Here is a 72,089-nt window from a genome sequence, read left to right as displayed (position 1 = left end):
GCCTAGTAGCTTCTGTGCTGCTATATATACTGGCGCCTCATCATCGTACACGAGAAAGGCTTTGGAACTGTTGAACGTCTGTATTTCGTTTCTTAGTTGCGGCAGAGTTGTCCCTTGAACTTTGTCACTCCAACCACCATGCTTGGTAATGTCTTCCAAAATTTTAATAGTTTTTTCTTCCCATTCGATTTCATTGACCACAATCGGAATTGAGGCCTTGTACAGATCTGGAATTGTTTGGATTTGTGGCTGATAAATTGGTGTTGTAAGGTAGCTCTTCAAGAGCGACAGAATGCCGTTCATGACAATTAATCCTGTGAAAGTCAATGGCACAATTACGAATACGTCCGCCCGATGAAGATTTCCATATCGGATGGATCTGTTATCGTTGATCAAGAGATTTACTACGTCGGTAATGCATTGGAAAAGTAAAATTTTGTCTTGCTGCAAATGGCGGGACACGATTAATAGAAGCGATGACGTTGCAATCACAATGATCGTGAAAACGAAGAGTTGCGCCCACGTTCCATTTTGTAGATATGTCCCGAAATCGGAATAAGGTTTGGCGTGGGGAACTATCAGTAGCAACGTTGACTCTCGGATTGGGTAAAGGTAATATGCTTGCGAATAGTTCGCTATAAGCGCTTCGTTAAATGCAAGGTCTTTGTTTATAATTTCGGTTTGATCTAATTCTTCCTGGCCATGATATATTCTTGTCATTGACGCATTGAGTATATCAAGGACTGTGTTCCAAAAATCCGTCTCAATAAAAATCGTCTTTCCGTTGAACACTTGAAATTGAATTGGATGCTTGCGATAGTTGGGTACTTTATCGGGAAAATAGTCCCGTAGCGACTCCATTCTTGTCACATTAAGCAAGTGAAATGTTCCCACGGAATCGTACTTGAAGACGTTGAATGAGGGCTCACCATCCTCACCACGAAAGTGAAAGGCGCAAAAAATGTTCACAATACCAGCACTCCAACTCCAGCGGAACCATTGCTCCACGATGTCCAGGGATCTGATGTAGTGTGCGAAAAATACGCCAATTTTCACATTGACGTAAATGGAGCGAACGACTTTAACCTGTGCCACTAGTTGCGAGTCATTTTCAAATTTTGATGGGTCCACTACAACAACCAGCAAGGGATCGTTGCTGATTTTCGTCTTTATAGTTGTAATGTTAGAATTGCGAGCGTCTCCGTCGCCGTCAAATGTATAAACCGTTTGAGGCGTAAAGCTCGCTAGCGTGGTGTTGCAATTGGATGACGACATTGGAAGCCAACTATTGAGTTCGGTTGCCGTGTCCATGAAGATAATGTGATGATCGAAATGAAAAAACTCATTCAATCGTTGAGTTAGACGTACAGCATCCGAACACTGATGACACAGCTGGATTCTCAACATAATGATCGTTGTAACTGTTATGCAATTCATTTTTGCTGATGGCGAAACTCGTTAAACATCAGACTATGGAGAGATGTTTCAAATCACTATAACAGCAACTACCATGAAACGAATATTGTTTCATATTGACTGTGACTACTGCGTTTACAACCTACGGCTTGAAAATTAAAAGGCGTCGTTCATGAAAAACGTTCGCTTTTCATGAATGGAGGTGTCGGTAACACAATATTGACACAGTTCACCAGAAATGAAAATAGATGGCACTGCGCCGGTCCAGCGGCAAAGCTATCTGTAATCATTTCTCTATCGTGGCATGTAAAACTATTGTCGTCGTGTGAACAAGTATAAGCAAGTTTTGCTCGTATGAGTGGATCAGCTGACAAACAGCAATTTCCCATTGAAATTTCACTCTCGATCTACTGTAGCTAGAGGCTCTAGAAAAAAAACTGGGGAAAAGAAGCCGACATACTTTATGAACGCCACAAACTACGTGAATACAACATCAAACAAATTGTTCCCTTCTTGTCGGTTGATTATTGAATGAAGCCCAAGAGAGCCGTTCACACTATTTACAGTCAACGCAACGAAATCGATGGGTGGGGGTTTATAGTTTGTTGAATTGATTAACATATGATGGTTATCAGAAGCACGAAAGTGCGGTCGACTGAACATAGTATGGTTGGTAGCATTGCATACTAGACTAGACTATACTGATGATAATGAAAATCGGATGAATTTTATAAGAAAACATATGCTACGCGGACCCGCACGAGATCGTTTTGAGAGTCAAATTTAATAAATTCCTTTAGAAACAGGATTACAGTCGACGATACCTTTGAAACAAACAAATATCTGTGAAAATGAGTCAATGTTTACTTCGGAAATTCGGCCGAGTGCCAAATATGCACTCACTCCAAGGCACCTTGTTCACTATCCGATCAACCGAATTTCATTGACTTTGTTCACGGCAGAGTAAAAAAAACCAGGCAGGAGCGGTTCATTTTCAAACGTCAAATAAGGGACCTAATACACTGTATGAAAATGAACTCAAATGAACACTGACATAAGTTGAAAAATTTAATTCGCAAAAAACATAGGGCTACTAGATTATTCAGGTCCCTAGTCAAACAAGCGCTCCTGCCTGGTTAACTTTACTCTGTCGTGCTTTGTTTCCCTGATTCGTATGATCAATACCTATCTACTAAAGTGAAAGTCGACAAAATCCGTTCAAATTCGGCCGACCGAATGCAAATGAATTCTTGGTGAACTGTATCGTTTTCACCATACGATGGAACAAACCTATTTTTCGATAGGTACCTGCATAGCACTGAACCAAGCACTAGAACAGATTTTTTAACGGAAATTTTGTGTGTCCAAAATATAGTACACCGGCAATTCTGATCTTTTATAAGGACAACATTGCAGGGTTGTATACGCAGGGCCCTCTTGGAAAATCTGTTCTACCGATTGGTTGCAGATGCTGTGGTATCTGTGAATTTTGACAAGTATGCCAAGACCTGTCAAAATATTCACAGTGAAGTGAATACTGTGGGCACTCTAAATATCCGTAGATATCTTCCATAAGTGATTGAGAGGCTTGCGCTAAAGTCCCAGGAAAGAACAGGATAAGACAACTCTGAGTTGATCACAAAGGCGGTGACACACAATGGCTGCGAAATTTATATGTAAAATGGAACTTAACAAAAACAAAATTCTGAATTTTCGAGAAAAATATTTTCTTTAAGTTGATTTCTCACACAATCTGTTTATAAAATTTAGTGTCAACCGCCTTAGTGGTTGTCTTAACATGTTTTTTTCAGAACTTTGCTAAAGTCTACCCAAAATTGCCCATCTTTGAACTAAGCCTTTCTTCTGACATTGGTTTACTAAAGTTATTGTGCAGACAGACTGGCATTTTTATCTTGATGATTTGGCATCTCTGGACAACCACAATAAGTTTCTCCTTATGTAGGGAGTCGAACCTGACGCGTTACAAACGTATGCGTGAACATATAAGACACCAGTACTTCGTGCGGGTCGAAAAACTACTCGTACTGTCCAACGAAATTTCCTAATGAATTCCATTAATGTCTCTCTTATGAGTGCTGAAAATTTATGCAGAGCGCTGACAAAGTAACAAAACCTACTCGTAATGTCATACAAAATTTACTAATGATGTCCATTAACGTCTCATATGAGAATTTATGTTTACGTTTAATGCTACAAAGCCACAAATACGTCTCTCTGAGAAGTAACTAAAATAGTACATTTTGTCACGAGTGATGAAAAGTTGAACTTTTCAGTACTAGTCGTAACCTTGTCCTAACGAGGCGAAGCCGATCGAGTATGCAACGATGGTTGCTTCGTTTCGTTAGGGGAAGCTTACGTCTAGTCTAAAAAAGTTCCACTTTACATCACATGCGACAAAAAAATAATATTTCGTTTTAATATTATGGGAGTACTAAATGAGAAATGAATTAATAGAAAATTTATGTTTTCGTAAAACGCATTGCGAACGTATTCAAATTTAACAGTATTAAAAACTTTGTATTGCGAACTGTCATTGCATTGAAATAAATAAGATCGTAATACGAACCTTGAGGTTTGTGTCCAGGGTCTTCGTAACGAAATAGTTCTCCTGCCTTTCAATAATCCTTTTGTTTTCTATTTTTCTATTTCTTTAAATTAAATTGTGTTACTTAAAATCAAGTTTAGAGTTTTATTTCGAGAAGATAACGTTCCGATTTTCTCTGACTAACTGAAACGATTTAGCGGGTACTTCCCGGACATGCCACCACTAAATTTCAATAGATCGTGAGGCCAGCTACACCATAAAAATGGAATTGAGGCTGGGAAGCTGTTTTTTGACCATTTCCTTGACAAAAGTTTTTAAGTGATTTTTCCGATTCTGATGGCCCTGCCACAATCATACACAGACGTTACACATCATATTTTCAATATTTCTGAAAAATAATTTTTAATTTTCTTGCATAAGGTGGTTAATAGTTGAATAGTTGAAGCCTATTAATTGGTTTGATGAAAAAATCTAAAATCAAAAATATTACCCAAAATGTGATTTGCGCTCTTTTTCCACATAGGGCATAGAGTATCAAGTTTGCAACAAACCATTATCTTTTAAAGTGACGAACGATTGCATAGAAGATTGTCGTCTATCTCTATCAACTGTCAAACTAATATAAATAAAATCGTGAAGTGTTGCCAACAGAAGTTAAATTGATTACAAATCACATGAAATTCTTAACAAATTTCGATCGTTAATTTGAAAATATGTTTTTCATACCTAGACAGAGAGATGCTAATACGACCAAAGTATATAAACACCGAAGGTAGCGCAGATCCGCAAAAACACGCGGATCTCTACTTTCGGGTGAAAATAATTTTCATAATGTTAGACACAAGTAAAATCGATATAGAGTTGCAAATATGACGGCTGGGACGCCGTTTCGACGGATAGAGGTAATATGTCGACCATTTCTGAAAAAAATTGAACCGTATGCGACCAGCTGTCAAATTGAAAAGTACATAACCACAGATTTTTTTAAGTACTTCCAGCATCACCAATTTTAATGAAATAAATTGCTAACATGATCCTTGTAGGATCAGAATGAACGTCAGACCATTTATTCAATATTCGTACATAATTTCCGAATTAAAAAATACAATTTTGGAGAGCAATTTTTAAATGCGTTTATCTCAGATAATAAGAAAGTAGCTTGCAAATAAATTCTTTGCATTAATGTTGAAACCGATGCAAAAGTATTCCCATATTCTGTTTCTCGAATCATTGTTGTCAAAAATTAGTTATTTTGTAAACAACCGACCAATTTTGAAAATAGTCAGCCACTTTTGACATTTCATTCGTTTTATGAAAAATCCCCAGATATTACCTCTATCCGTCGAAACGGCGTCCCAGCCGTTGTATTAGCATCTATCTGAAAATCGAGTAAAATTCACTTTGTTAGGTTGCATCTCAATACTCAACACAGAAAATTCTATACTGAGCAACGCAGTTCTGACAACATTATTACGCCAAACATCACAGATGCAACATTATACATTTTATATCATATATTCACCCGAAAGTCGGGATCCGTATTTCTTGCTGAGGGTCTGCGGTACCTTCAGTGTTTATATACTTTGAATATGACGACTGGGACGTCGTTTCGATGGATAGTGGGAATATGTCCAATGACAGCTGGTTTTTTGAAAGATAGTTAATAGTTATTTAGGTATCGATAGAGGAGGCTGAAAGAGTTACGTATTAAGTTTGCCTACTGGGGACGAAAGTTGAAAATTGTAAGCCCTTTTGGCTTACATTTTTCTGTCACTTTCGGCCCGTGGGTTTACATTTTTTTCTTTCGTCCCGCAGTAGGGACCATTTAAATACATTTTCTCCACCAAATTCAAAATCATGAGACATATTCCCTCTATCCGTCGAAACGACCCAGTCGTCATATTCAAAGTATATAAACACTAAAGGTACCGCAGATCCGCAAAAACACGCGGATCCCCACTTTCGGGTGAATATAATTTTCATAACGTTGGACACAAGTAAAATCGAGTAAATTCACTTTGTTAGGTTCTCAATACTCAACAGAGAAAGTTTTATACTGAGCAACGCAGTTCTGACAACATTATTACGCCAAACATCACATATGCAACATTATAAATCTTATATTCACCCGAAAGTCGGGATCCGTATTTCTTGCTATTCCCTGAGGGTCTGCGGTATCTTCAGTGTTTATATACTTTGGTCATATTAGCAACTCTCTGACCTTGGACCAAAAAAGTGTGACTTCGTAGCACTTTTTCTCCGTCCAATATGAAAAATACTATTCGTATTCGTACCACGGACTAAAAGTCTTTTTTAGCGTATTCGATTCCAGAACTCGCCTTCGGCTCTTTGTGGCAACCTTTCACACGCTAAAAAAATAAAAAAGACTTTTAGTCCTAGGAACGAAATGTACTATTTTCGGAAGAAACGCGTTTATTTAAAAGTGTCTGCGTTTCCGGTAAAAATGTTTAGTTTTTTAGTGTTGACTAATTATAAGCTTTGTGAGACAATGAAATCAGCAAATTCATAGAAATAATCAAAGCCGCAGAGGCCATAGCAGTGCCGAGAACATCGTCAAGGTTTCAGAAAACAAAAATTTCGAAAGAAACGATCGAACTCATCAGAAGCAGGAACGACATAAGAAGACAAAAGCAGAGATGCAACGATGTTCAACTGAGACAAGCCTTCAACAGTCTTATTAACGCACAGAATAGACGAATCGATCAAATGGTCTCTACGGATTATAACAACGACTGGAATAAGCCTCTACGCCAACTCAAACCAGGTGACAAAAAAATTTGGTCGGTAACGAAAAGAATGATGAACAAGAGTCCAAATCAAGTTGACATCCTACAAGTTGACAATCGATACATCACATCAGCATCTGACGTATCGTCAGCACTGGCGGACCAATTTCATAAAAACCATTTACTCACCATTGGGTACAGACATGCCATTGACAAACAAGTGGAAAATTCGGTAAGACGAATCAATCAGATATGCCCGTCGACTGTGTCTAGCAGAGATAATCACATCAACGCTGCTGCTATTCAGAAAATCGTGTCCAAATTGAAAATTCGAAAAGCACCGGGGATCGATGGAATCACTAACATTTTACTGAAAAAATTACCAGGGCGTGCCCTTGAGGTGTTGGCTAACATTGTGAATGTGTGTACTGATCTCTGCTATTTCCCGAATCGTTTTAAGATAGCCAGGGTGATCCCACTATTGAAACAAGGAAAAGACAGCAAATGTGTGGCCAGTTATCGTCCCATAAGCTTACTAAGTTCATTGGGAAAAATCTTCGAAAGAATTATTTTCGTAGAACTGAACAACTTCGTGACAGACAAAGCAATAATCAAAAACGAACAATTTGGTTTCCGAGAACAACATTCCACTGTGCACCAAATCAAACGAATCGTCAACATGATCAAGGAAAACAAAAATCGGAAAAGGTCGACTGGGATGGTGTTGATCGATATAGAAAAAGCTTTTGATTCCGTGTGGCACGACGGATTGATTTATAAATTGGAAAAGATCGGCACACCAACACATTTAATCAAATTAATAGATTCGTTCCTGAAGAACCGGAAATTTATTGTTAACGTCCGAGGAGAGGAATCAACACCAAGAGATATACCGGCAGGATTAGCCCAAGGATCTATCTTATCCCCCTTACTCTACGCCATATATACTTCTGACTTCAAGATTCCTAAAGACTGTGAAGTGGGACTATATGCTGACGATACGGCCATCCTGTCAGAAGCCAAGCAGTCTAACACCATCATAAAGCGACTGGAAAAAGCGCTTTACCGGATCAATGCATATTTTACTAAATGGAGAATCAAGATCAATGCCGACAAAACCCAAGCCATCATCTTCAAATTCAACAAAGCAAGACGAAGAAATCCGTCAATACCGCTGACGTTCAACGGCACAATCATCAGTCTGGAGAGAGAAGTTACGTACTTGGGAGTAGCCTTGGACGACAGACTCACGTTTAACGGTCACATCGAAAAATGTAGAACCAAAGCACTGAAATGCTTCAGCGCAATCTACCCGTTACTGCACAGCCGATCAAAACTTTCACAAGCAAACAAATTAATCCTGTACAAGACAATGATTCGACCAAAGATCACATATGCTGCACCGGTTTGGATCTCGACTAACGAAACCAACATCAACAATCTCCAACGGACACAGAATAAAATTCTCAAAACGATTCTCGGAGTCCAACGCACGTTTCCCACAAATTTGTTACACTCGACACTGGAAGTTGAAAGAATTCGGACCGTCTTGGAAGATCTGCAAGAAAATTTCTCGTCGAGATGCGAATCATCGAGTTTCGATATGATAAGACACATAGCAAATGGTTGACCATAGGCGAAAATGTGAGTAGTTTTTGTCTGCTCGATTAAGTTGTTCTGATTTTAATTTTGATTTTATTTTCGTTTTATTTTCCTTTCTCTAATTTCTATCTTTCGTTTTCTAATTTAAAAACAAGGCATCAGAACAGTCGGAGCGTTTGCTGCGACTTAGCCCCGTACGAACCGTAATCCTATTTCGTTCGTAACCATAATACGTCCGTAGCCGTAATACGCCCGGAACCCTAATACGTCTACAACCCTCTAATGCGTCTGTTACCAAAATGCAAGTCAAGTTGGGCATGGTCAAATTTACTGAAAGTGTTCATTTTTAAAATTGCGCATAGCGCAATTACGAAAGCCCGTACGAAGTACCTCTCAAATAAAACCAACAATTTACGACATTATTTTATAAACCCAAATTTTTTTGCCAACTTTCCATTGGGTATTCAATTACCTCTCAAATAAAACAAAAACTAGCAAAATCGGTTGAGATTTACTCGATTTATGTGCAAAAAGCACTTAGGGCCGAGTAGCGGCCTTAGTCCAAGGGCGCAAATTTGAAACTTTTTTTGCCACGTTCTTTTCGGTATTCAATTCCCTTCCATAAAAAACTAAATCTAGCAAAATCGGATGAGATTTACTCGATTTATGTGCAAAAAACACTTAGGGCAGAGTAGCGGCCTTAGTCCAAGGGCCCAAATTTGAAACTTTTTTCGCCACGTTCTTTTCGGTATTCAATTAGATTCCATAAAAAACTAAATCTAGCAAAATCGGATGAGATTTACTCGATTTATGTGCAAAAAACACTTAGGGCCGAGTAGCGGCCTTAGTCCAAAGGCCCAAATTTGAAACTTTTTTTGCCATCATTCAATTCGGCATTCAATTATCTCTCAAATGAAACAAAATCTAGCAAAATCGGATGAGATTTACTCGATTTATGTGCAAAAAACACTTAGGGCCGAGTAGCGGCCTTAGTCCAAGGGCCCAAATTTGAAATTTTTTTCGCCACGTTCTTTTCTGTATTCAATTACCTTCCATAAAAAACTAAATCTAGCAAAATCGGATAAGATTTACTCGATTTATGTGCAAAAAACACTTAGGGCCGAGTAGCGGCCTTAGTCCAAGGGCCCAAATTTGAAACTTTTTTCGCCACGTTCTTTTCGGTATTCAATTACCTTCCATAAAAAACTAAATCTGGCAAAATCGGATAAGATTTACTCGATTTATGTGCAAAAAACACTTAGGGCCGAGTAGCGGCCTTAGTCCAAGGGCCCAAATTTGAAACTTTTTTCGACACGTTCTTTTCGGTATTCAATTATCTCTCAAATGAAACTAAATCTGGCAAAATCGGATGAGATTTACTCGATTTATGTGCAAAAAACACTTAGGGCCGAGTAGCGGCCTTAGTCCAAAGGCCCAAATTTGAAACTTTTTTTGCCATCATTCAATTCGGCATTCAATTATCTCTTAAATGAAACAAAATCTAGCAAAATCGGATGAGATTTACTCGATTTATGTGCAAAAAACACTTAGGGCCGAGTAGCGGCCTTAGTCCAAGGGCCCAAATTTGAAACTTTTTTCGACACGTTCTTTTCGGTATTCAATTATCTCTCAAATGAAACTAAATCTGGCAAAATCGGATGAGATTTACTCGATTTATGTGCAAAAAACACTTAGGGCCGAGTAGCGGCCTTAGTCCAAAGGCCCAAATTTGAAACTTTTTTTGCCATCATTCAATTCGGCATTCAATTATCTCTCAAATGAAACAAAATCTAGCAAAATCGGATGAGATTTACTCGATTTATGTGCAAAAAACACTTAGGGCCGAGTAGCGGCCTTAGTCCAAGGGCCCAAATTTGAAATTTTTTTCGTCACGTTCTTTTCGGTATTCAATTACCTTCCATAAAAAACTAAATCTAGCAAAATCGGATAAGATTTACTCGATTTATGTGCAAAAAACACTTAGGGCCGAGTAGCGGCCTTAGTCCAAGGGCCCAAATTTGAAACTTTTTTCGCCACGTTCTTTTCGGTATTCAATTACCTTCCATAAAAAACTAAATCTGGCAAAATCGGATAAGATTTACTCGATTTATGTGCAAAAAACACTTAGGGCCGAGTAGCGGCCTTAGTCCAAGGGCCCAAATTTGAAACTTTTTTCGACACGTTCTTTTCGGTATTCAATTATCTCTCAAATGAAACTAAATCTGGCAAAATCGGATGAGATTTACTCGATTTATGTGCAAAAAACACTTAGGGCCGAGTAACGACCTTTGAGCCCTACCAACAAGCTCGTGTTGCATCCTACACAAAAACAATGTTCAGCAACTTTGTTCTACTCGTCAATACCTTTCATTTGATATATCACAAGCATCTATTGCGTGCGTATTTCGGTAGATATCGTCGAAAGACTGAAAAACACCTATAGGGCCCTAGCTCTGGAAGGGCCGACCCTACCATGCCCATTTTCGAACTTGACCTTACTTTTGTCGATACCAATCGGGGAAAAAAAGAATTTTGAAAAAATGTTGTGATTTGCTCAAGCTAGAGGGGTCACGGACGGACGGATGGACGGACGGACGGACGGACGGACGGACGGACATTTTTTTTATTGCGGATTCGTAGTCTATGAACATAACCAAATGCTTTGCCCTTACTGTCTGCTTCCAATTCGACGTGTTACAAACGGCATATTAATCTTATAAGCCCCCAGTACTTCGTACGGGGCTAAAAAAAAAAGTCAAGAGATTTTTATCGCCGTTTTTGTCTCTATTATTGTTTATGTGTGAATAAGGATTTGTTCACGTGATTGAAAAGCGTTCAATTCTCATTGCAATATTCCGGCTGTTTTTTTTTTCATCCGCAATTACTAAGACTACTCCGTCTCAAACAACAATATTTCAAGGTTCTGAAAGAACAGGTTAGGACACTTTCGAGTTGACTTTTCAAACAATATACACGTCTAAATTGTCAAGATTTGTGTTTCACCCGCCTTCGTAAGTGTCTTAACCTGTTCTTTAAAAACCTTGCAATAATCGACATTCATTCATTTCTGAATATTTTATTTGTAACCGTTGGTACGACTTGCTCATCGATTTGAATTTTTTTGCTAATATCGTTACGTTTCTGTCAACATGTATGGAAAATTTTTATTTTGGTCAGTGTATGTCACTCATATTGTGTGGCAGGGCCATTAAAGAACATGTTAGGCCTGAATTGACAGTCATCCGTTTTGATTCCGTTTTACCTCCGGGTATATGACAGTTCTGATTTCATACAGTAGGCCACCTTAAAGCTCAAACCACACGAGGCATCGTGTTCGTGAAAATTTGGTTGAAAGATGACTGAATAATATCATATGGTCCTGAAGCTTAATAATAGTTATTCAAACAGCGAAGCAAAATGCGCCATAAACCTTCGAAATCGACATCTCTCTGGTCAACACAACTGAACCAATCCGCCATTTTTCAGCGGGAAAATGTTTTGACATTGACATTGCGGGTGGTTCATAATCATATTTTGATTACAACACAAAGGGAAAGACCTGTTCTTGGAGTAGCGACGGTTCGAATTGAAATTTGAACGAGTTAAAATGACAACATTCCGAGGAGCATTAATTGTGTTAGAAGGCTGTGATCGTTCCGGAAAGACTACACAGTGCAAAAATTTAGGTAAATAAAACGAAAACGAAAAATCCCAACCGGATTCCGGTTGTCGAAGCCGATGGTCAGCTGTATCAGTCACAGTTACAGTGAACAATTGTGTCCCGTTATTTTGCTTTTAGTCGAACGGCTGTTGCAGTCGGGCAAGAAAGCGAAATACATGAACTTTCCGGACCGAAGTACCGAATGTGGCAGTTTAATCAACAAATTTCTGACAAACAAACAAGAGTTTGGCGACGAGACGATACATTTGCTGTTCAGCCTGAATCGATGGGAGACTAAAACGCAAATGGAAAAATTGCTGTTGGACGGAGTCACATTGGTGGTGGATCGATATTCATATTCTGGAGTGGCGTACAGTGCAGCCAAGGGCAAGTGGATTTAGATGGAAAAGTTCCTCTGGATGCTAATTCCAACCGCAATTTTCTCAGGTCTCAGTTACGAATGGTGTAAGGCGCCGGAGGCTGGTCTCTTGAAACCTGATCTGGTTCTCTATTTGACACTGACACCGGAAGCAACGGCAAAGCGAAGTGGCTTTGGCGACGAAAGGTACGTGTAATGTCCTTTCCATTGTCCGATTATTTCACAATCAATCAACACTGATCGGACACAGATACGAGAACACAGAATTCCAGCGGAAGGTGCGGCATTGTTTCGACAAACTTTATGACAGTTCGTATTGGCAAAAGGTGGACGCCGATCGCAGTGAAAGCGAATTGGGAGCAGTTTTGGATCAGTATGTCGAAGAGACGATGCATGCGGCTGGGAATGATCCATTGAACATTCTGTGGTGATAATATCCAATAAAGACGATCGACCTTAACGGGTCAAATGTTGGTAGAAAACTGGGATTTTTAACTTCCGATCGTGGTCGACAATGTGATGTAGAGACGATTCGTCTGATGAGGCTGAGGTATTAATTCCGTTAAAATTTCGAAACTTCACGGTCAAGGTCGCTTGACGAGTAGCAGATAGGCAATTCTCAACAAATTTATTGTCGAAAAGTTGGTGTTCATCGTGTTCATCAGCACATCCCGTCGTAAACACATTTTCTGTGGCTACGCACACTTGGCCCAATTGTTGCACATCGTGCACGGAACCTTTGCATTGTGACCTTTTTATGCGCTAAACTGAGACCCTACAACCGAAACTGTTGAGTATCTCATAAGCTCGGGTATGGATTTTAATTGGGATAGATGAGGCACGTCTTCAACTCAGCAAACGCGAATAGTTTCAGATTGATCTTAAATGGCGTGGGAGAAGTTCGACTCGAGTTCCTCAAATTCTGTCAATAGCTCTTCTGAAAGAGTAGCACATAGTTCGAACCAAATGTAGTCCCATGACTATTGTTCCATGACAGTAGCTGAACTCTTTCACAAAATATTTGTTATGCATACTTACTGGCCAAGGTGTCCTCGACTCACCAGTACCGGTTGCAGTGTCTGCACTTGCTTCGTGGGCGACGTGGCCACTCTTAAAAATTCCAATTAAAAAGGTTAAAAAAGTGATTTCAAGTGTATAATGGATCGGGACATGCCTAGTGTACTGGAAGTGCTCGACCTCCTCCACCACCTCATACCACAGGCTAAAAAAAATCATTTGTCTCTCAGGAAATATAAGTCAAAAACCAAAAGGTCACATTTTCGATGTTAGGCAATCTTGGCAATGGCAACTTTTGGACCATAGGTTTCTTCGGTAGATTTGTAGAGTTTTCAAAGCTCTACATCCCGCTAGAACATTGTTTTCAAAAATACTCTCAACTTTCCGAATTATGACCATCGGAAACTTAAAGCCGCCCGGGGGGACTTCTTCCATGGCTCCATCGGATTCATCAACCACATGCCCGGACACAGTTTTCGATGATCTACGTTTTCCGCACACAGGCTATCGCGGTCCTTAAAATTTGCAAAATTCGATACGCCCTAATTAACAGTTCTTCCAAGAATCCTTTACTTCATTGTTGTAAACATGCTTTCTTCTATACCAACGCACTATAAACAGGCACCGGAACCATTTTTTTTACTGTCAAAAAGCCTCTTATTATAGGTCCGGGTTGGTATTATACCTGCAGCAACGCCATCTGTTATCATTTCTCTTACCAACATAAAAAAACTAAGAAAAATTCTGAATACTTCGTCGAGTAGGCCACTCATTTCAAAACTGTTCTGGTACCTGTTTATAGTGCGTCGCTACAGCAAAAAGCGGTCAAGTTTCTGTGAATGTAAATCGCACTGCAGCCGAAAAGAATAAGTGGGAATATCGGGTTCGAATGAAGCCAGGAATAGTCCCACACCTTTCGCCTTTCATCTATCAGGAAGCATGATATTTTCATGGTCAAAGTATATTCTTTCCGGACGGAAATAGCAATAGCAGCATCATGAGGACATTCACTCTGTTCTTACAAACTCCTTGTGAAACGTAAGACCTCCTAGTTTAAACTCTACAAGCGCTTTCCGTCCAATAATCCAAGTCCTTTAACTTAAAGGATTTTTCTTTGCTCATAATGATGTTTGTCATGAAAAGATGTGAAAGAAATGTTTTTTCCAGTCGGAATACCTGCAATGCTTTATCGTTTTGAAAATTTTCTGCTGTTCTGGAAACTTTTCATAGTGGAAAGTATGGCTCATTACCGATATTTCGTGAGTGTCCTGGAAAATTCATAAAAGTGGTGTAATACGAAAACTACTGTGAAGTACTTCATAATCCATGTTCACTGTTCAGGAGCCTGAAATACGGCCTAGGAAAGTCATGTATGTTCTAATAAGGATTTTGTAAGTTTTTTCTCGATCAACAACTGATACGTAGCTATAATTTGCGACACTAATTCCAGTGTTTCTTGCACATAGATTTCGTCACTACTTCCCCTCTCTTTGATTTCTGTTCAAGGATTATGGAATGTTCTATATTTGGGATGTTATGGTCGATAGAGACGAGTAGAGACGGCATGGAGAACGGACGTGTTTTTACGTCGCTCTCTAAAATGCGTTTTCGTCTTGCATTGCGCTACAAAATTTTGATTTTGTGAATTTGTAATTCAATAATTGTAATTCAACAATATAATTAGTCCATTTAGATTTGTTTTCCTGTGCTTGTCTATTTTTTTGCTGTGATTTTATACAAGTATTCATGTATCATGTTCGTTTGCTTTTGTATAAAAGTGGTGCGTACAAAGAAGATCATTGTTCTTTTGTTTGTGGTCATGCGGTTTTCATTTCGACTTTTGTTCTCTCGGGTTTATAACCTAGATTCACTGTGAGCTGTCTCACGACAATAAATAGTTCTAATCGAGCTATGAAATGAATTAAACGATGCCTCAGTCGGGCTTCGTCTCACGGCGAAATAATTCTAATCGAGCTATAGCGATTAATTACATCGTGCCCAAGTCGGGCTTTGTCTCACGACAAAAAATAGTTCTAGTCGAGCTATGCAACGAAACCCTAGTCGGGTTTTGTGTAACAAACGTCCCTAGTCGGTCTATGTAATAATAATAATAAAAAAAAAAAAAAAAAAAAACGTAAGCCCTGGTCGGGCCCTGTCTCACGACAAAATTCACGGCTCTAGTCGAGCTAAGTAGAAATTGAACATATCAGGCCTTGTCGGGATTTGTTACACGACGAATTTCTAGTCGAGCTATGTAAAAGAGAACAAGTCGAGCTTTGTTAATGGCAATTGGAGTTCCAGAAGGAATATTCGCTTGTAAGCGTTCCACGTAATCGTTTGTTTGTGTAATTACTACTACACACCCACTACAGGTGCCAATGCCGAGCATTTGTACATTTGTAGGTATAATTGCTTGGGTAACATCACCATTAACATACGGTAACATCAAAATAGTGCACTGAAGGGATATTCTTAACTACATACGTGTAGTATGGAAAGTTTCCGCTCTAAATACATATGCAGTGCACGTCGGCACCAACTTTTTATAAATTTATTTTTCCAAAAGGGTGAGCACAATGGGCCCACAGGCGGCCTAAGTGCAGTATGACTGAGTAACTAGTCATACGCCCTATTTAATAAATAAATAAATAAATAATATGGTCGATATTCCTCTGAAAATTACAGTTTACGAAAGCTTTTTCTTTGGGAAGTAAACATGATTTTATTTGTCCCGTTCCCCGATGACATTATTTTTGTGACTGTTTATGGAGTAACTCATTCAAGATAATGTCGAATTCTGATGTTCCTACCACTTATTTGTGCTAGACCCTTGACATTTCTTACGTTGTTGGACACTATTTCGGCTAACGTTTGGATTTTTAACAAATTTGAAGTCACCAGAGGTCAGTTCCTAAAAATAAGTCACGTCTTCATGGTCCACTGTCTTCCCTATCCTAGAACTATAGAACCCCAGGAAATACTGACGATATTCTGGTTCTTTTCTGAATTCTGTCGACAGCAGGCCAGTTCATAAGAAACAAGGCATCAGAACAGTCGGAGCGTTTGCTGCGACTTAGCCCCGTACGTCCCGTAATCCTATTTCGTCCGTAACCATAATACGAACGTAGCCGTAATACGCCCGGACCTCTAATACGTCTACAACCCTCTAATGCGTCTGTTACCAAAATGCAAGTCAAGTTGGGCATGCTCAAATTTACTGAAAGTGTTCATTTTTAAAATTGCGCATAGCGCAATTACGAAAGCCCGTACGAAGTACCTTTCAAATAAAACCAACAATTTACGACATTATTTTAGAAACCCAAAATTTTTTGCCAACTTTCCATTGGGTATTCAATTACCTCTCAAATAAAACAAAAATTAGCAAACTCGGATGATATTTACTCGATTTATGTGCAACACTTAGGGCCGAGTAGCGGCCTTAGACCAAGGGCCCAAATTTAAAACTTTTTTTTGCTATAATTCTATTCGGCATTCCATTATCTCTCAAATGAAACAAAAACTAGCAAAATCGGATGAGATTTACTCGATTTATGTGCAAAAAACACTTAGGCCCGGGTAGCGGCCTTAGTCCAAGGGACCAAATTTGAAACTTTTTTCGCCACGTTGTTTTCGGTATTCAATTCCCTTCCATAAAAAACTAAATCTAGCAAAATCGGATGAGATTTACTCGATTTATGTGCAAAAAACACTTAGGGCCGAGTAGCGGCCTTAGTCCAAGGGACCAAATTTGAAACTTTTTTCGCCATCATTCTATTCGGCATTCAATTATCTCTCAAATGAAACAAAAACTAGAAAAATCGGATGAGATTTACTCGATTTATGTGCAAAAAACACTTAGGCCCGGGTAGCGGCCTTAGTCCAAGGGACCAAATTTGAAACTTTTTTCGCCACGTTGTTTTCGGTATTCAATTCCCTTCCATAAAAAACTAAATCTAGCAAAATCGGATGAGATTTACTCGATTTATGTGCAAAAAAACACTTAGGGCCGAGTAGCGGCCTTAGTCCAAGGGACCAAATTTGAAACTTTTTTCGCCATCATTCTATTCGGCATTCAATTATCTCTCAAATGAAACAAAAACTAGAAAAATCGGATGAGATTTACTCGATTTATGTGCAAAAAACACTTAGGCCCGGGTAGCGGCCTTAGTCCAAGGGACCAAATTTGAAACTTTTTTCGCCACGTTGTTTTCGGTATTCAATTCCCTTCCATAAAAAACTAAATCTAGCAAAATCGGATGAGATTTACTCGATTTATGTGCAAAAAACACTTAGGGCCGAGTAGCGGCACACAGTGTTCCAAAACGTTACTGCCACATTCATAAATCTATTTTTGACATCAGTACGTCACTTTGCGACCCCTTTATGTCCGGAATTACCCTACAGTAACAGTAGACTTTCGAAAAACCAAGAAAAAATTTTGTTGGTTTTTTGGGTTTTGGAGCCCATTTTCCCCGTGAGGGGTTTGTAAATTTTCCATGTTAAATATAAAAATCCTAAGGACGTTGCAACTTGCATTGAGACACCTCAAGCATACTCCTTATGGTATTTTCTATGTTCCCCTGCCTCTCGCCTTCACTTACTACTGCAGAAATGTTAGAGACAACGATTTTATTTCATGAGGCTTTTTTGAATTTTTTTGGTTATTGATGAAAATGTGGAATAAGAGATCTGTTTTACAGCGATTGGTGAGCAGGTAGGTTCGGGAACATAGAAAATACCATAAGGAGTATGCTTGAGGTGTCTCAATGCAAGTTGCAACGTCCTTAGGATTTTTATATTTAACATGGAAAATTTACAAACCCCTCACGGGGAAAATGGGCTCCAAAACCCAAAAAACCAACAAAAATTTTTCTTGGTTTTTCGAAAGTCTACTGTTACTGTAGGGTAATTCCGGACATAAAGGGGTCGCAAAGTGACGTACTGATGTCAAAAATAGATTTATGAATGTGGCAGTAACGTTTTGGAACACTGTGCGGCATTAGTCCAAGGGCCCAAATTTGAAACTTTTTTCGACACGTTCTTTTCGGTATCTCAAATTATAGATCATTTTGATCTAGAAAAAAACTTAAACAGTCCGAACTTGACATACATAAGTTTCCCTGACCATATCCCCAGCTCTTGAGCATGGATCATAGCTGGCCGGTTGAATTCAGAAGTACTTGAATGAAGCTAACGAATGACACTTCATTCACAAAAATGGATTGGAAATGGTCAAAGAAAATGGCTTCAAAGCTGATGAGTTTTCCGGGACACTTTTTGGGGGAACCCTAATACCGACTTCATTCCGACTCCTCCAATAAAAAGTTCTTCCATGAAATATCGCTAATGGGCCATACCTTCCAGAACAGAAGAAAATTTTCAAAAAGATATTGTACTTTCGGAAAGCTTCGACTTTAAAACTTTTCTTGTCAATGGCTTTTCCGGCCAGACAAACAATTTTTTATTTTCTGGGAATAAAAAAATTGTTCCACAGCTTTTCGTGCCAAACAAATGGAACAAAGAAAAATCTAAAGGCCTTAAGGCGCACACAGCTTTCTTTTACGACACAAAAAGACCTGGACAAGTATGGGCAGGAGGAGGTGTTCAGTTGACTGCCAAAATTCAAAACTATCAATTAGAGAGAACACTCACCTTTAACGAAAAATGCAAGAAGGTCTGTCCATTCAACAGCACTAGGACAAGCTGATGAACTTTAATACAGATCACATCCCAAGTAACGCCAAGTATCTCCTTGCTTAAAAATCAGGAAAAAAATAGTATATTAAGGTACCGGTGAATATACCGAGAATTAATACTCTTCTGTATATTGCACAAACACGAGTGTAGCGAGTGTACGTGTACTATACAGAAGAGTATTAGTGCGTGGTATATTCACTGGTACCTTATTATGTTTTATTGTATTGCGGAAACGATCAACTTATCGATATATTCATGTACCTAGATAAATAATAATGACGTCATATCAATGGAATAATTGAGAGAAATAATGTTTGGTAATACTCCGAAAAACAGTGTTTAATGTCGATATATAGACCGCAATGCGATTTGAATTCTTTTCGGTCGTCCAGGCCTGCATGCGACCTATTACCATAATCAGTATTTATGCAACGAATTACGAATTGATTGATTAAAGTGGCACTTTCCTTTTGGTATTTTTCTCGGTATTTTTTATTTAAAATAGCATCAGATTTAGCATCTTATCAAGTGCGATTGCCACTTGCGTGGGCTGTTCAGTTCTGATAAAACTTTACTTTAGGTGGTCTCTGCGGAACGCGATTGGTATAAATACAAACAAAAAATCAGATCCATGCAGTTAGTAGTCAATTAACATTTCAAGTAAATTTTAACTTTTGGTCGATTCAAGACGACAATTATGACTTCTCAAAAGCTCCTCGTGTTCATCATTGTTGGCATTTTATTTGGTAATCAAGGAAATTTCCGTAACAATTTTTTATGCAACTCAGCATCATAATGTGCACAATTTGCGCACTTTAGATGCCTCAGTTGCAAAAAAAACGTTGTATGCAACTCGGTGCAAAGGGCTTTGTAAGGCACACGACGTGGATTTTACCTCCGGCAAATCTAGCGCCTAATAAAGTATCTTGCACTTGGTTCCATAAATATGTCCTTATGGATGACACATTATAACTTACTTCTACTTTTCTATAGCAATTTGCCTGACGACTGCAGACGCCTGCAGATTTGTTGATCGTGCTTGTGGGTCTCCAAATATTTGCTATCCTCACATGATCTGTCCAGGTGCTTGTGGCATTGGAGGTAGTATGGGAGGCTTTTGTGGCACGACATCATGTAGTTGCTGTTGTGGTTGATTGGTGTTGCTTATTCAGCAATAATTGAACAAAACCACTCGAAAAATGGGCAATAAAAAATTTTGAAAAATAATTGTGAGTCCATTATGCTGCAGGCCCAGTTTAACAGCTACCCCTACCTTCGGATCTGACCAGTTACTTGATCCCTACAATAGAATAGAGCAAATTAGGCTCTTCAGATGTATAAAGGTATTCCGAGGTAATCACACTTTGGTGATTTTTCGTGACGTTTCTTCACACTCTGACGATTTGTTGTGGTGATTGAACAAATCAACCAACGCACTTCAAGCAAAAAAGCTTTGAGTGACAGCTGCCAAATAGAGTACTATTTTGTACGAAAAATGTTTCCAGATTTTTTTACAGTGTCAAAATTTGTTTGATACACTGTACCGTTTCAGTACTCTATTTAGTGTAGCACTCATGCTTGAAGAGCGTTCAATCAACCAACAATGATGCACTGACAAGAAAAATTGCCAGAGTTCATACAAACCGGAGGACATAGTTTGACATTCGACCATACCTTGTGTTGACGTTCATTGAGAAGAAACGCCAAAATGTGACGAATCGCAAATAAAAAATCTTGGTGATATTTCACGGCTATGAATATATGTGAACAATAATTTATTGAATTCTTTGGCCTTTTGCTCTATTCAAAACCCGAAACATTAATCAATAACTATTTTTCCACAAAAATGAAACAAACGAAAATAAAATTTCAAATAAAAGTAACAAAAAACTGAAAAAACTCCAACAGAGACATGGCAACAAGCACACCACAAATTCCAATGTCAAAAATCCAACTGTGCTGTCCAAAATGTAAACGAATTCCACATCACGTGTGGAACTTGTAGTAAATAATCATTAACACGAAAATGAAAGTTTTTGTGTGATATCGACTACAACGCATGGGCGTTGTACACCTTCTTCAAGGTGTCCGCTTCAATTTATTAATTTGAGGTTGAATTTTGTTCCAAACTAATTCGCAAATAAATATAGTTCCACCCGCAAGCCATCCACACGAAATAATCGTTATTATGCCACCAAAATCGTCGCTATCTGAATCGTTACTTTTGAATTGAAGGCTAGCCCGTTTGGCTTTCGTTAATTGTGACACTTCCTTTTCGTCTGCATCTGACATCCACTTCTCAACCAATCCATGACAAATCAATCGCTGGTGGATCACGTTTAACTGCTCGAGAAATGGATAATCGGGATTGACGGGTAACGTCAAAAAGTATTGACTCAAAGTCTGATCCGTTATCAAATAAAACGCTTTCAAGTTTAACCGTTTCTGCATGTTTAAATACACCGGCGTCGAGACGCTCAACACAGAATATGCTACAGAATAGTTCAATTGTTCCATACCTCCCTGAAACTGGTCTCGATCTGCCAAATGCACTCTTTTGTCCCAGTTTTGTCCGTCCAGTCTACTCAGCATTTCAGCTGTTCCATTCCAGTTGCCTTTAGCGACGATCGTTACATGGGATTTGTATAGGTCGTCGATTGTTTTGATTTGACGCTGGTAAATTGGCACTGTCAGGTAGCTCTTAAAGACAGACAAAATGCCATTCGTAAATATTAACCCGGTGAATGTTAACGGTACAACGATAAAAATGTCGGCACGATGAAGCTGTCTATACCTGATGGCTGAATTGTCGTTTATTAAAAGATTCACGACGTCGACAACACATCGAACAAGCGAATTTCCTTTGTTCGTGTGCACACAACCGGAAACGACCAATAGAAACGAAGCCGACGCAATTACAACGAAAATGTATCCAAAAAGAAGCGTCCACGTTGAATTTTGTAAATAGGCGACGATGCTTGTATACGGCTGAGCATGAGGCACTAAAAGCTGTAGCCATGAAAATCCGAATGGATATAACACCACATGCTCCACGCTATGTTTTACACTTATTACAAACACTCCTGCATCTTCCCTTACCGTCTTGAAACGTCCTTCTGCGTAAGCCTCATCGGTGACATTTATCATCGACATCGATGCATTGAAAATGCGTATAACAGTACGCCAATAGTCGGCTTCAAAATCGCGAACTTCCCAGATAAAAAATCCAAAAAGTCGGAACGGGTGGTGGTGATAATTCGGAATTTTGTCGCCAGGGGAAAAATAATTTTGAAACGAGTTGCTTCCCGTCAAATTAATCAGAAACTTTGCTTCAAACGGATCAAATCGATATACATTAAACGACGACGATGCAGTGTCTTCCTTGACGTTCAAATAGAACGCACAAAAGATGTTCACAATCTTGTTACTCCAACTCCACTGAAATAGCTGCAATACCATTTCCATTGAACTGATTGTCTTTTCGAAAAAGATTCCAATTTTCACATTGTTCTTGATCGGCTGCATCGCGATCACCTCATCCAAAATATGTGTGCCATTTATGGTCGACTTAAAGCTAAACTCAGCAGCGACAACGATTAAAAATGTATTCCGGCCATTTTCTGTCGTCAACGTTTTTTGCAGTTTCTGTTGAGTTACGTTGAGATTGCTCTTGGGATCAAATATGTAAACTGTTTGAGGCGTAATGTGCACATCACTTCTAGCGCTGATGAGAACGTGTCGATTTTGATCTTGCACAGAAACATCCAGCAAAAAGATGTTGTGATCGAAGCAGAAGAACTCATTCAGTCGATTGATAACATTTACTTCAGGGCTAAGCTGACTCCGTACTGTTGTCAATAGTAACATTAAGCGTGTCGTAAGTATAATGTACTTCATGTTACGTTGTCAATGGTTGTTGAACTACTGAAGCATTTGAAATGTTTATGATGGTTACGGTAGCACTGTTTTGTTTGGTTATTAATTGCCTTGTGATAAATTACTTGTTGAATTCAGATTGTTTTTTCATAACAGTGGTCAATCATAGCACTTCTGTGAATATTATCCACAAAATTAATAACCGTAATTGTAGCCATCGTAGCCCGTTGAATTGTCGTAAGTAATAAATAAATAAAATCTCCATAACGCTTACGAAAATAAAATGTTGATATATTGGTTGTTAGGGAACTGTTTACCCTAATCGCTTCCAGGGGCGCCGACTTCTAAGGACAAGCGAGGCTCGGGCACCACTACTCGAATGATGAGCACCACTACATCTTTCCAGTTTTACTTGAAAGAGCACCACTACTCCCAGATTCGCTTGTTGTGTGAGCACCACTACTCCCAAACACAAGTCGGCGTCCCTGATCGCTTCATCTCATTAGATTCGCTATATATACACCTCCCATTCCGAAAGTGTTCGGCTATATCAGGCTATGACGAAACCTCGTTTCATTTGAATTATATTTTAGTTGTGAATATTTGAACAAGTGCAAAGTTATCACGTCCCAAAGACTAAGGCTTGATTTCCACTTACCAAAAAAGGACTCAGTGTGAGAGACAAAATTGAGATTTTTTAATTATTGCTTTGTTTTACTTGACAGGTTGCGTTGTCACGGCTCTCTCATGGAATACTTTTTGTTGAGCGAAAATAGAGCACATTGTTTGAAATGACAACTGTCATGTTCATGTTCTTTTGAAAAGGTGGCGAGACATTTCTACAAGGACAATATCGACTGGAACGGTATTATCGTTTGTTAGACAACATTGTATTTGGTACACCGCAGTACGTTTCATTTTTAACGTTGTCAATTTACAACGAACTAAAAGCATAATCAGCCGTTAAGCAACAGTCGTTCCAAATGAGTACTCTTATTGAGCCTAACAAAAATTCCCGTTAAAGGATTTGAACTTTAGTCCGAAATAAGACACTGTTTTGTCACATAAGGGTCCTTTCAACTACAACTCATCAGTCAATGGCAAGTAGTTTTCAACGATTTTCCTTACATGTGCCATCGAGACAGTAACGCCCCAAGTATCATTTCATAACCGCGGTTGGAAAATGACTTATTCGTTGCAAACTTTTTCGTTGTCCAACGGTTATGTAACGAATAAGTTATGCTCAAAATAACTTATTCGTTATATAACCGTTTCACAACTAATTCGTTATCATTCAATTTTTAACGAATTAGTGGTGCAACCGTTAATAAACGAATAAGTGAATAGATAATTTTTGCCAAAAACTTATTCGTCAATTAATCGTTATGCAACCAATAAGTTGAGGAAATCTCTTTCACTATTTGTCGTAAAACGGTTGAGCAACTAATCCATTTGCAAATTTGCGTCAGTTGGAATCAAGATGTCATGCTAAAAAGTTCGCTCGGAATATATACCTATCTATGAGACACTTTTTATGCTTTACTGTGGATTTACATAGCAACGTAAAAGTGACAGATGCAAAAATTTTCTCATACGGCAACTCGAAATTTCATTCATAATTTTAATTTTATGAATGAAATTTCGGGTTGCAGTATTTAAAAAACATTGCATCTGTCACTTTTACGTTGCTATGTAAATCCACGGTTAGTGTTTCAGTTTTCATACGATGTCACTATGTGAAACAATGAAATTTGAAGAATGTTTGTGCTGAAAATTGTGAATACTTTGTGAATTGTCGTATTTTTCTAACTTATTGCCAATTCGTAAATCAACATTTTATTGATCAATTTCACTAGTTTTGTTTACCGCTGTTGTCGACGTTAGGTTTCTTTATGTTATTTATCTCCTGTAATGTCATAATATTCACAATTTGAGTGTCACTTTTAGAATCAAAATGGGCTAAATTTAAACCATCCATAGGTCGCTGGTTCATATCCGGCTCGAAGGACCAAGAATAAAATCCAGGTCTTCTTCTGTATTTTATCTTTCTTTATTGGCTACAACTATCTCCGCCCGCAGGCCGAAGACAAAGAGAGCGATTTACAATCTTGTTCGCGCTTAAATAGATAGAAATTAATACATTTATTGCCAGCAGAGGGCGATTATTAACTTAACGATTCATACTTGCGACATCTCTTTTAGCTACCAGGAATTCATACAATTTAAACCGCCACAGGGGCGCAATATTATACACACAGAACGTACGTTTATTAACTGAAAATTTCGATAATTTCTCATTTGCGCACGGCTAACTTCGATAATTTCACATTTATTCACGGAAAACTTCGATAATTTTTCATTTATTCACTGAAAATTGACAAATTCTTGACAGTGTACTAGATGTGTGTTTCATTTGTGGGGAATATAAATGAATGATGGCGTCATGGCGTGTTTATGTTTCAGTTTGATTTTTGAAATTTGTTTTTTATGGTGATTATGACATTACAGGAGATAAAACCTTGTTCCTAACACGGTAGTAAATGGGGGTTTTGCGCACACGATGTGTTGCCAAACTCGCCTCGCTCGTTTCGGCAATCTCACATCTAGTGCGCAAAACAATCCCATTTACTACCTTATTATGAAAATAGCTATTGTTAGGTCTCTTGATAGGAGTTAGGGTCAGTATCTTACAATAAAAGTGAAATTGATGGATAAAACTTTGTTGAATTGGCATTAAGACAATACGGTGCTAATTATCAAAGATGTAGAAAAACGAGTGGAAAAACGTGTGACTGACTGAATTGTTGACTAAAATCGAACCGTGAATAAAATAAGAACAATTCACAGTGCCTCTTACTTTATTTACGCACCAAATGATGAATGATAATAAATAATTTAAAAAAAATCAGTTGAATTGCTGTGCATAAAAACATCTTTTCAGTGCATAAATAATGTAAATTGATTTACGAATATTGCACATACAATTTTCCAGATAAAACGTGTTCTTGAAAGTGTAGCTATAAGCTGAATTTAATGATAAACGAAAAAGTTGTGAAACGGTAGTACAACTAATAAGTAAGACGGTATCGAATTTTCAAATGTGATTTATAAGTCCTACGTCGGTCATACAACCGTTTTACAACTTTAACCAATTCGTTGTATAACCGTCTTACAACCAATTCGTTACTAGAATCTTACAACTTTCGCAACTGGGCAAAAACCGTTGCACAACCGTTATTGCAAAGTTGTAGCAACGTTGCGACAACTAGTTAGTTATTTTGGGTTATCTTCAAATAATTTATAACCGCGGTGTAATAACAGTTGCACAACCGAATTTTAACCGTTGAATGCTACTATTTACAGCGCTGTAAATAAACGTCAATTTTAGTAGCGTTAGGAGTTTGTCAGATTTCCATCAGAAAAGGACTCTCATAAGAGATATTTTGTCAGAAGATCAGACTAGGGAAATTCATCACAGTAAAAACCAACGTCAAATCCTTTAACAAAGAAATTTCAAGAAATGAAAGTAAATGGATAGGTATGGCCAAACGTTCAAATTTGTTCTAGCCGGAGCACATACGGATTTGCATGGCGCCACCTCAAACGAACTCATTTTTAGTGCAAATTTCCACTAGAAATGAGTTCGTTTGAGGTGGCGCCATGCAAATCCGTATGTGCTCCGACTTGTATGGACTGGCCATACCTACTTATCTACTTTCATTGATTTCAAGCTCTCAACAAACTGAAAGCTCTCAAAAAATGAATCTCCGATTCTGAACGTTCCACCACTCACCACAGATTCAGCAGGTATGTCCATCAAGGCTTTCCAGTAAGACTTTCCAATCCTTCAACTCACTCACTTAAAACCTTCTTTCAACGCTTTCAACTCGGCTGATGCAATGACATGACTGTTAATTCAAATGGCCGACTAGTTTATTGAATTCACTCCGTTCAAGTAACAGAAACTACTACTCTCGGTCAACTAATCTCGACAATTGCAAACCAAGAACAGATGAAAAAGCCTTGTCGAATTTCGGTATAGGATCGAAAACATGCGATGGAAATTCCAAGAGATGTTTTTTAATCGCAGAATGATTCGAATTCACCTGCTTTTGCCAGCTTTTTGGCCAATATCGATTTTTGTACCATAATATCGTCCTAAATGATAATACACCGCCCTAAAAATCGAAATTTTCAGTTCATAAATTGACGTTCTGAGAATGACGTGTTTCAATCTAGTCCATTTCGATTCCACTTACGAAATTTTTTGATTTTAATGAACAACCTTTTCGTTCACCAAGAAAAAGACAGATGACAAGAAGTATCGACCAAAGTAGTTATATAAACACAGAAGGTAATGCAAATGAGCAGTTACGCAAGGATCCGAACCTTTAGGTGAATTTAATATCGTTATGTTGCACCCATACTGCTATCGTTTGAGTAGAGGTGGAACTAGTGGTGAGGTGAATTCGATTCCATACAAATTTAGCAGGTGCAACAACGTTAGTAACTTGAAACGCCTTAACCTGGCCCTTAAGAGAATATTCAATAAGAACTGATTGCGGACCAACGAGACTCAAATTCTCATACATTTTTCACATGAGCTGAAACTTTTGACAGATAGCCCATACATTTTCTGTCAAAATTTCATTTCACCGGCTGGTTGTATACTAGGCTTTACGAATAACAATTTACAAAATTTTTAGTGAAATACTATACCAAGAAGGGAAGTAACAGAGATTGCCTTGTCTCCAAAAGGCAAAATTTGAACCCAACTGTGGATTTCTGCGCTCTCATTCTTTTCATGTGACTAGTTCCACAAATGTAAAAAGGTGCTGTCTTCAAGCTACGTGTAAAAGAAACTAATTTAAAAAAATCGTTTGATGTGTCGTTTAATTACAAATCATAAAAGCTACAAATCTGACACAAATGACTAAGACAATTATTTTGTCAAACTTAATGTAATGGTGAAGGGTGATCAACTCCTGAGTTGGTTTTTCGTTTCTCGTACATCAACGATGGTAGGCTTAGCAATGATTGTGTCTCGATGACCCTCTCCAAAAATGGTTTTTCATTTTTCTAAAAGCTCTGCGAACCTTTGGAGTGTCTCCGCATATTTGCCCCAATTGTTTACGAATCAGCGATTTCAAAATTATTATTGATTGTACCACAATCAGTACGAAATTCGAAGTCGCTGATCGGTACTGCAGTCTTGGGCAAATATTCGGAGGCGCTGCAAAGGTTCGAAGAGATTTTAGAGAAACGAAAAATGATTTTAGGAGAGGATCATCCAGACACAATCTTTGCTAAGTCTAACATCGCCGATTCTGACAGTGGTTGGGACAACTTTTGCGGTACATGAAAATTTCGAAGAGGTTTTTCGAGAACAATTTATCGTTTCTCTTACGTATCTTCGATAATTCAAGCACAAAAATGTTTCCCAAATCACGGTATCGACAAATCGACCATTTTAGATTGAGTAATGTCGATGTTCGGACGTACTTTTCCTACAATAATTTTCGTTCAAAATCTATTCAAATCTATGACGCTTCTCCGAATATTTGTTCAAGTTTTCGCTCGTAAGACGTAAGTAGTTGTCTGATTGACTCAATTTTCGTTTTACGGCGACGCCCAATTTTCCATTTTATCAGTCTGACACCCCGTGATTTAGAAAGACACTGAAATTGTGAAAAAAAAGGTTTCTATTAGTTACGGCTATTTGAAAACATTTGAGTCGCTACTGCAGCAACGTTACATAATATCTTGACTTTATTTAAGTACAAGAAGCTTACGTGTCTCAGTAGATTATTTTATTGGCCACATCACTAGTTTCTCTACGATAACTACTGCAACTCGATTTTCAAACGTACTTCGTTGAATTTCAAACTAAATTTGAATAAAAAGAAATTTGTCATATTTTATGGACGTGTTCTTGGAGATAAGGCAAATGTTTATCAATTTCTTTATCTGTTTTTGATAGGAAGTATTACGTCCCACCTGTTGGGTGGGTCAAATCCCTTGACTGTATGAATTTCTCAATATTTCGTCTATTAGAAATCAGTGTCAAATAACGGTTTCTTCTCTCAAAATAGTGTCAAATGAGTTGTCAATTTCACAAAGCTAACCTCAAACAATGACAGCCCCATATAAATGTTTGTAACATTGTGGTTAGCTTTGTGAAAATAACAACTTATTTAACATCTCAAACGACGTTGACAATGAACTGTTGATTTACTGATTAATTTCAATCAAATGTAATTTTGATGACCACAAAGTTAGAAAAAATTATTTAATTTTAGCTTCACTGTCTCGTGTCTGGTACAGGTCTGGTTTTATGATCAATGGAGCTAAAAATGAAACTCGTGTGAACTACGGTTCAAAGTTGAATATTCGTGGGATGAAAGAACCTTTGTTGGTAACACTGAGTTTGAGCTTGTTGGATGTCAAAATCAGTGTTACCAACACAGATATTTTTAGCCTACGTTTTTCTACTACATGTCGTATAAATCTTTCCTTCATATATGGTATGTGTGTCCACTGGTGTCATTATGCTACTAAACCATTAGAATCACTTCTTATGCAGTCGTCGTAGAGTATCTAGTATACTATCGCACTAGATGTCGATTGTCAATCGGAGGCGAAGTCAAGGTTTGGAAGACATTGTGTGCAATAGACCCCTTTCGTAGAACTAAAGAACTGCAGTGAATTCAGCCGGGTTGAACGGCTTCCTTCTAAATTCTATAGATAGTTAAGATTGGAAAAACAATTTTCCATTTTCCGGAAAAAATTTTGTTCCACAACTTTCCATGGTAAACAACATGGAACAAAGAAAATTGTTAAAGAATTTAAGGCTCACGGAATTGCTCAAGCTTTCATGGATCGTAGTTATGATTGACATGTCTACACACACGGAATTATGAAAACCGACACATTTTCTGTTTCTGTGTTTTGCTTGAGTTTCTGATTTCTCCATATAAAAATACATGCAAAATTCACAAAAAAAAACAGTAAACCACAAAACAGAAAATGTGTCGGTTTTCAAAATTCCGCGAGTGTACAACGAAAATATTTGTCTGTTACTGATAAGTGCTATGCTGATATAAGTGTGTGTTTATACCAATAAATTCAGAAGTAAATCGTTTACCGTGGGATGTCTGAATTCAGACACAAATTTTGTATGAAGGTTGGAAATTCCTGTTGCTATCGAACATTCGAATTGTATAAATGGAAAAGTAAACCGGTAGGCGTTGGCATACTTTTATCCAGTATAGACATTCTTAAAAGTATCGCGCACATGCTGTTTAAACAGAATGACAACACCATCAGTCAATATACAGCTGACATGCCGGGGAAGTTCCCGAATCGACAATCTTGTTTTCTCTGTTTTATCAGTTTTTAGTGCTTATTTCAATGAAAATATCATCTTTTATTCGAAAATAATAATGAAAATGTTATCGTTACCAATGCAGATATGAAAGACTCGCACGCTGTTATTACGCGGTATAATACGTAAAATTGCAATTCTGTTATCAACAGCGACGAACTCTGTCTGATCTGGACGCATACATTAAAATGTTTGTTAAGACCATTGAAGTACCAGATTTTCTATCGATCTTCGATTGACTAAAAATGCTTCGATCGAAAGAAGTAACAGGCTGAGTAATTCTGTTACTGTTGTCAATTTGAATTGTACAGTTACACTAAAGGCACCCAATCTCCACAAGCCGTCAGAACAGTCGGAGCGTTTGCTTCGACTGAGAACCGTAGGACCCGTAAATCTATTTCGTCCGTTACCATAATACGTCATCAGCCCTAATACGCCCGTAACCCTAATACTTCTGTAACCCTTATGCGTCCCTTTCCAAATTCCTCCGTAAGCCTATTGCGTACTTGACATTATTGCTCACCTAGCCCAAGTGCGGCATGTGCAAATTTACTGAAAGTGTTCATCTTTAAAATTGCGCTTAGCACAATTACGAAAGCCACGGCAGAGTAAAATAAACCAGGCAGGAGCGGTTCATTTTCGAAACAGAATAAGGGACCTAATACACTGGATGAAAATGAACTCAAATGAACTCAAATGAACACTGACATAAATTGAAAAATTTTGTTTGCAAAAAATATAGGGCTACTAGATTATTCAGGTCCCTAGTCAAGTCAGCGCTCCTGCCTGGTTAACTTTACACTGTCGTGTGAAAGCCCGTACGAAGTACCTCTCAAATAAAACCAACAATTTCAAATCGATACAAATCGACAAAAAAAAGTTTATAAAATTCGGATGACAGACTCTTGAGTTAGAGCCCTTGGTGTGAACCAGGTAAAGGGCGGCAAGCAGTTTTCCCACATTGGTCAGCCAAATTTCAAGTTCAGTTCAATTTCAGTTCAAAAATGGATATGGTAGGGCCGGTCCTTCCAGAGCTACCGAAATACTTACGCAATAGCTGCTTGTGATATATCAAATGAAAGGTATTGACGAGTAGAATAAAGTTGCTGAACATTGTTTTTGGGTAAGATGCAACGCGAGCTTGTTGGGAGGGCTCAAAGGTCGTTACTCGGCCCTAAGTGTTTTTTACACATAAATCGAGTAAATCGCACCCGATTTTGCTAGATTTAGTTTTTTATGGAAGGTAATTGAATACCGAAAAGAACGTGGCGAAAAAAGTTTCAAATTTGGGCCCTTGGACTAAGGCCGCTACTCGGCCCTAAGTGTTTTTTGCACATAAATCGAGTAAATCTCATCCGATTTTGCTAGTTTTTGTTTCATTTGAGAGATAATTGAATGCCGAATAGAATGATGGCAAAAAAAGTTTCAAATTTGGGCCCTTGGACTAAGGCCGCTACTCGGCCCTAAGTGTTTTTTGCACATAAATCGAGTAAATATCATCCGATTTTGCTAATTTTTGTTTCATTTGAGAGATAATTGAATGCCGAATAGAATGATGGCAAAAAAAGTTTCAAATTTGGGCCCTTGGACTAAGGCCGCTACTCGGCCCTAAGTGTTTTTTGCACATAAATCGAGTAAATCTCATCCGATTTTGCTAGATTTTGTTTCATTTGAGAGATAATTGAATGCCGAATAGAATGATGGCAAAAAAAGTTTCAAATTTGGGCCCTTGGACTAAGGCCGCTACTCGGCCCTAAGTGTTTTTTGCACATAAATCGAGTAAATCTCATCCGATTTTGCTAGTTTTTGTTTCATTTGAGAGATAATTGAATGCCGAATAGAATGATGGCAAAAAAAGTTTCAAATTTGGGCCCTTGGACTAAGGCCGCTACTCGGCCCTAAGTGTTTTTTGCACATAAATCGAGTAAATATCATCCGATTTTGCTAATTTTTGTTTCATTTGAGAGATAATTGAATGCCGAATAGAATGATGGCAAAAAAAGTTTCAAATTTGGGCCCTTGGACTAAGGCCGCTACTCGGCCCTAAGTGTTTTTTGCACATAAATCGAGTAAATCTCATCCGATTTTGCTAGTTTTTGTTTCATTTGAGAGATAATTGAATGCCGAATAGAATGATGGCAAAAAAAGTTTCAAATTTGGGCCCTTGGACTAAGGCCGCTACTCGGCCCTAAGTGTTTTTTGCACATAAATCGAGTAAATCTCATCCGATTTTGCTAGATTTTGTTTCATTTGAGAGATAATTGAATGCCGAATAGAATGATGGCAAAAAAAGTTTCAAATTTGGGCCCTTGGACTAAGGCCGCTACTCGGCCCTAAGTGTTTTTTGCACATAAATCGAGTAAATCTCATCCGATTTTGCTAGATTTTGTTTCATTTGAGAGATAATTGAATGCCGAATAGAATGAGGGCAAAAAAAGTTTCAATTTTGGGCCCTTGGACTAAGGCCGCTACTCGGCCCTAAGTGTTTTTTGCACATAAATCGAGTAAATCTCATCCGATTTTGCTAGATTTTGTTTCATTTGAGAGATAATTGAATGCCGAATAGAATGATGGCAAAAAAAGTTTCAAATTTGGGCCCTTGGACTAAGGCCGCTACTCGGCCCTAAGTGTTTTTTGCACATAAATCGAGTAAATCTCATCCGATTTTGCTAATTTTTGTTTTATTTGAGAGGTAATTGAATACCCAATGGAAAGTTGGCAAAAAATTTTGGGTTTTCTAAAATAATGTCGTAAATTGTTGGTTTTATTTGAGAGGTACTTCGTAGGGACTTTCGTAATTGCACTATGCGCAATTTTAAAAATGAACAGTTTCAGTAAATTTGACCACGCCCAACTTGACTTGCATTTTGGTAACAGACGCATTAGAGGTTTGTAGACGTATCAGGGTTCCGGGCGTATTACGGCTACGGACGTATTATGGTTACGGACGAAATAGGATTACGGGTCGTACGGGGCTAAGTCGCAGCAGACGCTCCGACTGTTCTGATGCCTTGTTTTCTATTTCACTGCTAGGTGCTTCGGTTTGACAGATAATGGTATGCATTATTGTCTGAAATCGTGTTCTACAAAGACAACATTATCTCTTTATTCGAAATAAAATTACGAATTCTACGGGGAATTGTGTTGGAATTAGAGGTGTGCGCCGAGCGAAAATTTTCGGCGGCGGCTAGTCGAGTGTAGTGGTTCCGGCGGCGGCCAGCCATAACAGGTTTTTATCGGCGGCTCGGCTCAGCCGCAGCGCGCCGATCCATTTTATAGGAAATTTAAATTTTCTTTTTTTTACTGATTACTGATACTGACTACGAGTGAATTATGTACTTTTTCCATTTTCTGTTTTTTTGTAGAACCTGAATATCCTCCCATCAGTTACTTATAAAGACTCACATTCGCATTCGCAAAACGCATTGAGAGTAATTTTTCTGAAAGTCCGTGTGCCGAAATCGGAAGTATTTTATCGCAGTTATATGGATCGATAGATCTTGGTCCCTAGATAAACTTTTCTTACAAAAATTCTCCAGTTACACGAGCGTACAGTGTCATGTGGGGTGTCATTAGAAAGGTAATCACATGTACTATTGAGCCGAATAGAGACTTATTGGGTTTAAATTCATCCACATTGCAATATGTACAGCTGAAGTTTTCAACCGAAAATGACTGAGAACTTACATTGTTCTTACAGAAGTTTCTCGAGGTTTCTAATGACATCCCGCACGACCCTGTACAGCTCGTGTGACTGGAGAAATTTTTGTGAGAAAAGTGCAAGTTTTCGTTTTTTTTTTTTGATGATCTCCCGCTAGCCACACAAACTTCGAAGAATTTTTTTGAAAGTGGTTTTGGTTTCTAGGGTCGAAGTCCTTTCTAGGTACATATGCAAAATTCCACTAGAAAATGCGTACGATTTCGGTACCCTGTTTTTCAAAAGAATCGCTCTGCCTTCCGTAGTCAAAAATTGTTTTTAGAAAGACCATCGCACAGTAGCTCTATAAGTGAGAGCCCTTTCGGAACAAAGTATACTCTATGAATTTCATAGTATGAAACCTCCGATAGGTATACGTAAAAAACAGTCTCTTATTAAGAAAATCAGAAATATCTTGAGAGTGATAGCTTTTTAAATCATTAAAATCTATTCATCGATTGTGCAGCTGATAATTCTAACATTTAATAAAATTTAAAATTCAAATTTTGCAAGCCGACGAAAAGCATCGGCGGCGGTCGGCGGCTGGCTGAAATTTTTGTATCAGCGGCGGCGTCTCCATTTACTCGGCTCAGCCGCGCCGCCGGCTAAAAACTCGGCGGCGCACACCTCTAGTTGGAATTAATCAATAATTATGGTTGACAGGACGAAAACATCTTAAAGTCCATAGCAGTATGGTGACATGCTCTTCATAGCGTTTGTTTTAAAAATGTCAGTCTAACTCTAGAAAATTGAATGAAATAGAAAGCTATACAAATTACTGTCATGCATTACAGTTATTCGTGTAAATGACATAAATTACAATAATTTTACGAAAATACTAGAAAAAATAAACGAAAGGCTAGGTTTTTTAATAATTTCCCAGGAAATGGTTTCTTTTAACATCAAAATTTTTTGTTATAACATCATCTAAATGACAATAATTAACTCCATAATAACTTTGGAAAGACATCAACCGGAAAAAAACGTTGTCAATTTCGTCAACGTTTTTGATTAACGGCGTTAATTCATGAGTATTATGCTGAATACATTGTTTCAACTCTGTTATAGGATGAGTTCAAGGCTTAGTCACTTTTGGGTATTAACGCGGGTATAAATGAAGTAAGTACCCCTCGGATGACTTTCTTTTCTCACTAATGCAATGCTACTGGTTACATTCAGTTCGCTATACCTCCAAAGCTAACGCATAACCACTAACACACTCCCACTTTTTCTGCCTATGATAGACTTCATTCAGGTTTATAAATTTGTCTTTATAACAAACCAGTCTTGCTTAATTAAAGACATCTCCGCTTCACAATGTCATATTGTAACGAAACTCGAGCAAAACCCTCAAATATAACGAATAGGTGACGCCAGTTCCTTCAACTAAATTTTGAAGACATGCGTTTCGGTGGCGCTAGTTTCCCCTTCTATGATTGGTACAAAATATATATCTTTTACTAAACATTTTTTAGGAGTGATTTTCTCTGCATCGGTCACTTTACAACGTGTTATTGCTGTCCAATTTCAGTTATAAAATTTCTGTGGTAAAATTCTTTGGTTACAATTTCTTGTGTTTTGTCGAATAGATGAAAACTTTTCTACTAAAATTGAGCTTCATTCTGAAATAGATTACAACCAAAGTGTACCTTAGTATTAGTTTTGTATGTTCTCAAGTTGTGAGGCTCGTTGAGCTCATATCGAAGTCGCTCTATATGACTCAATGATGGAAGTCTAGTTTTATTTGTAGGTATTTTTTGATGGTGATCAATGAGAATTCTTAAAAAAAAAAACTTGTTGATAATAAGGTTCTCTGCTAATTGCTGATTTTTTTGGTTTTACTTTTTATGTGGATCGAACTGGCGTCACCACTATCGTTGCTGTTGCTATTAGCAAATTGTATTATTAAGTTGGTAGTGTAAAGTCGATTGTTTTGTCGTATTTTAAACCTGGCGTGAAATTTTCAGACAAAATTCGATAAAAGTAACTAAAATTTGTACAGTTTCATTATATTAATTTTGAATTACTTGGATTTAGTGAAGTGAAGAGCCAGTTCGGTGTTCTAAACTGTATCTCCGAATCTCCAAAATGATTGTAACGCTCAATCTCAGAGAGAAGTAGAAGCCGTAAATTGATGCGAGTTAATCACAGAATAATCGGCGCGGCGATAAGACGCTTCTATTGAGCGTATTGATTTACTAAACTATGTGTGTACTAATTTCATCAGGATTTTCATGACACTTGGAAAGGCTGACATTTACGGTTTAGAAAAATGTCGGTATTTGACTCATTCCAAGTCAATCCGATTACACCTATCAGCACCAAACGCCATAGAAGATTGCTTAGTACAATATGACAGTTAATAACAACTTCCAACGCCTTTAGCATCGACAATCTATCAGTAATACATATTTCTGTGCCTTAGAATCATAATTCGAGGTATCTCGTCACTGCACCTACGATCGAAAAGTGATTGCTAAGAAAAGCTGAAATTGTTGTAATGTTTTTGTTTTGTTTTTCGTCTCATTATGATCCTTACGGCACAGAAAATGTAGTTCTTGACTCGTGACGAAAGCAGAATTTTTTCAGGACAAGTCTTAAGCTAGTCCTACTCGGCTTCGCCTCGTTAGGACAAGCTTAAGACTAGTCCTGAAAAATTCTACTTTTCGTCACTCGTAATGAAAAATACTATTTAGTGTAAACTAGAGTAGTTCGTATGGTTCGTTTTTATGGTTCTCTGTTTACTTTGAAGTCTAAGTTAAGCACACTTTTTGATGATGATTATCATACGGAACCGGTCAACAAACTAGTTTGTACAAGTTACATTCGCCCTCATTTTCGGTCGATAAATGGCCAGTTGCATCTCTAGGGAGCACTCAGCATGTGATCCTTATTTTTCAATGAAATAATAGTACATTTTCTACCTTTCGAAAATAACTTCGTATGTAACAATTGTATATAACGAGCGCCAGCGAGAACCAAGGTAGAACAATGTTTTATCTCCTGCAAGCTGATATTTTATACATTAGCGAAATAACCACAAAAATTTGGATTTAAAATTAATTAATTAAGCATGTTGTTTTAAAACGCATTCACAACAAAAACGAGCCATCAGAACAGTCGGAGCGTTTGCTGCGACTGAGCCCCGTACAAACCCGTATATCTATTGCGTACGTGACCCTAGTGCGTCTGTCACCCTATTTTGACCGTAAGCCTATTGCGCCGGTTAATGTAGTTAAAGTAAAATTGTTATGTAATGTGTGCATCTTACAAATTGCGCATAGCGCAATTACGAAGCACCGTACGACGTTCCTTTCAAATGAAACAAAAATTTCAAATCGCCCTAAAAATTTTATTTTTTTGAAGGGCCTAGTATCGGCCTCAGTCCGAGGGCCCAAATTTAAAAAATTTTTCAACTACATTCTATTCGGCCTTTGATTACCTTCCAAATGAAACAAAAATTACGAAAAACGGATTAAATTTACTCGAGTTATATGTGAAATACACATAGGGCCCTAGTAGCATTTCACTTCTAAGGCCCTAACTCACGGTCCACTCACCCGATTTTTTCCTGGATTGGTATTGACAATACCTCTCATTTGCCGTGTCATTTACATTTCCATAGTTTTTTTTGCCATAAATATCACCAAAAGACCTTAAATCACTTAGGTGGCCCTAACTCACGAAGGGCCGACCCGAATATGCCCATCTTCGAACTTAGCCTCACTATTTCGACTATCTTTCAGGGAAAAAAAATTTGAAATCGGTTTTGATTTACTCAAGATATCGACGTGACAGACGGACGGACAGACGGACAGACGGATATATATATTTCCCCTGAAATATAGTCGAAATAGTGAGGCTAAGTTCGAAGATGGGCAATTTTGGGTCGACCCCTCCCGAGCTGGGGCCCCATAACTGATTTAACGTTTTCCGAAGATATCTGCGGCCATTCCAAGGCTAAACATGTAAGTGATACGTCAAATAAAAGGTATTTACAATACCGATCGACAAAAAAAAAGTTTATGGAAATCAGATGATCGACTCGTTAGTTAGACCCCTTGGAGTGAACTAGGTACAGGGTGGCAAGCCGTTTTTGCTTGTAGGTTGGCCAAATTTGAACGGATTTAGATGGATTTTGCTTTATTAGATAGGTATTGACCGTACCAATCAGGGAAAAAAAGATAACGAAATTCGGTTTACAGAAGCGTGAGCTAGGTCTCTTGGAGTGAGCTTATATGTGGCTACTTGGCCGTACAGTCAACGTGGTTTTGTTAATATATCGAGTAAACTTTGACCGAATTTCATGATTTTTTTTTGTTTGAAAGGTATTATTGAATGTAAAGCAGCTGTACTAATTTCCACCTCCTAACAAAATGGGCGTCGGCCGCCATTTTGGATTTTTGTAAAAACAATAGAAATCGGTGAAAATGATACTTACAAAGTTACTGATCAGTGGGAAGTGATTGGTTATGTGTGTGGGGTGTTTCAAGCATCCCAAATATGGATATCTATATATTGAGCTATATAACGGTGTAGATAGTTCTTTTGAGCTATATACTAGCATATTTATCAGTAAATTGTTTATTTATAGGTAAATATAGGTTAATATAAATTGTTGCAAAAAATTTTAAGTTTGGGTTACAGTTGAAAGGAACGTCGTACGGGGCTTCGTAATTGCGCTATGCGCAATTTTTAAGACGTGCACATTTCATAAGAATTTTAGGTTAGTACGTTTAGGGTAAGAGTAGGGCGACCGACGAACTAGGGTCGCGTACGCAATAGATGTACGGGTTCGTACGGGGCTCAGTCGCAGCGAACGCTCCGACTGTTCTGACGGCTCGTTTTTTCTTTCAAATATGTAGATGGAAAGTAAATTTACCCTAGGTGGGTTATGTGTGAATTATCCAATCGTATAGGCTGTGGTTATGTATGTGTTTGTGTTTATATGCAGAAACGCGTAATGTATGAAATATCAGCTTGCAGGAGATAAAAAAAAAATTCCCGCGAACACTGAATCCACAGCATCTATTACTCCAATCCGTCATCTTCTGAAATTACTATTTATCAGACTCTTTTTAACTCATTCCATTACAATTAAGCACCCTTTGAAACGGAAGCCAATCAGTCAATTGACAAACGCAGCAATGAAATTGCATGGACGGACTGCAGTTTTTATTCTGTGCATACTCATACAAATCAACAAGAGGAGCGAAATTACAGCCTGCGGTCAACTTCAAAATACGCTCATTCCTCACATAAGCAATGCGCACGACACACATCGTTGGCCTTGGCACGTGGCCATATATCACCATTTTAGAACTAAGACTACTTATCAATGTGGCGGAACTCTTATCAGTTCAAACTTCATTATCACGGCAGCTCACTGTGTTATGATCGCACCGGAACGCGTTTCAGTTTCTTTGGGAAGGCTTCGTTTGAATTCCCATGAAAGTACCGCTCCGTTGATGAAGGTGATTGACTGTAAAATATGTAGAAATAATTTACCGCACGTACCGATCCAACAGGTTGCTGCAATAGTTACACATCCAGAATACATCGAAGATAACAATGAAAACGACATCGCAATTATTACCCTTGCAACAGAGGCCGTTTTCAACAGCTACGTACAACCGATCTGCGTGTGGAGGTCAGACAAAATGGACTTATACGAAGTGATAGGCAAAGCTGGTACTGTTGTTGGATGGGGTCTTACAGAAAAGGGTGAAACATCGAACGTACTCCAAGAAGCCACTTTGCCAGTCGTGGCGCCCCTTAAATGTCTTAGGAGCAATCGTGACTTGTTTGGACGGTTCATAACGGAAACAAATTTCTGTGCTGGCAACCTAAACGGTTAGTATGAATGCAGTCAATGCAGTTAATTTTTTTGTGTGTATTCAGGCACCAGTGTCTGCTCGGGAGATAGTGGTGGGTCGATGACGTTTCAAGAAAATGGAACGTTTTACATTCGGGGAATCGTGTCAGTGGGAGCGAGCAAACTCGACCGAATTACTAATCAAATTGTGTGCGACACGAGTCAGTATGCAGTGTTCACAGACGTTGCACAGTATTTACCATGGATCACTGAGACAACCAAATTCGGAACAGAAACACGAGAATATATCCGAGACCCATGCGTACCATCACCTTGTGGTATTCAACTCGTTTGATTTTATCAAAAATTTTTGATCGAATGAGAGATCCGCAGGAGAAAATGCTGACTGCAATGAACTCAATGGAGTGGCGAGATGCACTTGCGTTCCCTCATACATTGGTGATGCTTATACAACTGGATGTCGTCCTCCGAAATGTAAATCAAGTGATGATTGTCCGAGTGATTTAGCTTGTATCAATCAGCATTGTAACGATCCGTGCAGTGAATTTTGTGGAGGCGAGTATTCCATTTACAGGATTTTTCTTGTGGCATTGAATTGACAAAAAAATTATTTCCAGTTGGAGCTAGGTGTCGCGTTGTAGAACACAATCCCATTTGCACCTGTGCGGATAATTATACTGGCGATCCGTTCAATCAATGTGTACAGAAGAGTGAGTATCGATCTCCAAGATTTTCCTAATAATTCGCATCGAACTTCATTCCTTAATTCAGAAAATCAATTACGAATCTCAATGTCGATTAAAATGTGAGTCATGACGAAAATGTCTAAATTTTAAGCAAATTTGAGACCCAAAGCGAAATTGAAAATCAAAAACGACCTCAAATTGTGTGCGTGAAATTTCATTTTCCATGACACTGCTGCGTAAATATAAGAAAAATCCAGAGTTCCCACTCCTCCTAAAATTCAGAAAATTCATAAAATGGACCAAATCCTCCTAAAATCTCCTAAAATCTTCTAAAACTCCTAAAATTCCTAAAATGAGCTCACACTCTCGAAGAAATTTTTTGATAATACTGAAAAACTAAAAACGGTAAAAACAGCAAAATTATGCGGCAATGAATTTGAACTTCTGTATGAACCTGACTCAACTTGCGAAAACACTCCTTTCTTTGAGCGATCCTGAACGTGGATTTAGCGAAAATAAATACATTATCGAGGATCGCAGTTTGTTAGAAGATGTGACTATCGTGTCACTTCGAACGTTTAAGGACACATTGAATAATATAAACGTCAATGACTTCCTAATGAATCGACGTATTTTCCAGATGTGCTCCAATGTACTTTACTTTTCTCGAACAACAAAAAGTCGAGAAGGTACTACTTCTTAAGAATAAAGAAGCGGAAGATAATCTCAATAAAGCATCTTCACAAAAAAAAATCGAGTTCAGAAAAACTTTCCGATATCGAGAAATCTCTCCAGATCCAGTAGAAAACAAGGCATCAGAACAGTCGGAGCGTTTCCTGCGACTTAGCCCCGTACAACCCGTAATCCTATTTCGTCCGCAACCATAATACGTCCGTAGCCCTAATAAGCCCGGAACCCTAATACGTCTACAACTCTCTAATGCGTCTGTTACCAAAATGCAAGTCAAGTTGGGCATTGTCAAATTTACTGAAACTGTTCATTTTTAAAATTGCGCATAGCGCAATTACGAAAGCCCGTACGAAGTACCTCTCAAATAAAACCAACAATTTACGATATTATTTTAGAAACCCAAAATTTTTTGCCAACTTTCTATTGGGTATTCAATTATCTCTCAAATGAAACAAAAAGTAGCAAAATCGGATGAGATTTACTCGATCTATGTGCAAAAAACACTTAGGGCCGAGTAGCGGCCTTAGTCCAAGGGCCCAAATTTGAAACTTTTTTCGTCACGTTCTTTTCGGTATTCAATTACCTTCCATAAAAAACTAAAACTAGCAAAATCGGTTGAGATTTACTCGATTTATGTGCAAAGAGCACTTAGGGCCGAGTAGCGGCCTTAGTGCAAGGGCCCAAATTTTAAACTTTTTTTGCCATCATTCTATTCGGCATTCAATTATCTCTCAAATGAAACAAAATCTAGCAAAATCGGATGAGATTTACTCGATTTATGTGCAAAGAGCACTTAGGGCCGAGTAGCGGCCTTAGTGCAAGGGCCCAAATTTTAAACTTTTTTTGCCATCATTCTATTCGACATTCAATTATCTCTCAAACGAAACAAAATCTAGCAAAATCGGATGAGATTTACTCGATTTATGTGCAAAAAACACTTAGGGCCGAGTAACGACCTTTGAGCCCTCCCAACAAGCCCACGTTGCATCTTACCCAAAAACAATGTCCAGCAACTTTGTTCTACTCGTCAATACCTTTCATTTGATATATCACAAGCAGCTATTGCGCGCGTATTTCGGTAGATATCGTCGAAAGACTGAAAAACACCTATAGGGCCCTAGCTCTGGAGGGGCCGACCCTACCATGCCCATTTTCGAACTTGACCTTACTTTTGTCGATACCAATCGGGGAAAAAAAGAATTTTGAAAAAAGGTTATGATTTACTCAAGCTAGAGGGGTCACGGACGGACGGACGGACGGACATTTTTTTTTATTACGGATTCGTCATCTATGAACATAACCAAATGCTTTGCCCTTACTGTCTGCTTCCAATTCGACGTGTTACAAACGGCATATTAATCTTATAAGCCCCCAGTACTTCGTACGGGGCTAAAAACTTTTTAGTGCACAAGAGCTGATAAATGATGGAAACAAAATTATGGTGAATCTGGTTAATTCGAAAGGCGCAGTCGACAAGAAAAACCTGATAAAGGATCAGGTGCTGGCTAGTCGAGACTGGCGTCAGAAAAGAGGAAATCATAAAAGTTTCAATTATTAAACTACATAAGGAAAAATATGTTTTGACAAAAAAAAAATAACTTTTTGTCAATTTTCTTAAACATTTTTAGTATTTTACGATGTGTATGAGAGAAACAGAGAAACAGAGCAAAAATTCCTCCGGAAATTACTTATACAACCTTTCCCACATTTAAAAAAATTCCTCCTAAAATTCTCCTAAAATTACCTTCCAAATCTCCTAAAATACTTCTAAAATTTCCTAAAATTCCTAATTTTAGGAGCCTTCCTAAGACGTAGGAACTCTGAATCGCTTACGTTCCACTGTGTTGTTCCAATCATTTGAATTACCAAGCCGAAAGGATCTTCACGCAATTCTTAATTTGCAGGTGAGCAAACGGTTGAACAATGCACAGCTCGCTCTGGTGAGCCAGGTGAATGTGTAAAAATAACTGAATGCATTCCCATTCAAAACGACATTCGCAAGCAAATTGTAAGCCACGTCGTATGCGGATATGATGGACATTTACAGATTGTTTGCTGTCCGATCGCTGCGCAACCGGTGGCTACAACAACAAATCGACCGATTTCAGATCGCATCAGTGCAAGAAGTAAGAAATTTTCTGGGTATTGCTTTTTCGAAGAGAAATTCGTGGGCGGACGGTACAAGTGTTTTGCGTGAATTGTTCTCTTATGCCTATCAAGTGGAACTGCGTTCAACAAATTTTCGTTTCCTGCAGAATGTGACGAGTACAATGAATTTTCGTACAATAAGATTTCTGTATCGAGACCACCAGTCGAAATGAAAGTGTCGAACTGTGCACATATAGCGACGCCATTAATTTTGGGAGGTACAGAAGCGAAACTGCGAGAATTCCCTCACATGGTATAGTGAGAGAAAAGTATTTTCTTTCGAATTCTTTAGGAATTTCGATTGCAGGCTTTGATCGGATTTGGAGATGATGACGGAACCATTTATTGGGACTGCGGCGGTACGCTTGTCAGCGAACAATTCGTTCTCAGTGCGGCTCAATGCATCAATTCATTGTCCTAGTAAGTATGGCGACGTCTTCCATTCGCGACTTCTTCAACTGCGATATAAATTTTAGTGGCCCTGCCAAGTACGTCCGACTAGGGGAGCACGACAAAAACCGTGTAGACGATGGCACAGTGATTGACCTTCGAATAATAGAGAGTATTCCACATCCTGATTTCCATTATCCCATACGGTACAACGACATCTGCTTACATAAGCTGGAACGTAGAGTCAAACTAAGTGGGTCCATTCGACCGGCATGTCTCCCGCAGGCATGGGCTGTACCCACCAAAACTGCTATCGCATCGGGATGGGGAGTTGTCGCTTGGAGAGGAGAGCAAAGCAGTGTGCTGAGAAAAGTCGTTCTCGACATGTTTTCGCAGAGTGAATGCAACAGCACTTATAGCGACAACATCAATCGAAAACTTAACAGAGGGATAGTGGAAGAAACTCAAGTTTGTGCGGGTTCGCATACTGAAGAAAAGGACACTTGCCAAGGTGATTCTGGCGGGTAAGCTAACGTATAGTCCTGTTCGAACTTGACTTTGTATTAAACAGTTATCGTGTCGTGTACAGACCTCTGCAAATTTTTCATCCAACTGTATCATGCAGCTACGTTGTCGTTGGTATAGCATCGTTCGGAAAGGCCTGCGGCACGATTGGAATTCCTGGCGTTTATACTCGAGTTTTTGCCTACTTGAATTGGATTGAAAAAATTGTCTGGCCTGATCAGTAAATTGTAGCCTACGGACTTTCAGTTTTACAATAAATGCGTTTAGTAACTAAGCTCGGTTGCCTTTGTCTGGCCAAGAATCGTTTTCACCCTGTGTACGTGTACACTAAAATATACATTACCGTTCCAGTCGGCTTTTGCGTTATCTACTGTTCTGTCTGTCCAAATGCTTCAATCATTTTTTGATATGCTCTTAACACAGCTTCGCGATCTGCACAAATCAATTGATGGTAAACGAAATTCAATTCTACAATTAAAATATGAAACGTTATACGTCCATTCCAATTGCAGCGTTGAATTCGTATTCTACACACGCTATTTTCGTATTCACTTTAGGGTGCTTCCAAAGAGTAACTTGTCGAACAGTATGGGAACCCGATCGGAAAATGATTCTACACCACTCCCTGATATAAGGATTAGATTTTTAGGTGGTTCTTCAGAACGAAATATATCAAAAACCACGATACAGTCCGTCAAGCTAGGATCTAGTCGCAATTTGCAAGTGGCAGTACTACTTGGGTGCGTGTGTAAGTAAATTGGCAAATGCAATCAGTCAAAAACACTCAAAAGAATAAAAGTGACGCAAGTCCCTGTGCATACTTCCAAAACAACTGATATCGCTGGAGGTGACGCATTCTGCGCTTGTACGCAAAAACTGTGACAGCAAAAATTTGACCAAAGAAATTCTAGAAACAAAATTTTACCAAAAAAATTTTGCGTCACAAAGTGGCAGATGGTTCGGACGTATTAGGACATATTCTTGCCTATTTTAAAAAATTTCTTAAAAGTACTTTCCTCAACATCTGCCACTTGTGACGCAGAATTTTTTTGGTAAAATTTTGTTTCTAGAATTTCTTTGGTCAAATTTTTGCTGTTACAGTTTTTGCGTACAAGCGCAGAATGCGTCACCTCCAGCGATATCAGTTGTTTTGGAAGTATGCACAGGGACTTGCGTCACTTTTACTCTTTTGAGTGTTTTTGACTGATATCAGTTCTTTTGGAAGAATTAGTAGATTGAAAAAATTTGAAAAATTTAAAAAATTGTGAAAAAGTTTGACAAATTTAAAAAAAATTTAAAAATTTAAAAAATTTGAAAAATTTGGAAAATTTGGAAAATTTTAAAAATTTGAAAAATTTAAAAAATTTAAAAAAAATTGAAAAATTTGAAAAATTTTGAAAAATTTGAAAAATTTTGAAAAATTTAAAAAAAATTAAAAAAAATTGAAAAATGTAAAAAAATTTGAAAAATGTAAAAAGTTTAAAAAATTTGAAAAAATTTGAAAAATTTTGAAAAATTTAAAAAATTGTGAAAAATTTTGAAAAATTTAAAAAAAATTTAAAAATTTTGAAAAATTTAAAAAATTTAAATTTAGGAAAAAAAATTGAGGCGAGCAGAGCTTACCAAATACCAAAAGCGAACAAATTTGTTCCCATCCACACACACACACACACTTAAAGGTGTTCTTATATGGGGCCTATATGGGAACTTCGAGGAGCCCTAGCTCCGAAACGAGGCCGGTTCCCCCCAAATTTTCTTTTTCTGGAATGTCTTAGAATGACGACTAGAATCTACTCCCAAAATTTCAACAAAATCTAAAGAAGACTTTAGAAGATAGGAAACACGGACGGACGGACGGACTAACAAAGTAACGTAGGATTTTTTCATTTCGTTTAAAGTACTGAAATTGACCAAAATGTATGGAAATGGGGCTTCTTGGAAGATTTTTTGCGTGGCCAAATTTTAAGCTGCAAGAACGTGTGATAGCTCGTTGAACTCGTACGGACGCCTAGTTTTTTTTAATGGTAATTTGGAGTCATTTGTATTTGAATTGTGGAACTTCAATATTCGCTGTATATATGGTTCTGCAGTCTACGACAAAATTTTTTTTTTTAATTTTTTCTAGTAATAGGACTTGCGTCACGGGCCCATGATACCGAAGAAACAATAGCATAAGCCTCAGCTGGTGAAAGATCAGCTGTTGCAAATTGTGACTAAGGACATCTCAATATCCTAGAATTGCATGCAACAATTAAGAATTGCTTGGAAGTCGACTGGTTGGTAAGTACATTTTGGCGTAATTTGCGGTAGTACAAGTATTTGCATCTTGAGTATATTTACCGATCCGATCCGAGCCAAAGAAGCATCGTTGCATCATTTTCGTAAATATTTATTGTTGGGTAAGTTTGGTTACCGAGAAATAAAGTTTACTTCACGTCATAGTAACTTGGCATTGTAACCTTAAATAGCTCCGACTATTTGGTACAATAATATAGCAAAACCGAATGAAAAGGTTTTTATCGCATATACGCGCGGTGTTCGTATATCTTCGGATGTCAAAATTACTCGGCCAAGCCTCGCTCACTTCGTGACAAGTGTGTAATATATATGAAGTGGAAAAATCAGCGGTTAGAGTTCAAAATTGGCGGGAGAGGTCTAACTATTCGGTTCATGACTGTTCACATTTTTATAATATTTTGGTTATTCAAATCTGTCTCAAATTGTATTTGATCCAGGCTTTTCAGTAGATTCAAATAAGTCGTTTTTATATCACATTTACTTTCGCGCTAGCAAGAGTAAATAAGACGAAACTACCGTTGGAAAAACCAAAAAATTAAAAAGTTGAAAGGGTCGAACATAATGAAATTTTGAGAGATTGTAAGCTAAAATTCTGTTGATATACGACTGCAGCCATTTCAACTACAAAATTTGAAGACTTTGAAGCGCTAAAACGTTTCAAAACGATGAGAAAAACGACCCGAATTTTTTGTTCGACGATCTAATGCGATTTAGCACTGGGAAGCCGCACTTGAAATTTCCATACAAGGCTTGCATCTGGGACGAGTGATTTTTTCAGAAAAATTTAAAATTCTCTCAGAAACACTTTTTATATTGTGTCATTAGCATCCTAGTGCTAATAGGCTGAAGATTAAGTGAAATTTTCTCAATTTCAGAGAATTTCTCTTTTTTTTTAAGAGTCAGGTCAGGTCACCAAACGAAAAAATAGGGGTCCTTTGCAAGGCCGTAGCCATACCGAAATCTCAGGAGGGGCGCGCGCCCCAAAGAAATCCTTTGTTCGAAATTACGTCAACAAATATAAATACGATACTCGAAATGTAATTTTGCGTTAGGCGTATGACTGAATCTTATGGAAAAATAAATTTATTGAAAAATTCGTTTCCATTTTTGTGTTCCATTTAACTTATGGCTCATTAAACGCTTCAAATTTAACAGTTAAAAATCTTGAATCATAATTGAAGGTCCTAGAGCGATTACTTCCAGTAAGCAACTTTTCTGGGATTTAATTGTAATTCCCTGTTATTGATTGAGGAAATTAAAATCTTCTGCAGATTTAAAATTACACCCAATCCTATCATGCCCGCACGTTAGTAAGCGGGCGTGACGCAAGTCCACTACCAAAAATGTTTTAACAAAAATTTTTTGAGGACGGCGGAGCATATTAACAGCAATTTTTTGACTTCTCCCCTTTAACTCCAACGACCCCCAAACTAGGATATCTAGGACTTTATACGAGTTCAACGAGCTATCACACGTTACTGCAGCTTCAAAATTGGCCGAGATATTGAACTTCGAAATATTGATTTTTGTATGAAAATAGATCACTAAAATTTCGAATTTTCAGATAACTGAAATCGCCCACGTTAGTTAGTTACTTACTTAGTTAGTTCCTATGGAAAAGTGGATCCAGCAACTCCTAAACGGTTCTATAGATTTTCCTGAAATTTTGGTTGTAGGCTAATATTGGCCCAAAAATAGGAATGGAATTTTCAAAAGTTGGAAAAAACTCATATCTTGGGAGCTGGAGCTCCCTAAAGTCTCCATACAAATGCCATATAAAAGCCAATTTGTATGTGTTTGTGTGAGCTGTATATTTTGTTGCATGATATTGATGGTAATGTGGTGAATGGTGTGTGTTGTTTTGGGATGTATTTCTTGTTGGGAATGGTTGGGATCATTAAGTATTAACTTCCACTAGGTCGGTTCCTAAATTTTGGGATGACACTTCCTAGCCTCCATCGGATTTTTTGATGGATTTGGGTTATTTTCGACATGAGTAAGATGTTCCAAGGTTGGTTCCAAAATTTTTGGATGACAGATGATTCCTCTGGCACTACCTAACTTCCATCGGATCTTTTGATGGATTTGAGTTATATTCGACATTAATGAAGAGTTTCAAGGTTGGTTCTATAAATTTTGGGATGCCAGATGATTCCTCTGGAACTACCTAACTTCCATCGGATTTTTCGATGGATTTGAGTTATTTTCGATATAAGTGAGATGTACCAAGATTGGTTTCAGACTGATTTCTCAAGCATTTTTTAATTTCCATAAGGTTTTTTGATGTTGTCGAAAGTTTTCTTAAACTGATGATTTTTTCCTTCGAATATACAAATTCTAAGTTTTTTTAGAAAAAAAAGTTCTTCACAAAAAAGGATATGAAAATACAAAAAAATAAACATTGGCAAGATTTCGAACCTAGGCTCGCGATGTTCGCATTGAATTTGATTCTCGACTGGAGTGCTGGAGGCCTGGCATTCAAATCACGACAGGTTAAATTAAATTAAGAGAATTTCTCTTTGATATGCAAAGACACTTTCTCCACTAATATTAACATATAACATTACATCTGAAACCTTTTTGGATTTCGATAATTTTTTGGTGTACTGAGGCACCAGCGTCTGTACGGGTGATAGTGGTGGGTCGATGACGTTTCAAGGCGTTTTACATTCGGGGAATCGTGTCATAGTGGGAGCGAGCAAACTCGACCGAAGCATTAACCAAGTAGTATACAGTATAGTATACTCAGTATACAGTGTTCACAGACGTTGTGCAGTATTTACCATGGATCACTGAGACAACGAAACGCGTGTGGAAATTCACGCTATCCGCGGTATCCTGGATACCGGGAAAATTTCAGAAAAATACTTTAGATACCGGGAAACCGAAAAAATCTTGAAAAATATGCGGCGAAAAATCAAATTTACCATTTTAGATACCGGGAAATTTGACTCGGATACCGGGAAGAAAACAAAATTTCCATACGCTCAACGAAATCCGGGATTGGATTACAAAAAAGTATTCTAAATCCATGCGTACCTTGCGTAATTAATTTTAACTCACTCAGTTTTACTAGAGAACAAAATATTGTTTTCTGATTTGGTAGTCGTTGTGGTTTCTAATTGATTTCACACAAAACTTGTTTCACAAATGAACATCTAGATGTCGTACTTTTCATGTTAAAATAAAATCAAAATCTAGATTGCCATTTGTTGAAGACATTTTGTGTGAAATCGTTACTAAAGCATAACCAGATGAGAAAACATGATGGTATTTACTATTCTCCACCTGTATCATTCTTTTACACAACAGGAGAAAATGCTGACTGCAATGAGTGGCAAGGAAGATGTACATGCATTTCTTCATAAATTGGTGATGCTTATACAACCGGCTGTCGCCCTCCGAAATGTGAATCCAGAGATGATTGTCCGAGTAATTTAGATTGTATCAACCATCATTGTAGTGATCCGTGCAGTGGATCTTGTGCGGGCAAGTATTTGATTTCCAAGACTTTCCTTCTCTTGTGGAAACAGTGGCATTGAATTGACAAAAATTATTTCCAGCTGAAGCGAGCTGTCGCGTTGTAGAACTCAGTCCTATTTGCACTTGTCCGGATAATTATACTGGCGATCCGTTCAATCGATGTGTACAGAAGAGTAAGCATCGACTTCTAAGACTTTATCAATTATTTCCACTGAGTTTCAGTGCAAAATTAAGTTAATTAATTATGAATTTTAATCTTTGATCCATTCGAATCCAATTCGTTTTATGCTTTCTGCTATTAGGTGATTATTACTCTAAGAATACATATAGAAAGGGCGTCCGCACGATTGTGGGAGAGTGAGTCGGGCAAACCATGACCTCCATTAACGACAAAAAGACACGAATCATGTAAGATTTATGTAAAATTTCCTAGCCTCACACAAGACAGCAGTAAATTTTTGGTTGAATAAACATTTGAAAATTTACACAGACGAATGCCATCTTCTTATGGAAAGGTTGGACATAGGGGCAATGCTACTTCGAAAAAAAAACCCAGAGCGTAGCAGACAAGACATTGACAAGACACAAGACAAAACATTCATCGCTGAAAACAGTTACTAGCACTCTACTTACTTCCAGGAAATCACCTGGGAATTCGGTTCTTGCAATCTGCGCCCTTGATGAGCTTCTCGTCTCAGGTTAGGCAAAATCAGTATGCAGAAAGTGGGTTGTGGATGCTATCACTATAACAAAGTGATTGTTAGGACGCGACAAGTCAAATAATCGAAATTCTCTGAAACGAACGGCCGGCGATTCTGGTAGAATTTGAAATTCATCTAAAGCTATCGTTTTCACGACTTTTATTCAAGGTAAAAATGAAGCCAAAACCAATTCCTTAAATGTCAATTAATGTCTCACCGCAAATACATTTGCGCAGCGAACGCTTCGACGACTTGACTCTATTCCAAACTACTTCGCAAATGAAAAGTATTACGCTACCAATCCAACCACACCAAACAGCCGTCGGCACTGCAAATGCACTCGCGTTAGATTCGACACTGTTTCTCAATAGAAGATTTCGTTTCCACAGCTTTACCATCAATCGTTCTTTGTCTTCTCCGACCCACTTCTCTATCAATCCGGCCCCATTCAACCGATGAACTATGTCGTTCAAATACTCTGTGAATGGAAATTCGGGACCGATCATATAGGATAATAGATGCCTGGATAAAAGCGTGTCGCTTAACATGTGATACGATTTCAGGCCCAACCGTTTCTGCACTTCTAAAAGCACATGTACCTCACCGTCGAAAAGGCTGAATGCTATGGAATTGTTGAACGTCTGAATTTCCTTCCTTAGTTGATCCTGATGTACCCCGTACACTTTATTACTCCATCCGACGTACTTGGAAAGATTATCCAATGTTTCAACCAGACCTTGAACCCAATGGTTTTCATTAGCCAAAATCGGGACCGGGGACGTGTAGAGTTCTCCAATCGTGTTGATTTGATGCTGGTAAATTGGCGACGTAATGAAACTTTGAAAGAGCGACAAAATGCCGTTCATCACAATCAGCCCAGCAAAGGTCAACGGTACAACGACAAAGGCGTCGGCCTGGTGAAGATTGCCATATCTGATGTCGGTGTTATTGTTAATCAAGAGATTTACCACGTCGGCGACACACTGGAAAAGTAAAATTTTCTTCGCATGCAAATAGTTGGAAATGGCGAGCAGAAGCGATGCCGACGCAATTACAATAAAGGCGAAAACGAAGAGCCGTATCCACGTTTCACTTCCATTTTGTAAAAAATATGCCACGAAATCAGAATTCGGCTGTGCATGTGGAACCACCAACACTACCATTGTCTGCCGATGTGGATAAACTAGCGTGTAATTTTCCAGAAATCCTTCGTGTAGCAAAACGTCTGCATCAACACTATCGACGTGAAGAACCTCCGCATCGCCCATATTTAACTTCGACATCGAAGCGTTAAAGATACGAAGGACAGTGTCCCAGTATTTCGCTTCGATAACAACCTCTGAATATTCATTAATCGTCATGATACGAAGCGGATGTCTGCGGTAGTTAGGTACATTGTCGGGAAAATAGTCCCGAGGAGACTCAGTTATTGTCACATTAATCAAGTCAAATGCTGCGAAGGGATCGTATCTGAAGACGTTGAATGAAGTCTCACCATCTTTAGCAATTAAGTGAAATGCACAAAAAATCTGCACAATCCCAGCACTCCAACTCCAGCGGAACCATTGTTCAACGATGTCCAGAGATGTGAGATTGTGAGCAAAAAACACGCCAACTTTCAAATTGATGTCAAGCGCTCGAATGGCTTTAACCTGAGCCAGCAACTGTGAGTCATTTTCAAATTTTAGGCGATCCACGACCACGACCAGAAATGTGCTCTTGCTAGTTATCTCCAATGAAGCATTGCTGTCAGAGAGTTCGCCAAAAGTGTAGACTGTCTGAGACGTAACGTTTGCCAATTGTGTGCCATAAAACCAGCGACACACATCGGTTGCAGAGTCCATGAACAAGATTTGATGATCGAAACGGAAGAATTGATTCAGCCGATTGATTAGATGAAAATCACTAGGATGCAACTGGCACCTGACCATCGTGGTCAACATGTGAAGAGCTATTGTCGATAGCATCACGGAGCTGCAGCTCATACCGTTTGTACAAACTGGTGAAATTTGTGGCTATCAAATGAACCATATGGAACGACCAACAACGTTACGTAACCTTTGTCTTGTGAATCGGCGATGACCTATTACAGAAATTTTGTTTCCGTTCAGTGATTTTGTTTATCAAAACCCAAGAGATCCGTTCATATTTTCTTGTTTACGCAATCAAACTGAGGTTTGAGGTTTGATGTGTTTTCCCGTTCGATAATCAGATTGTGGTCGGTTAAAAAATCAAAGAAAATTTGGTGTGGTCGAATAGTAATAGGTCTTTCCAGACGAAGGTCCGAATTAGGGGTTTTCTGAAGAATAAATGCTCCAAACACAGCGAGCTTTTTATCACATCTTAGTATTCCCGTTCTGCCAGTTGTCCGTCAAGAACGCTCCCTAATCATATCTAATTGCATGCACATTAAATGTACATTTAAGGTGTAAATGTGTTCGGTGATTATACGCAGGTGATTGATGACATTAAAGAATTATTTTCTTTTATTTGAGACACTGAACATTTGTATACCGTGTCGCACAAAGTCGATTTTTGTAGCAGTCGTCGTAAGTCGAGCGAAGCGAGTATGAAGAATTAAGACCTGTCAATACCCTTTCTAGTAAACAAACTAGGAAAATTAGGGTGGTAAAACTGTACAGTGTATGTGTATGCTGTTACAGAAATTTTACTCTCTAGCAATCAAACTACCTTTTTTAAGGTGGTGAAAGTGTCAAGTAACCTTTGGAATTTACATGTAAATTACAGCGTAGTCAGTCAAAATGTGGAACAGTGTTTGTAGAATACAAAGAAATAAGGTGTGAATTTTGACACAGAGAACTGAGAGTTTGCTTGCTAGAGAGAGTATTGTTTGAAAATATTATGTCACTTGTCACCATTTCGGTGTTCAAAAGTGAACGATTTGTGACTGTGATGCATTTTTTTGTGTGTTGCTCCGTCATTTTGGTGTGCAAAAATGAAATGAAGTTTAAAATTTGTGTTTTTCGTGTAATATCGATATTGCTTTAAAAAAAAGTGCGGCACGGCAGCAAAAAAAAGACAGTGTCACATTTGTTAAAACTACGTCATAACGAAGTTTGGTTGCTAGAGGGGGTATTGGACCTGTGTTGCCAATACTCATGCATAGAAAGATACGACATCTGTTGATGATAGTCAACAAACGAAATGTTGTTTCGTTTGTTGTCTATTTTCACGATCAACAGATGTCATTGACTTCTATGCATGATTTTTACACTTCTTGAATAAGTAGTAGACACTTTAAGTTCACTTTCGTTCACTTTTTATGCAACTAAAGTGAACGAAAGTAATCAAAAGCGAAACGATTACAGCTGACAGCTGTCAATTCATACCTCCAGGCCATATTCTTGTCTTTTTTCAACTTAGAAAGGTCTGTATGAATGTGTTTGGTCGAGCCGAAGGGGAGGCAACGCATCCATTTACAATAATTTGCTACACCATGCTACTCTACATCCTCGGACGTTTTCTCCACAGTTGTAAAAAATTACACGTTTTTTCACAACGCAGGCGAGAAAATAGTCATTTCCTCCCATCCGCTGAAACTTTGGAAGCATTTGCTGTGAAAAACGTGGTTTATCTCGAGGGGAAAAGAATAATTGGAAATTTTCTCTGGTGACTTAGAATTAGTGGAATAAATGAAAAATAACGAAAAATAAATGATTTTGTGATTCCTTCGCATACAAATTTTGATTTGACGTTTAAAACGTCACTTTGACAGGTAGAATAGACAGACTTTTGATTCCAACTGTCACAATTGAAGGTCATCAAAATTAAAATTTAGCCGCAGCAGAACTCAGGTCAGGTTCAAAATTTCAGGTGAGGTCTTGAGTTGACCGGACCTGTGTTCTGTGCTTTTACAAAATTTCAAATGAGAATTGCATTGACCCACACGCTACTCAAGTAACTCAGCAGTAAATTGATCTGACTGATTGAGTCACTATAAAAGTTTTCCATAAAATGGCAAGCTAATTTTCTGTTCACTCCGAACCAACTCGCAAACAAACCATGAATCACTGTGCCAATTGCAAAAGGCAATCGAATCTGCTGATCAAATAAGCAACAAACAACACGACCTGGATTAATTCCAGCGGCTCGTTTGCATTTGCCGTTATCTCCATTTATAAATGTAAATTGGATAATGACCTCGTTATCATCATCGCACGTACGCTCTACTCTGCTGCGTTGAGTATAAAACGAATGCGAAATCATTTTTATCAATCATTAATACAGAGTTTGTCGCTACACTTCTAACTACAATAAACTACAATGATTGCTCGTTTGTCTCTATTTGTGCTCATAGTTGTGCTCAGCACTGCAGTTGCGCAGAAAAAAGGTAATGCTAACGGGGAAAAAAATTCTAAATATCCTGCGCATCAGAACAAGTTACTCTGTAACTTATGCTTACATTGTAATCGACCATTGTAATCGACCAATGGTACTTCCACTTACCCAAAAAGTACTCCGTCTGAGAGACAAAATTGATTATTTTTTTTCAATTTTTGCTTTGTTTACTTGACAGCTCGTTCTCTCGCGGCTCTCACACGGAGTACTTTTTGTTCAATGGACTTCACTTCAGATATTTAATTGTGTTTGATTGACACTGGTCGGAAGCATTTAATTTTGAATCTCAAACTCTATTCACAGCTCGTCTGTCCAACTACTGCAGCTTTCCGCCGTGCTGTAAAGACAAGAAAATAAAGCCACCCTACACAGCCGCAGAGAAAAAATCTTGTCCCGGAAAAACGGAATGCACGGACTACAACGGATGCGCATATCAAGGAGACTTTTCATTTTGCGGCGAAAATAAATCGCACGACTATGTCGTCAACACGAACATCGTGTCATTCTTCTCGACGCACGGTGACATTGGCAAATATAAAAAGAAAACTCTGCGAATCACCCAAGGATCGAAAACAATTGAAGCCATCGTTTGTGACACTTGTTCGGACAGTGACTGCAAAGGGTGCTGCACGAAAAATGCGGGAAAGAGTGGCTACTTGATCGATATGGAGTCGAATACGTATGCTCGATTCGGTGGTTCTGATGGTGAAGTTACGTGGAGCTGTGTGAATTGTTAGTGGAGTGAGGGCAGAAAATTACCTTTGTAACAATTTTTGGAATGCAATAAAAGCAGTGAACATAAGTTAGTAGGGTATGGCCGTATGTGCATTTTGCTAGACTACACGGTGCCGCCACAACGTGTCTTCCAAAAAACGATATTATCATCTAGTCCTGAAACTTTCGATAGTGATGATAACTTATAGAAATGGTGGCGCCACTGTACATTTTAGCAAATTATATCCCATTTGTATAATACGGCCGTACCCTCCTAATATACGTTCACTGATAAATAGAACGGAGAGACTAGTAAAATAATTAAAACCGATTTCGGAAAATTGACCAGCCCTCGAAAATATCACTTTTCTGACATTATCTAAGTCGGGATACAGTCGTAGTAGAACCGTAAGACCCATGTACTTCGTAAGGTTCTTGAAATTAATGTAACTAGAAAATTTAGTAGTTTCTAGAAAGATCAAATGGAAGAATCATGCCAGCGCCGTAGGCAGTATTGAGGACGTGACGTAAGTTCAATTACAAGATATCAATAGAATGTGTTTCATGAAAATTTCAAACTTATCTACCCTTTAACCGTAACCTTTTACAGTAACAGTAACATTTATAATGATGAAGCAACGACGTCTAGAGATACCTGTAGACTGTAGGTATTAGCTAAACTGTATGTACAACAAAATAGCACAAGACTGATTAATAATTCAAGGTGAGTACATGTAAAAAATAGGTATGCAAATTTGGAACGAAAACAAAAGACAAGTCAGGAGAAACCAGGTCGCAAAAATTCGCTGAACTTCGCTGTAATTTTCATACACAAATTGTAGCGCAATTTCAGTTCAGTTAAAATTTCGTACTGAAATGCAGTTACCCATAGCCGACATCTTCTCTTTGCGACACGACTCCAGTGAAATAATGGCAATAGGCGTAACCTCCTCATAGACTGTTATGATCAGAGCGAGAAAACCGAAGACTAGTTATTATAACTTGCCTTGAGGTATTTGTCAAAGTATTGGCTTCTCTTTCAACGTGGTACTTTGAGAGCGAGAGGACAGAAGACCAGTTTATTTTAACTTGCCTTGGGGTGCTTGTCAAAATATCTTCTTCTCTTTCATCATAACAGCATAACACTCTATTTTTAGCCACAACTTTGGTAAAAAACGACACCCCGACGAACGCATCATATAACTTACCCGATTAACGTAAACACCTTGTTTCGTGTCTTGATACGTCAATATCCGTTTATGTGGGGTTGTTCTACACGGCGATCAATTACGCAACGATGATTCTTGTAAATTATATAAATAAATTATCTAACTGCTCCCTTGACTATATAGATAGGTCATGGTTCTACATTGTCATTAAAAGTACTCCCATATGCTTGTTGTAATTAGAAATGCGATAGACCAACGCGTGACATTTATTTTTGCTTTCCTTGGTAACAGAAGTTATTCCTGATGGATTAATTACCTTTTTTTCAATTTGTCTTATCTATTTACATTCAACGAATTACATTCGGAGTGAATGCTACGGAAATTCCGGTCGGATGAGCTAGAAAAAATGTGAATAATTCGTTGAATGTCTCCATTTCTTCCTACATTTGTTTCGTGTACAATTAATTTTATCAGCCCATCCAACATAGTCCGTTGTATCACTACGAAATATATTCGATTCGCATATACCAGCCCAAATCGGAACTTTTTTAGTGTATGTAGTCCGGAAAGAGAGCTACTACCGCTAACAGGTATTCGTTGCAGAGATAAGAGCCTTGGAAAACCCGATCGAACCCGACCCTGGTTCGTTTTTGAAACCCGACTGATTTTTAGGTACGTTGTTTAACGTTCAGGAGTTTTGTATTCGTTCCATAAATCAGATTCTATGCTTTCCACAAGGAAAATAGAGAGTCATTTCACTCGTACTACATACGTGAGAGTCGCCACAACACTGCTCCCAGCATGAAGTGACAAGTGTGACAATTTGGAGACTTTAGTGATAAGAGCTGACGATTGTTTGTGTTGTATGTTTTAACTCATACAACGAAACAAGTTGTCTTAGCGATTGTTTTGAAAAACAACCTACCGAAATTGGACGCGTCATTTTCAAATTTTAAACGCTCCACTACAACCACCACAAATGGATTTTTGCTGACCAGTGCCTCCTCCTTTTCCATATGGACAAATTGGGCAAATGCCCGTGGCGACCGGAAAAAAAGATTGGCGCCCAAAAAGAAACTGAAAAAACTGGCGCCCGAAAAAAAACGTCAAGAACAAAAATTTATTTATTTTTTAAAGTGCCCGTGGCGCCCAAAAGGTAAAAGGCGGCACTGTTGCTGACGACAACATCTAGTACTACTTGTTCCGTAACGTTACCACCGCAAGGCGAATGGTCGTTAAATGTGTTTGAGGAGTACCCAACACTAACGAGGTGTTGCAATTCGATGATGACACTGGATACCAACTGCTGAGTTATGTTGTAGAGTCAGTAAAGAAAATGTGATGATCGAAATGATGAAATTCATTCAGTCGATTGATAAGACGCACTGTACGTCTTATCAATCGACTGAATGAATTTCACCGGTACACCATCGGAATGCTGATAACACGTAATCGACAGAAGTGTCGTTGCTAACGTTTCATTTTGCTGATAGTGAAACTAATGAAACGTCAGACTAACGTCAGTGTAACCCGTGTAACCTGTGTCTTGTAAAGTTGTCCTTTATAAAAGACGTTTCCTTTACATCGAGAGAGGTGTAACTGCTGAGAATTATCAAAAAAATATCGATAATCGATAATTATTGATATTTTGATAATTACCAAGATATCGATAATTCGATATATCGATATTTCGGTCCGAAAATCCGATATTTATCGATATATTCCGATATATCGGTATATTATCATGAATTTTCAGATTATTATTAAATTATCGATAACGATATGATTAATCGATTATCGATAATTTCTTTCGATTGATATTATCAATAATTTTGAACACCTCCCATCAAAGCCTAATATTTGGGAATTAATTCTCTAAATTCCCAAAAATTCCCTAAATTCCCAAAAATTCCCAAAAATTCTCAAAAATTCCCAAAAAATTCTTAAAATTTCCAAAAATTCTCAAAAATTCACAAAAATTCCCTAAAATCCCCATAAAAAACAACAAATATTTCAGAACATATTGAATATAATATATTCAGTAAATTGAGCTTAAGCGGCATATCGCCAAAACTGGAGGTGATGGTGATAGGGGAACAAGTGGTCTCCGATTTTAAGGAGTGATAGATTCGTCTTCAATTCTAGAGAATCGTATCTTTCATTTTTTTAGAACATTTTTTTAAATTTTCGGTTAAAGTGTTCAAAGGTGAAAGCATGTCAGAGGGTACCGAAGACCTTTTTGCGGCTATAACTCAAAAATAATTATTTTAAGAGCAGTCTACACTCCGACCTTCTATGAAAAACATTTTCGATGATAACTTCTTATTAGAATATTTTTTGAAAAAAGTGGTTTCATCGTTTGGTGCCACAACATATAAAGTTTCGATAGCCACCAGAATAAACCGCGAGCCTTTTTTAATAAAAGTTTAGTTTTGTTATAAACAATTTTCTATGTTTTTATAGAAATTAATTAAAAAAATCACTGCCATGATGAACTCACGTACGGAAACTCTAAAGAATCGAAATGTGATATTAGGTATCTGTCAGCTGATAGGATTTGTTAAGTCACGAAATTGTTTTTTTAAGCGCGAGATTTTTTGAAAATTGGAGCGGCTTTTTAAACTGAAATTAAGAATTTCCACTTTTCCAATATCAATATACATTTTCGGTGTGTTTTTGATGTGTTCATTGAAATAAAAATAATATGGACTAACGCTCGCGGTTTATTGTCAAAATTGATGCAGTCTACGCCGAGAAAACTCAAAAGTCCAAAAAATATCACAAAAACACAAATTTTAGGAGTTTTGAGTTTTTACGCATCAATCTGGACAATTCCAGTGGCTATCGAAACCTTATATGTTCTGGCACCAAACGATGAGGCCACTTTTTTCAAAAATAATTCGAATAAAAAGTTATCATCAAAAATGTATTTCATAGGGGGTCGGAGTGTAGATTGCTCTTAAATTATTGTAGTGTTGTACTAATGTCGGCTTTGGAGAGACCTACAAGTAGAGTATACGCCCTGGCTGGTGCGAGTACATCGACAAGAATTATATCCTTCAGAGCATAATATTTGGGAACCAATTCTCAAAAGTTCACTAAAATTCCAAAAAAAATCCTTTTTTTTGCTTGTTCATAGTTTTTAAAGGTTTTTGAACTTTTCCTGATCTTTTACAAGCATTTAATTATAAAAATGCAAAAAAAAGAAATTTTTTGGGAATTTTAGGGAATTTTTGGGAATTAATTCCCAAAATTCCCAAAAATTCCCAAAAATTCACTAAATTCCCAAAAATTCCCTAAATTCCCAAAAATTCTCAAAAACGATTCCCAAATATTAGGCTCTGCCTCCCATCCCTATCTGCCACTAGAGATTTACAGATTAATTTTCATATTTATCGCTGCCTCAGAGAAACTTCAATTAACGAAGGTTAAAAATTAATGTACTTTCTTCCTTGAAGATATTCCAACGTTTTTCACTTTGAACTATAGGCACACAGAAACTCCAAGTAACTCATTCGAATGATTTGATCAAATTGCACGCAGATTTTAGAAATTTGTTTTTCGCCAATAAGAAAACTCTTGTACTTTACCAGTACCACCAGTACCATCCAAGCAGCGCCATCTGTTATAATTTGTCTAAATCCAAGTGGTTTATATACTTTGGCCAAGGTAAATGTAGCGAGGAGGTAATGCCATTCAGACGCGCGGCCTAGCACATAAGTTCAATGCCAATGACATCTTTTTTTAAAATGGTTGACTTGTATTTCACAAAAATATTTTCACTATCTCACAACAGATGGCCCAACTTTCTATTCCATTTTGTGCTTTCAACGAAGGAATGAGATGGCGTTTGTATCGAACTTTCGTGCCACCGCACATCTGATTCGATTATATATGGCATAACCTCCTCACTATATTTACCTTGACTTTGGCACTCATATTCTCTTATGACGTGAACGATTTCCCCTAGACGTCTCCCTCCAGTCTTCGCACTTTCCCACAAACGAAACTTAGCTTCGACTTCGACCTTCAAAGATAAATTTTATTTCTCTCTTCATTTTCGGTCTAACAATAACACCTTTACATAGTTGAGTCGTTGTTAAATCGAATATCTAATGGCTGGTTGAACCACTATTTTGGAAAAGCCTAGCAATTACTTTGCGCGTCTTGACTTCGTTCCAAATAATTTCGCAAATAAAAACAATTGAGCTGGCAATCCAGCCGCACCAAACCACAGTCGGTACATAAAACCTATCCATGCCCGATTGTTTGCTGTTCCTAAGTTGATTATTGAGATTTATTTTCCAGACGTGTTTCAACAAATTTTGATTGTCTTCTTCCAACCATCGATCAATCAATCCTGCACCGTTCAACTGATGCGTTATGTCGTTAATGTGCTCAGTGAATGGAAATATCGAACTGATTGCAAAAGATACCAGATATCTGCGAATATATCGTTCGCCTAACACATGATACACTGTCAATGCCAGCCGTCGCTGCACTTCCAAATATATTGATACCGAATCGTCGTACACGAGAAAGGCTATGGAATTGTTGAATGTTTGCTTTTCAATTTCTAGTCGTTCCAGACTTATCCCATGAATTCTATCACTCCAACCACCGTACTTCGTTATGTCCTCCAACATTTCAGTAGTTCTACCTTTCCAGTCGATTTCATTAGCCACAATGGGAACGGAGGACTTGAACAGATCGTGAAGCGTGTTTATTTGTGGCTGGAAAATTGGCGACATAACGTAACTTTGGAACAGCGACACAATGCCGTTCATCACAATTAATCCTGCGAAGGTCAACGGCACAACTACGAAACCATCTGCCCGACTAAGATTTCCATATCTGACGGCTGTATTATCGTTCATCAAGAGTTTAACGACGCCAGCAACGCATTGGAACGGCAAAATTTTCTTTTTCTGCAAATAGGCGGAAACGGTGAGCAGAAGTGATGTCGTCGCAATCACAATAAAAGCGAGAACAATGATTTGCGTCCACGTTGCATTTTGTAAGTATGCCATGAAGTCAGAGTACGGTTGGGCGTGAGGAACTATCATCGAGAGCGTTGCCTGTCGATGTGGGTACAGTCCCCTCACATGGTTTGCTTGAAGTACCTCGAACATAGAAATATTTGCTTCAAGTTCTTCGGAAGACAGGTATTCTTGTTGGCCGATCAATGCGATCGATATCGATGCATTAAAGGAACGAAGAACAGTGTTCCAGAATTGCATTGCCATAAAACGTAAGTTGAAACCGCGAATCATTTGACATCGGAGTGGTTGCTTGGCAAAGTTGGGCATTTGGTTTGGGTCCGTAAAGTAGTCCCGAGCCGGCCTACTTTGTGTGAGATTAATCAAACGAAAAGTTTCGAAAGGACTGTATTTGAAGACGTTAAAGGTAGGGCTACCATCGTAAACGACATTTAAATGAAATGCACAGAAAATGTTCAGGATTCCCGCAGTCCAACTCCAACGGAACAATTTCTCTACGATATCCAAAGAAGTGATGCTGCGAGCGATAAAAACGCCAACTTTAACGCTGATGTCAAGTGCCCGAATAGTTTTGACCTGATGAGTAAGCCAGTCCGAGCCATTTTCAAACTTCAAACAATCGACGACCACAACGATAAATGCATTTTTGCTGAGTTGCGTAACGTTAACGTTGCTGGGCGAGTGGTCGCCAAAAGTGTAAATCGTCTGAGGTGTAAAAAAGTTCACTGCTGTGGTATTGGAAGTCGAAGATGACATTGTTAACCACTGATCAATATCGGTTGTGGAGTTCACGATGAAAATGTGATGATCAAACCGAAAGAAGTCATCAAGGCGATGAATTAGGTGGACACTATCAAGATGTTGCTGACACCAAACCATTGTGGACATTAGGCTTACAATTACTATCAGTGCTGTTGTAGAAGCCATAGCGCTAATTGAACGTGTGTAGAACTTGAAACTGTCGAAAGCTCTGTTATCATTTAATGAATCAATGGGGATGAAGTGTTTTCGATTTGTAATTCATGAGTGTTGAGTCAGACCATTATACAAAATTGCCGTGTTGAGTGATTAATTTTACTCGAATATAGATGATTGGAAAACTATTTCGAAAAATGGTGTGGATTTTTTTGATTATTTTTAATCGATCCAGGATTTATCGGATTTCGTCAACGCGCTCCAAGAACGGGCAAAAGAACGGTGATTTCATTAGCTATCATTTGACCTCTTACTTTGTAAGGAACGTCCGTAACGCAGTGGCATTACATCAACATACAAAACTGAATTTATATGCGAATTTTGAACTACTGCGTCGTGGAGGTCTCTGTTCTTTTGCCCGGAGTGCGTTGATTCATGTTGTTATGTTGGCCCAAGTAGCATTTGATAACCGCGGTTATAAACGTTACTAATTCGTTGCCAACTTTTTCGTTCCACAACAGTTATGTAACGAATAAGTTGTATTCAGTTTAACTTATTCGTTATGTAACCGTTACACAACTAATTGGTCATCAACCAATTTTAAACGAATTAGTTGCAAAACGGTTATTTGACCAATGAGTTAACCGATAATATTTGTTGAAAACTTTTTCGTCCAGAAACCGTCATACAACCAAAAAGTTCGAGTCATAAGTATAGTTTCCACTTAAAAAGAGCACTCCGTTTAGCCTCAGTTTACATGACAGTTGTAAAATACAACAAAGGAACTGTCACGTAAACGGAGTAAAAAATTGAAATAAATTCAATTTCCACTCCGTTTGCGTGACAGTTCTTTTGTTCTATTTTACAACTGTCATGTAGACGGAGACTAAACGGAGTGCTCTTTTTAAGTGGAAACTATACAATACTTTAACTAAAGTGCCCATTCCACTCAAAAAAAGTACTCCGTGAGAGAGCCGTTAGAGAGCAATCTGTCAAATAAACAAAGAAAAATTGAAAAAATTCAATTTTGTCTCTCACACGGAGTACTTTTTTTGGTAAGAGGAAACTAAGCATAATTCGTCGTAAAACGGTCATGGAACTTAACACATTCAAAATAATTGCGGCTTGTCAACTTTCGGAACTCTGGACTTTACTTAAATAGTCGTGGAATGCCTCCAACTAAATTTCTAAAAATCTAGAATTCAGTTTTGGATTTTAAGAAATTTATTTGGAGGCATTCCTCGACTATTTAAGTAAAGTCCAGGGTGCCGAAAGTTGGCAAACCGCAATTAATTTCAATGTGTTAATAGAAATGTTCGTTAATAGAAATGTCCGTCAGTACGAATCAAGACGCCATGATGGAAAGTTCGATTTTTTGTAGATTTTACATCTACTTTTTTCATGTTTCAGTAGTTCGGTTTGAAAATGTGTGTGAAAGTGTGAAAATTGTCGGCATCATCGTAATGGAACACCTGCTATTTCAGTGTAACTAATAAATTTTGAAAAAAATTTTCTTTATGCCAATTTGTAAATCAACATTTTATTCATCGACTTCACTATTTTTGTCTGCCGCTGTTGTCGAAGTTAGGTTTCTTATGTCTTGTTAGGTTTCTTTAGGAGTTAGGATAGGAGTTAGGACCGGCAACAGCTGCTAATAAAAAAGTGAAATTGATGGATTAAATTTTGTTTAATTGGCGACACAAGAGAGAGCAATTTTAATTGTCAATTATGTTACGTGTATTGCAGTTGTAACCATGACACAAACATTTTAACTTTGCGAACTGCGCAGTACTTACATATTTTGAGTGCATTAACTATGTGATTTGCGAATATCGAAAAGAAAGGAAAAATTGAACACCAAAAAAACTCTTGGAAATGTGGCTTCAAGAACAAATATGATGATTAACGAAAAAGTTGTAAAACGGCAGTACAACGGTCTGATGACTGATTGGTTAGAAAATATTGAATTTTCAATTGTGACTTATAAGTTATTCGACGGTTATAAAACCGTTTAACAACTTTTAACCAATTTGCTGTATAACCGTTGTGCAACGAATTCGTTATACAGTGTTCAAAGAGCGTAAAAGAGAGAAAAATTAACTGGTTCCGTTGGGTGATACGTCAAAATTTGTATGTAAAAGTCCAGTTAACTAGGAGAAAACCAGTTAATTTAACTGAGCTCGATGGGTGAACACTCTTTTTGACATTCTCTTTGAACACAATATAACATTTTTGTAACTTTTGCAACTAGGCAAATACCGTTGTACAACCGTTATTACAACGTTGCAGCAACGTTGCGACAACTAATTAGTTATCTTCTAATTTTTACAACCGCGGTTAAATACCGGTTGTACAACCGAATTTTAACCGTTGAATGCTACTTGTTTTAGAACCTTGTAATGTCACTGCGTTGCAGACGTTCCATACAAAATAAAGGGTTAAATGACAGGTAATAAAATCGGTTTATTTGCCTGCTATTCAAGTGCGTTGATGCTACAGACGCAGAATGTCCATTACATTGTTATCATTTTCGCAAGGGTCACGATTGTCGATGATTGTCATAATTTGGCATTTTAGCAATTGCGTGTCAATTCGATTAGTCTATAAAAACGCTACGTCGCGTCGTATATAAAACTCCATAAACGCACGACGAAATTCAGAATTGGTAGAGGTGGACGACAGGCTGACACCATATCACCTAAGTTATTCACATCAATTCTGGAGAGTATTTTAAAGAATTTAGACTAAAGCACAGCACTGCTACTAGCACGAACATAGAAAATATTCGGAGGCTGGTGAAATCACAGTAGGCACTGCGTTTCTGTTATACAGATAGATGACTTGTTTTCGTTGTATGAGTTAAAACATACAATAAAAACAATCCTAAGCGGTAGCTCATATCACTAAAGCCTCCAAATTTGACACTTGTCAATTCAGTGTTCATGCTAGTAGCAGTGCTGTGACTAAAGTAAAATCAAGGGGGTTGTCACTAAAACGACTTACGTATATCTTTAGGATAAATGTATATCATTAACACAGATATAGGTTCTAGTTTATCTCAAGATGTTTTTCAAATATCAAGATATTTTATTTATCCAACCGGATCCTCATTGCCATCAATGATGGTAGTCGTGGATGTCATCGTTTTCCTCATCTCAAAGTTTATCACTACGAGATGTAGGCTGACATCAAAGCGAGCATCAAAGATGTTTTTCTCATCCCAATGGTTATCACTACGAGATGTAGACAAACACCAAATATGTTTGTTTATTACAATGGGAACTTTGTAAAATATCACGGATGTTTTCCTCAACCATAAGTTTATCATTACGAGATGTAGGTAATCATCAAAGATGTTTTCTTCATCCCAATGTTTATCACTACGAGATGTAGACAGACATCAAAGATGTTTTCCTCAACCATAAGTTTATCATTACGAGATGTAGGCGAACATCCAAAATGTTTTCTTCATCCCAACGTTTATCACTATGAGACGTAGGTAAACATCAAAGATGTTTTGTTTATCTCAGTGGAAATATTCTTAGCACCAATAATACGATTGTTAAGCTGCGAGAGCCAAGCGAACAAAAGATGTCTTGTTTGTTTATCACAACGGGAACTTTGTAAAATGTTGAACAATAGGGTGGGTCGATTTTAACAACTTGAAAATCCACAGCCAGTGGCATGTGTAGCTTGCCAAAAGTAGTCAATCTGCATCATTAGTTTTTCTTTTCCGAATACTTTTGAGTACCGCACAATTGATTGAATGGGTTTGTCTGGCTACTCGAATTTACTTTCAAAATTTCATAGACAATTTTCTTAAAAAAGCTTTTATAAGCCTTGCAGAGGCTGTAATAGACTGAAACGAACATAATACAACTTAATTTGGAAAAATCAGTGCATTCGACGTGAAAATATTTACATTTTCTATGTAATATTGAAGGTATGTGAACTTTGAACCACCAAATGAGCGATATACTTCCTCAAATGTGGTTAGTTCTTTCTGTTAGGGTTAGAATAGGTAAAAACGACGAAGATGTCGAATTGTCGGAATTTCTCAGATTGATTATTACCATAGCACTGCTACTAGCATGAACAATGAATTGACAAGTGTCAAATTTGGAGTTTTTAGTGATTTTCATTGTTAATAATTGGATGCATGGTTATTATTTGAAATATTTTTTATTTTTTCCGAGCTCTCGCAAAGCAAACAGTTTTCGTCGAGGGAATGAAATATGAATGAAAAGCTTGCTAAGTGTAATCAGTGAAGTCTGATATTTTTGGAATTATTGGAGCCCTTGCTCGACTTAAAACTAAACATTTGTCCACGTTCATTAAATTACCGTTGTATAGTTGAATTGTCAAACCTTCTTTAATGCTTCGTAGATGATATTTACTTTCTTTATTATTATTTATAGGCTTTAGTGATAAGAGCTTAAGATTGTTTGTATGGTACGTTTTAACTCAAACAATGAAACAAGTCGTCTATCTTCACACTTCACAAAAGTAACGCGATGCCTTCTATGATTTCAACAGCCTACAAATATTTTCTATGTTCATGCTATAAGCAGTGCTGTGTTATTACCGATGAATAGTTTCAGAGGTCGAGCTACTCTATTAGAAAAAGAGCGTGTTCAAATGTAAAACATTCTACAGATTCTATTCCTGTAGAAATCTGTAAATCTTCTGTAAATCTGTAGAAATTTCCGTTTTTAGCTCAAATAGTTCGCCATCAGCGCATTTGCAACAATTTCTGACACATTTACAGCGAGCGATATTAAATAGTTTTTCGCCATCGTCATAGAATACTTTAAAGCGGTGTCGATTCTTGTATCTTTTATTTTTCTTGTAATCCTTAATTCGTGTCTTTTTCCAAATTCCAAATTCTCATGTACAACATCAAGAACAAGTAACTCCAACAGTTCGCTTTTGTTTTCATCTGCAAGTTTGTCGTCGCAGCCCAGACATACTCTCCTTATGATGTCAAGTTTTGTTAGCGGGCGTTCCTCACTTAAAACACTTGGCTAGATAAAGTCAAAGCGGCCTTGGCAAGTTTCAAACAATACTGAAATGCATTTATGTAGCATCTGATAATTAGGAGATTCATAAATCTACGGTAAAAGGAACGTATTTTGTTCCATCAGAATCTACTACTTCGAAAAAATGACGTTTTTAACAACATCGGTAATAATCAATCTCAGATTGAATCTGAGAAATTCCGACAATTCGACATCTTTGTCGTTTTTACCTATTCTAACCCGAACAGAAAGGACTAACCAAATTTGAGGAAGTTTATCGCTCATTTGGTGGTTCAAAGTTCACAGACCCCCAATATTACATAGAAAATGTAAATATTTTCACGTCGAATGCACCGATTTTTCCAAATTAAGTTGTATTATGTTTGTTTCAGTCTATTACAGCCTCTGCAAGGCTTATAAAAGCTTTTTTAAGAAAATTTTCTAAGAAATTTTAAAAAGAAATACGAGTAGCCTGACAAACCCATTCAATCAATTGTGCGGTACTCAAAAGTATTCGGAAAAGAAAAACTAATGATGCAGATTGACTACTTTTGGCAAGCTACACATGCCACTGGCTGTGGATTTTCAAGTTGTTAAAATCGACCCACCCTATTGAACAATAGCAAAGATGTTTTCCTCATCCAATGTTTATCACTACGACATGTAGGCAGACATCAAAGATGTTTTTTTTTTGTTCATCATTTAAAAAAGTCAGATCGAAATAGCTTGACATCAGTCATTTCCGGTTCGCCTAACTCAAAATTTAATTTTTAGAACAAATTGTTGAAGGATCAAGAGATTGGTTGGAAATACTGAAATTCGACGACCCTCGTAGAAGTTATGTTATTAAACGCAAGGTATTTGTTAGATTTTTCGGAAATTTGTTCTCAGATCATTTGGCCGTAAATGAATAAAAATTAATTGAAATCTTCAATTCACAATCATTTGTAGTTTTTTTTTAACTCGCGTGAATCACACTAGATAAATATTTGCCAAATCCTGTTTAGTCAATTTTGAATCAAAGATTATGTATTGAGTGACTTGTAACACACAAAATATTTTGGTTTCGGGTGCACAGAAGTAAAACAAAATTTCCAAATAAAGCAGAACTGTACACAATACACATAACATTTTTGTTATATTTCACTAAAAATTCCCATCAATGATATAATGATGTTATCGAATATGTTTGCAGTGAAGCCAAGAGTGGGGCACTGTGAACTGTACTGTGGTGATATGTTAAATATTGCACTGATATGGTACCGATAGCGCATTCGCATGGGATGTTCTTCATCCCGAAAAGTTTTAATAGAAATACCGAAATTCGCACATGACTTGGACATAAATTACAGACTTTTTCTTGTAATGTACAAGGTTTTCAAAGGTTTCAAAGGTTCTGAAAGAACACGTTAAGGCACTTACGAAGCCGGGTGAAACACAAATCTTGACAATTCAGACATGTATATCGTTTGAAAAGTCAACTTGACAACAATTTTTTTTTGTTAAGTTGAAATCGTCATATAAAATTTTCCAAACCTAGTTGGCGCTAAATGAAAATTTTGATCACACCGCCTTCGTGATCAACTCGAAAGTGTCTTAACCTGTTATTTCAAATAAATAACACAAATCCCAAAAGATTTGTGATCCCAAAAGATCCATATGTCCAAGTCCAAAAGAAATGATTTAAAGAAAAGTAAGAAGAATTGTCATGTCAGTTGATGTTTACAGACTTGAATTTTTTTCACCGAATAGTGAAAATGAATTGATGAAATTCATTTTTATTTCTTATTTATAAGTAAAATAAAAATTGAATTCTGTAGCTAAAGTAAAAAAGAGCAGAAATTTAAGAGTGAAATTAAATGTGAAATGTGTAATGTCCAGTAAAACAGGCCTTTAAGTGCGTACCGAGCGTACCGTGCGTACACACAAAAATCATCAAGACAAAATTTAGTTTCTTACATGGCACCATATTGCTACGATTTTGCCTTCAAAATGATGAACAGCACAGCTTTTTACCACTGTTATCGAATTACGCGAGTTCCAAAAGTTCCAAAAAAAGATCTCAATGGGTTCTCGCTCATTTTCTTCTTGTTGAAAGTAATTTCGTTATAACCTCGAACCTTCTACGACTGGTAAACTATCTAGCATATTACCAGTGTTTAGGTTCTGAATAACCTGCTAATTTCAGCTGTTTTAGGACCAAGTTTATCATCCCCTTGTAAGTGAAATAATTATTTATGACACCGAGGACAAAGTTACAATCGCAATCTATGTTGTCTTCCTACTTAAATACTTTGCTTGGAGGCTTATACTAAGTTTAATGCTACAGAAAATGTAACGCTTCTGTTCATTAATGATATAAAGTTACATAAAATAATGTGATATGAGAATGTGCAGATCTGACACTCAGGGTAAACAATCTAGTTACGATCCTGGCACCAATTGTGAGCCTCTGACCGAACTAATATATGAAACAATTACTTCTGTAAAATTTGTTACTAAATTGACATTTCTCCTTGTTCATAAAAGACTGACGGTTTAACATGTAAAATTAAATTACTTCATGTCTTAGGCTACACAGCGAAATCTAAAAAAAATCTGAATGAGGCTCGTAGCAATATTTACCCTATTTTCTAGCTGAAAACTGGGAATTTTTCAGTTCTCAGCCTCTAACTCTGGTCTCATCATAAATTTACCTTTTTTTGTTTCATAGCGACTAGAAGAGGTAAAAAAGTGGTTTCATTTTTTTGTTATTCACAAAACATTTACATGTGCACCTCACATTAAAAGTCACTTTAATTGAATACAGTTCAATACGTAGGTAATGCGTATGTGAATGCTTTGTTAGTACCATATCGGTGCAATATAACATACCTTACCTATACATTTTTGTGAGGACTGACAGTCCCGACGAATCCATTAAAATCAAACAAAACGACGCAATGTTAGCATGAAGAATGTCTTGTGACAGATCGATACGCTGTGTAACAAAGCAGCCTTCAACATGAGGGCAGCAGCTTAATTTATATTTTTTGAGTAAATAAATAATTTCTTCAAAGACTATCAGATGTGAGGGGCTGTTCACTTATTATCTAAAGATGGTTTCAATAGATAAAGACCAGATAAATTTAGAGTGATAACCCCCTCGATCTGCTACGAAAAACAGCGCAAAAAAAGTCGTTCAAATAAATGTATATTTTCGCCACGATTTTCGTTAATATTCACTAAATATTCTCACTTTTGTTAGTATGATATCAACGAACATTGACTCACAGTAGAGTATGCATGAACGGTGTAGACTGGTCTAAAGATATGGTACTACATGCGTATTTTGTTAGCGGAGTATGTTCTCCCGCAAGTTCTTATAATGTCAAAGTCGTTAGTTGATTCACACTCTAAATATTCACCATTTAGTTTCCACTTTCATTCCGTATTGTGTCCAAACAAAAAAATGAAGGCTTGGCCTAGGTAAACGGAGTGGTTTGTTCATGCCTTCATGCGTGACAAACATTTGCCAAGAATGACCAAAAAATACGGCCGTAATTTTTAAAGAATTGACAAGGATATAAAATATATTGATTGATAATTTGTTGGAAGTCAATATTCTTTATCCCGCACAAAATCATTGAACGAGAACAGAAAATTTATTAATAAATCTTATCAGTCGAGGGGTGCTTGTCGTAGATGTGAAGATACATCCATTCTTCACGAAATGTACTCATGTTTACAAAACTTCTAGCAAGGGATTCTTTTGAAATAATTAAAAAATTAAAAAATTCGATTAACACCGTCAGACTATTCGAAATGATGAAATTTAATTTTTCTTATAATTCGCTAATGGGGCATGTCCCATTTCTGCATTTAACTATTCATTTACGTTCAATGGTTCGAAAGGAGTGACAAAAAATGAGCTAGAGTGGTAAACTTGAGCGATAAAAAGACGATTCGTTCACCACCCAAAACATGCGTGAAAAAGTTTACTTTTCGCAGCGGCGTTGCAGAAAAGATAAAAAAAAACAACAGATTTCGTTTCGTTTGGAACGGCAATGTAACTGTGTGAGTGGGTTTTACTTCTCCTGCTTTCGACAAACTAGATTTCAGTGGAACAAATTTTT

At 37.7% G+C, this 72,089-nt stretch overlaps 3 protein-coding genes and 2 long non-coding RNA genes across 7 annotated transcripts; 3 read left to right on the top strand and 2 right to left on the bottom strand.

Moving 5' to 3' along the window:
- The first annotated feature begins 11,852 nt into the window (after positions 1 to 11,852).
- LOC119083799 (thymidylate kinase) lies at positions 11,853 to 12,853 on the top strand. Its single transcript, XM_037193607.1, has 4 exons — positions 11,853 to 12,017; positions 12,131 to 12,379; positions 12,440 to 12,557; positions 12,622 to 12,853. The coding sequence occupies exons 1-4, from the start codon at positions 11,939 to 11,941 to the stop codon at positions 12,800 to 12,802; spliced, it is 627 nt and encodes a 208-aa protein (XP_037049502.1). The 5' UTR covers positions 11,853 to 11,938; the 3' UTR covers positions 12,803 to 12,853.
- Positions 12,854 to 20,971: 8,118 nt separating this feature from the next.
- On the bottom strand, positions 20,972 to 30,939 carry LOC119083813. Its single transcript, XR_005088948.1, has 4 exons — positions 30,683 to 30,939; positions 26,822 to 26,828; positions 25,023 to 25,028; positions 20,972 to 20,984 (listed from the first exon to the last, which is right to left on the bottom strand). It is a non-coding gene; the product is annotated as an uncharacterized LOC119083813 (long non-coding RNA).
- Positions 27,837 to 28,864, bottom strand: LOC119083805. Its single transcript, XR_005088939.1, has 2 exons — positions 28,754 to 28,864; positions 27,837 to 28,639 (listed from the first exon to the last, which is right to left on the bottom strand). It is a non-coding gene; the product is annotated as an uncharacterized LOC119083805 (long non-coding RNA).
- A 5,007-nt stretch (positions 30,940 to 35,946) lies between the features above and the next one.
- Positions 35,947 to 44,591, top strand: LOC119083779 (serine protease snake-like). 3 transcript variants are annotated; one of them, XM_037193578.1, is made up of 11 exons: positions 35,947 to 36,025; positions 39,145 to 39,516; positions 39,571 to 39,895; positions 39,944 to 40,195; positions 40,251 to 40,433; positions 40,496 to 40,588; positions 43,159 to 43,380; positions 43,510 to 43,655; positions 43,710 to 43,822; positions 43,879 to 44,316; positions 44,382 to 44,591. In XM_037193578.1, exons 2-11 carry the CDS (start codon positions 39,190 to 39,192, stop codon positions 44,539 to 44,541), a joined length of 2,259 nt encoding a protein of 752 aa, XP_037049473.1. In that variant the 5' UTR covers positions 35,947 to 36,025; positions 39,145 to 39,189; the 3' UTR covers positions 44,542 to 44,591. The 3 variants fall into 3 exon arrangements, with proteins under 3 accessions (XP_037049473.1, XP_037049476.1, XP_037049475.1); XM_037193581.1 differs by lacking the exon at positions 44,382 to 44,591 and having other exon boundaries at positions 43,879 to 43,998; positions 44,078 to 44,257; XM_037193580.1 differs by having other exon boundaries at positions 35,972 to 36,249.
- Positions 44,592 to 54,986: 10,395 nt separating this feature from the next.
- On the top strand, positions 54,987 to 55,967 carry LOC119083802. The gene is made up of 2 exons (XM_037193610.1): positions 54,987 to 55,150; positions 55,462 to 55,967. Exons 1-2 carry the CDS (start codon positions 55,084 to 55,086, stop codon positions 55,893 to 55,895), a joined length of 501 nt encoding a protein of 166 aa, XP_037049505.1. The 5' UTR covers positions 54,987 to 55,083; the 3' UTR covers positions 55,896 to 55,967.
- Positions 55,968 to 72,089: the final 16,122 nt, after the last annotated feature.

The sequence above is a fragment of the Bradysia coprophila genome, unplaced genomic scaffold (genome assembly GCF_014529535.1).
Source record: "Bradysia coprophila strain Holo2 unplaced genomic scaffold, BU_Bcop_v1 contig_70, whole genome shotgun sequence".
In the NCBI taxonomy this organism is placed as follows: Eukaryota; Metazoa; Arthropoda; class Insecta; order Diptera; family Sciaridae; genus Bradysia; species Bradysia coprophila.
This window is presented reverse-complemented; position numbering and strand designations above follow the sequence as displayed.

Bases quoted from the DNA above. Each gene is read 5' to 3' on its own strand.
- LOC119083799 (XM_037193607.1), top strand. From the start codon at position 11,939: ATGACAACATTCCGAGGAGCATTAATTGTGTTAGAAGGCTGTGATCGT. The intron at 12,380-12,439 runs GCAAGTGGATTT...CAATTTTCTCAG, and splicing joins GGCGTACAGTGCAGCCAAGG to GTCTCAGTTACGAATGGTGT. The intron at 12,558-12,621 runs GTACGTGTAATG...GATCGGACACAG, and splicing joins AGTGGCTTTGGCGACGAAAG to ATACGAGAACACAGAATTCC.
- LOC119083779 (XM_037193578.1), top strand. From the start codon at position 39,190: ATGAAATTGCATGGACGGACTGCAGTTTTTATTCTGTGCATACTCATA. The intron at 43,656-43,709 runs GTATAGTGAGAG...TTTCGATTGCAG, and splicing joins TGCGAGAATTCCCTCACATG to GCTTTGATCGGATTTGGAGA. The intron at 43,823-43,878 runs GTAAGTATGGCG...TATAAATTTTAG, and splicing joins TGCATCAATTCATTGTCCTA to TGGCCCTGCCAAGTACGTCC.
- LOC119083802 (XM_037193610.1), top strand. From the start codon at position 55,084: ATGATTGCTCGTTTGTCTCTATTTGTGCTCATAGTTGTGCTCAGCACT. The intron at 55,151-55,461 runs GTAATGCTAACG...CTCTATTCACAG, and splicing joins TGCAGTTGCGCAGAAAAAAG to CTCGTCTGTCCAACTACTGC.